The 68,469-nt window shown below is 48.9% G+C and overlaps 4 protein-coding genes, 1 non-coding gene and 1 pseudogene across 7 annotated transcripts in view; 4 read left to right on the top strand and 2 right to left on the bottom strand.

Annotated features, from left to right (window-relative positions):
• The window catches only part of Tsr3 (TSR3 ribosome maturation factor), a 2,464-nt gene extending 1,314 nt beyond the window's left edge, over window positions 1-1,150 (top strand). For both annotated transcript variants that reach the window (XM_051181113.1, XM_051181112.1), the window contains exons 4-6: window positions 171-347; window positions 455-518; window positions 774-1,150. In XM_051181113.1, the coding sequence (XP_051037070.1) occupies window positions 171-347; window positions 455-518; window positions 774-948 (416 nt within the window). In that variant the 3' untranslated portion in view covers window positions 949-1,150. The remainder of the gene's footprint in view (window positions 1-170; window positions 348-454; window positions 519-773) is intronic.
• Window positions 1,151-1,577: 427 nt separating this feature from the next.
• Baiap3 (BAI1 associated protein 3) lies at window positions 1,578-14,783 on the bottom strand. The gene is made up of 34 exons (XM_051181120.1): window positions 14,479-14,783; window positions 10,113-10,252; window positions 9,823-9,910; window positions 9,540-9,620; window positions 9,201-9,308; window positions 8,746-8,805; window positions 8,526-8,592; window positions 8,224-8,419; window positions 7,897-7,941; window positions 7,709-7,786; window positions 7,484-7,586; window positions 7,037-7,144; window positions 6,856-6,951; window positions 6,657-6,760; window positions 6,404-6,524; window positions 5,864-5,988; window positions 5,695-5,785; window positions 5,517-5,573; window positions 5,338-5,435; window positions 5,184-5,235; window positions 4,934-5,064; window positions 4,706-4,829; window positions 4,488-4,631; window positions 4,310-4,402; window positions 4,017-4,208; window positions 3,858-3,926; window positions 3,690-3,769; window positions 3,510-3,618; window positions 3,121-3,192; window positions 2,882-2,962; window positions 2,681-2,801; window positions 2,489-2,612; window positions 2,205-2,410; window positions 1,578-2,121 (listed from the first exon to the last, which is right to left on the bottom strand). The coding sequence occupies exons 2-34, from the start codon at window positions 10,241-10,243 to the stop codon at window positions 2,018-2,020; spliced, it is 3,459 nt and encodes a 1,152-aa protein (XP_051037077.1). The 5' UTR covers window positions 10,244-10,252; window positions 14,479-14,783; the 3' UTR covers window positions 1,578-2,017.
• A 3,525-nt stretch (window positions 14,784-18,308) lies between these two features.
• Window positions 18,309-33,814, bottom strand: Ube2i (ubiquitin conjugating enzyme E2 I). Of its 2 annotated transcripts, none has more exons than XM_051181118.1 (7): window positions 33,621-33,814; window positions 28,568-28,644; window positions 28,349-28,432; window positions 27,355-27,427; window positions 22,612-22,721; window positions 22,412-22,491; window positions 18,309-20,317 (listed from the first exon to the last, which is right to left on the bottom strand). In XM_051181118.1, the coding sequence occupies exons 2-7, from the start codon at window positions 28,631-28,633 to the stop codon at window positions 20,254-20,256; spliced, it is 477 nt and encodes a 158-aa protein (XP_051037075.1). In that variant the 5' UTR covers window positions 28,634-28,644; window positions 33,621-33,814; the 3' UTR covers window positions 18,309-20,253. The 2 variants fall into 2 exon arrangements, with proteins under 2 accessions (XP_051037075.1, XP_051037074.1); XM_051181117.1 differs by lacking the exon at window positions 33,621-33,814 and adding an exon at window positions 32,792-32,953.
• A 12,888-nt stretch (window positions 33,815-46,702) lies between these two features.
• LOC127218751 (mastin) lies at window positions 46,703-51,213 on the top strand. The gene is made up of 7 exons (XM_051179737.1): window positions 46,703-46,764; window positions 46,849-46,921; window positions 49,671-49,784; window positions 49,943-50,123; window positions 50,307-50,581; window positions 50,673-50,836; window positions 50,950-51,213. Exons 3-7 carry the CDS (start codon window positions 49,724-49,726, stop codon window positions 51,211-51,213), a joined length of 945 nt encoding a protein of 314 aa, XP_051035694.1. The 5' UTR covers window positions 46,703-46,764; window positions 46,849-46,921; window positions 49,671-49,723.
• A 7,781-nt stretch (window positions 51,214-58,994) lies between these two features.
• On the top strand, window positions 58,995-59,126 carry LOC127219861 (small nucleolar RNA SNORA70). Its single transcript, XR_007834294.1, has one exon. It is a non-coding gene; the product is annotated as a small nucleolar RNA SNORA70 (small nucleolar RNA).
• A 4,049-nt stretch (window positions 59,127-63,175) lies between these two features.
• On the top strand, window positions 63,176-68,039 carry LOC127219516 (serine protease 28-like; annotated as a pseudogene).
• Window positions 68,040-68,469: the final 430 nt, after the last annotated feature.

Genomic DNA, 68,469 nt, shown 5'->3' with positions numbered 1-68,469 from the left:
TGGAGACCACATAAGGCATAGGGACTAGCATAGTAGGGCTATTTCTCAGCAAATGATGAGGAACCTTGGGACTGTCAAGATGCTGAGAGCTTCCTGGGGTGGCAGGAAGGGGTGGTATGGTTGTGCTCTCTAAAGGGTCCCAGTTATATTTGAAGTTTTTCTTCTGCCAGGCTTTTCAGATCTTGCTGTCATTTTGCTCCAGAAGTTTAAGTGGGGCAAGGGCTTCCTGGACCTGAACCGACAGCTCCTGGATAAGTATGCAGCCTGCCGTGGTCCAGAGGAGGTGCTGCAGGTGGAACAGGGGTACTTGGCTAGCACCAAGGACACCCCTGAGGAGGAGGAGATTGGTGAGGCCTGTCTTGGTTGGGAGCTCTTCCAGGGCCTTTGGAGCCTGGAGCCACCAGTTTGAGTCTCCCCTGAAATCACTTAAGAGATTACCTTCCTCTCTGTTCAGATCCCTTTGATGTGGACTCCGGTCGAGAGTTTGCAAACCTCAACAGGCCTGTGGCCAGCATCTGGTAGGTTCTGTGGATCCACGCTAAGTGATGGCTCAAGCCCAATGTGCTCCTGGAACCTTTACCCAGCTCTTCCTGCCTTGTGGGTGTGGCTTTCTGATCAAGGCTTGGTGGTAATTACAAAGTATAAAGCAGCTGCCTGCTGGAGGGGGTTGAACTCAGAGTATCCCCTGCTTGAGGTGTCTATGGTTGCATGTCATAGGGAAGGTAACTTTGCACTGGCCTATGTATATACCATGGAACATCCCTCCCTTCCAGGCAGCCCGTGGGCATGGATGATATTGATGAGTCTGAGGACCACAGTGAGGATTCTGAGGAAGACAGTGATGAGTATGAGAAACAAGAAGCTGATGCTAATGGAGGAGACAACAGCTGTTCTCAAGAGGTAGAGACAGAACAAGAGGCTCAGGCCAGAGATTCCACTGGACTCTAGAAAGAAATCAAGAGACAGCAGAGAGACTGAAGGTTGCAAACACATACATTATTGAAGCTGGTGTGCATCAGTCCAGAAGTGGCAGTGGGACCTGGGGATAGACAGGCCTGGTGGGACAATTCTGTGACATTCTTGTTTGGAGTCCTACCTTAGAGCTCTTGATAAAGCCAAGAAGGAGCCTCTCCCCACCCCTACCCCCAAATATGAGTTCTGTTGCTTTGTACTTGGCTAAAGGTTGGGGAAATCTACCTGGGTGGATCTGAGCTATGGGGTAAATCTGGTATGGTCACATACAGATGTGTAAAAGGATATCTGACCAGCTAGCCATAGAGCCTTTAACCCTGATCTCCACCTGTGGGTAGTGTGTGTCCCTTTCCTCATGGTGACTATGGGAGAAACTCTCTTGGGCCCAGGAGCCAGGTGGGGACCAGAAGGAAAGTAAACCTTAACTGGCCCCTTGCTCACCTGCTGTGGGTAGAACATCTAGATCAGGAGAGAGAAGCTGAAGCAATAGAAGCACATACTCTCACCCTCTCTCTTCCTGGGGCCCTGGCAGCTCAGCTGCTAACTTCCTAACTTGTCCTCTGGCCTTTGCCAGTGGAGACCTACCCTGGGGGGGGGGGGGTGGGCAGAGCAGGGCTTCCTCTATGAGGCTCTCCCATGGCACTGCTGTCATGAGACACAAATCATTTCTCATCAAGCCAACTGATGGTTACAAGGATGTGAAGAGCAACATTGGCCTCCACCCCTGGCACCAGTAACCCTAATATCTCCAGATACCACCTAGTGGCCTCTAGGGGGCAGAGTCCACTGAGAGCATACGACCACTGCTCCAGGGAGGAGAGCCCACTAAGGTCAGGTCCCATCCATCCTGTTCTGTGTCCATGGGCAGATGCTGGCCAGGTCCCTCTGAGTTGGCTGCCTGTATTCAAGGTGGGGCATGCTGGGGCACAAAGGGTTCACAGAGCACACCAAAAGACACAGCCAGACAAGCCACAAGGTTCAACCAGAGCAGGCAGGTCACATGGTCAGGGAAGTGGGGAGGGCCAGGTAGTAACCATCAGGGTGCTCAGAGGTCAGCCTCCATGCTCTTCTCCAGCTCCTTGAGTTTCTTGACAAACTCTTGGGCTTCTCTGTTGGTGCGGCCTTCTAGCATCCGCAGTGCAGACCTCACTGTCGGTAGATATGTAGATGGGCATAAAGGAAGCCAGTTTGGGCCAGGCCTGCCACCCTCAACCCCATGGATTCTCACTCACCCTGGGCCCTGGGCCTGCGCAGGTGTAGTGTGATGGGTTGTCCCGGTCTCATGCCCCCTCCCACATGTGGCCTTGTGATGCCACTGATACCACTTAGGCCAAGGGCTGCCTCCCCAGCAAAGTCATTGGTGGACAGCCAGTCGTGGTCCATAACCGTGAACAGCACACAGGCCCCGCGGCGGCGGCACACCTCTGCAGGCACGGAGCTGTAGACAAGGCAGTCAGAAGCCTGCTACAGCCATATGCCATATGCATGGGGCACAGCAAGCCAAGCGGGCACTCACAAGTGGAAGAGCTCGTCATACACCGGGTGCAATGTCCGGGCCTTGACTTGGGTCCTCTGGCTGCGGACCAGTGGGAAGAGGTGTGGTGGGCCAAGCTCCACAATCACAAAGGGGTCGCTGAGGCCTAGAAGATAAAGTGTGAGCCAAATGTCTCCCTGGCCTCTCCCTGCTGCTGCTGCTGCTGCGCCTCACCATTGGCATCCAAGGGCAGCAGATCTGCTGCATGCAGCACTTCCACAGCTAGCCGCTGCTCAGCTGCTTCATAATGACATCGCACAGTCAGGCGCCCGAACCGGTTCTGCTCCAGAGACCTCTGTGGGAAGGGCCAGTGGAAAAAGCCAGTGAATGAAGCTGGGCTCAGAGCAGGCCTGTTGGTAGAAAATGACATCCTACCTGCTTGAGCTTGTCCAGGTAAAACTGCTCGATGCATTCTCGGGTAGAGCATTTGTGTAGCCGCAGCTCCTCCTCCAGCCTCTGCAAGGGAAACTGGCACTAGTAACTCTGGTCCCTGGGGTAGGGGGCAACCAGGTGCCCTCACAATCATCTGAACTGCCTCATGGCCATCTGGTTTCACAACAGGGCAGCAAGCTGAACTTGTTCCTGCAGAAGGCCCAGCTCACTCAAAAGCTCACCTTGTAGCTTCCATCCCTCAGGTTCTCCAGGGGTAGCCCCTGGCCCTCAGCATGGAAGAAACTGACCAGAGCCTATACAGGGAAAGAGGAGGGGCTTGTCAGAGCTCTGACCTATGCTGAAGACCTGCAGGTTTGAGGAGCACTGGGTATTAGGGGCCAAGGCAAGGCTACTTCTCAAATCCAAGGCACCTCAGACATCCCAGGAGGCCTGGGAAATTCCAGCACCTGAGGCCAGGCGGCTGTGGGGACAGATGTCCTAAGGTATTTGAGACATAGGGAAGAGGAGCTGACAGTAGAGCTGTGGAGTACCCAGGCAAGCGTAGTGTCCTATAGGGGCAGCAGGGAGAGGGCTTTGGGGACATGGACCTGGGAGCTCTTTGTGACCCTACCTCAAGTGTGAAGTGGAAGCGTCCATAGAAATCAGCAGAGACATCTCTGTTTGCACTCAGTGCCTGCAGGATGGCCTGAAGAAGCAGCTCCCACAGGGCCTCCAGCACCCTGGAGGAACACCATCTGGGTGACTCCCTGGACCAGCAACCACCCCAGTCACCCGACTGCCTAGCTGGTACCTGTTCAGGTTCTCCTTCACCAGTGACTCATTCAGCAAGGCCAGCTTCTCGTCTAGGTACTTCAGGAGTGGGGCTACAGCCTGTAGGCAGGAGTCCTCAGGGCTGGCCAAATGACTTCAGCCTGCCCCTGGCATATATATGCATTCCCGGCTAACCCCCTCCACTTACCTCATCATTCTGAATGGAGTCAGGGGACAGACTGATGTGTTGTACATACTTCCTGATGTCTGCCACCATCTGAGAGAGGGGTGGTGCTCAGAACAAGAGTGGGGATTCAAAAATAGTCCCCACATGGGTACGAGTCCCGGGCATCACCCCTCTACCCACCTTGGAAGTCAGATGTGCTGTCACAGTGTGAGCCTCCCTCTGGAGATCTTCATCCAGGGCCTGTATGCAGCTGAGTAGAGGGCGGGGGAGCACTCCCTCCAGCCCACTGGCCCCTTCAGGCCATGCCAGGCCTTTGAGTGACTGCCCCGAAGCTCTGCGTACCAACTCTACATTGTTGAGCACCACACAGAGCTGGGAAGGTATGACCAGAGGCAGCTGGACTGCTGTCAAGGGAGTGGGAGGGTGACCCCATCCAGCCACCTGCTGGCCTCACCTGACATCCAGCCACTCACCTGTTCACTCACTGCCTCCCCAGCAGCCCCTGGCTGGGTGTCCACCTTCTTCCTCAGCAGTTCCGTGTAGAAGAGTGAGGCCTCACACATATCCTGGGGCAGAGATGGACTGGAAGCTTGGGACCTTGCCTTTGCCCCATCTCCTGATCTACTCCCCACATACCCTCAGCCCATGTACCTGGCTGAGCTGAGTGCCTAGTCCCTGGGCCTGGGCAGGGTCAGGCCAGGCCAGGCGGACCCAGAGCTCCTGGATGTGGCTAAGACAGAGGCTGGCGGTGGCTGCAGAGCTGCTGTGTTTGGAAGCCGCATCCACAGGCTCCAGCTACAAAGGCAGAAGGGGACTGATGTTGCAGGGTACAGGGTGAGGCAGCACCATGCAAGTGAGCACACACTCACCGTGTCTACATCCACAGCTCCCTGCAGGCGCCACTTGGCCTGGTCCCTCAGCACCTGCAGCCAGAGCTTCACAGCTGGCAGAAACGCAGTGTGGATGCCAGCCAGGGCTAATGAGCGGCTTTCCCTGCAGTGAATGTTTGCTCAGAGCCCATCAGGACTCCCATACCTTCACTCAGAAGTCTCCAGGTTCAGAGCTAAGGGCATACCAATTCTAGGGAGGGTACTCACCGTCCAGGAATGCAGCTCCAGAAGCGCTGGGTATCTGCCAGGGTCAGGTACAGCTCAAAGAGCCCTGAGGCCACCTCTAGGTTCATCTTGGGGCTCAGCTCCTCAGTCAATACCCATGCCTCCTCAGCCACCTGCCTCAGATGATGGGATTAGGCCACTGCCAAAGTAAATCTAGGGACCCTCTTAACCAGGGACTTCTCCCTGGTCTCCAGAACCCACAGGCACCCAGGGTAAGGAACTCCCCCCTCACCAGACGTTCCAGCTGCCGGAAGGTAAGGGTGAAGAAGTCCACCTTAAGGATACTGCAAAAGACATTCCTCAGCCACCTGTTTCCCACCAGTCAGCCCAACCATCCCAACCCAGCCCATTCTGGCCTAGTAGCAGCATCCAGGGGAAGGGCCTACCCATGGAAGAGGCTGGCGTAGACCCCATAGCAGGACTGCAAGTCCTCATAGATGATGTCTGCAAGCTCAACAAGCCCCACTAGGCGCTGCGGCCCTGGCTGCAAGAAAGCCAGGCTTGGAGTGACCAGTGTACCCCCCGAATGCCCCGTGTCTCCAATCCATGCCATCCAGATCCACACCTGCTCTCGAGGACTCTTGGTGTTCAGGAGTTGGTCGTACCACTCACGGTTGCCTCGCTGGAGCAGCAGCCAGTAAAGTAACACAGTGGATTGAAGGCAAGAATCAGATTAAGCAGCTGTGGACAGCAGGGCCTGGCAGGGGCCAAGGGAAGGAGAGCTAGGATGGATGCAGACACACCTTCAGGGCAGCAGCAATGTCCATGTTGAGCTCTGTCTCAAAGGGACAGATCTGAAAGGCTGGCTGGAAAAGCTGTAGCTTCTCAAGGCACCTGGTGAGGACAGTCAGCTGAGGAGGCCCGTTCCAACCCCTACCCTCCAGCCCCTCAGCCCTGCTGTGCTACACCCACTTCAGCAGCAACTCCAAGCGATACACAGCCGTGCTGTTGGTGGCAGGGAAGTAATCTCGGAGCTGGCGCAGTAGCCTCAGCCCAAACTCCGAGAAGGCAGAAAAACTGTCAGCCAGGCTCTCCTCCTGTAGGGAGCGGGTTCTTCAGTCAAGACAGGACAAGGTCCAAGGCAGCTTTGCTACAGACACTAGAAAACCACTGCTTCATGAAGCTAGCCCAGTCCCTTCCCAATTGCCTGTCCCGCTCTCAACTCCCACAACTCTTCCCTCACTGCACCTATGAGCAACTCCTGTCCCCTCTGCTCCATACTGCCAGTGCCCAATTGTTCCTGCTACTCAGATGCTAGCCACCTCAGAGACTTGGCCTCAGCCCAGGCTGACCTTTGTGGTACCCTTCCAAAGTTACTCCATTGCCACTACCACTGCCCATCACTCTCTCCTGTATCATGTTTCCAACCCCCATGAGGGCAGGCCTCTGTCCCTTGGCTCCCAGTGAACTCTTTACCAATAGCACACAGACCTGTACCATGCCTGTGCCCACCTGTTCCTGGGGTAGTGAAGCTGCCTCCTCCCAGTGTGCCTGCACATCTTCCAGCAGCCCCAGCAGGTAGCCATAGTCCAGGGTGCGCATCTGATGGTGGCGGCTACTGACTTGCCAGTGCCTGTATGAGCCCAAGCTTGTGGTCTGCTCTTGCATAGTAGGTCCCAACCCATAGCACTGTTGTTTCCCATGCTCCACCCACTTACAGCCTTCCCAGGAGGCTCTACCCACAAGGGCCACCCTGCCTACTTACAGCACTGCCAGCTGCAAGGGTGACAGATTGCTTTGGGCTCCATGCAGACACAGGATTGTGGTCCCGGGCCCACTAAGCTCACCATGCCAGTTGCTGGAGTTTGGCTGGAGAAGAAAGCCAGGGTAGGCAGAGGCCAGAGAGCCACCCCACCCTATTCTGGGCCCCTTACTCTACTCAGCAGCCCAAGGCCATCCACTACCTCTTCCACTCGATGCTCAAACCGCAGGACACGGCTGAGGAGCAACAGGTAGGACAGGAAGCCCGAGCGTCCTCGCTGACTCATAGCAGTGTCCCTCTGGAAGGCAGAAGCTGAGATCTGTCATCAGTTCTGCCTGGGCCCTGCAGGCAGGGGTGCTGATGTGGCTCCCATAGCTTCCCACCTGGGTGGTGATCAGCTTGAGGACCAGGTGGCAGTCTCCCTGCACACGGGAGGCACTGGAGCGTGGTTCCAGCTTAAACCAGCGGTCAGCACCTGCCACAGGCACCTCCTGGGAGGAGCAGGATGGGAAGGTGTGACCTTGAGACTCTACCCTTCCTTCCTCCCACAGTCACAAAGGGCTCAGTGGTAGGGTGCTTTTGAAACCCAGAAAAGACAAAACAAAACAAGCTGGGACACTGTGGAGTAAGGAATGCTGAGTAGGTCCCCAGTGCAGCCCACCTCCTCTAGCCCCAAGAGAGTGGGATGCTCTATGGGAATCATAGGCCACTGCCTCTGGAGATGTCCAAGAGCTCTGGAGCACTCCCACATACCCACCAAGGATCCTAATCACCCATACACACCTAGTTAGTGTTCCCTGAGTGGCTCTGTCCCATCCCTCCCCACACACCCTGATAGGGATATTGAGGCATCCCAGGAAGTCATCAGTGTGGTCCTCGGTGGGCCCTGATGTACCATTTGCACGGGCTGACTTGACAATCTGCTTGAAGTATCTGGGCACAACAGGGTAGACAGCAGGGTGGTATCACTCTGGTGGTTCTGGAAAGCCACTGACCCTCTGGCTAAGCTGCATGCAGGTCTGGGGTTATGACTCCCCACCTCCCCCACCTTATACCTGCTCATGCCCTTCAGGCCAATAACTTCATTCAGCTTCCTGCATGCTTCTGCCAGGGATACGTCATCATCGTGGTCCCTGAAGATGGTTTGACTGGAGTTCCCATCCCAGCCCTGAGCCTGGACTCCATTCCTTCCCAAACCAGAGGTGCCACCCCCATATGCCCTGCCAAGCTTAGGGTCCTCTACCAGATGTCCAGGTGCAGCTGGTCCGTGTTGACATCCTCAATTTCACTGAAGAGAAGACAGAGAAATGTCTATGAAATTCCCAGGCCACATCTGGCCAGGGTTCAGGCAGGGAGATGTCCAAGAGCAACCAGTACTGACTATTTCTCCACACAAACTACTGGGCTCACATCTTAACCTCTATCTGCTACCAGCTATGTGGCCACAGGGGCACAACATCTGTCTGAGGGTCTTAGAAAGTGTATGTGTCACCAGTTCCTCATAAGAGTTGCCTGGGGCAGCAACAAGTGGTCATCATTTGGAGTATTTGGCTATCATCAGGAGTCTTACAACAGGAAGTGCTCCTTCCACACTGGATTCAGGGTGCTGCTCTTGACCTCAGTGACCTGGATACACTTGGCAGGCAGTGGGCTGCTACGCTTGCTGCCTTTGCGGAAGCCAAAGCGCTGCTCCTTCTGCCCACTTGACTCCTGTGGGACACTTGAGGCCGGCAGGATGCCCAGCATGCAGTATGGGTCACTGAAGCCTGAAATGGAGCAGAGTCTCAGCCCTTGGCCTTCATGTTCTCCACTGTTCACAGCTTCCAGGAACAGCTGCCAGGCACTGTGAAGGCTTGCCAGATACCCACTCACCATTGGGGTCTTTAGCCAGAAGGTTCTTGGCACGCATGACAGAGACTTTCAGGGCATATGTGGGAGCCTGCAGACAGAAGGGCACTGGGGGACTTGACAGAACTAAGCATCCTCAGCATGCATGTTACAGTCCCCTTTTCCTGATACCCTGGCATCCCTTCCTGCCACACAGACACTGCTGCTGACCAGCCAACATCTGCCTGGGTGTGCATAGCCTCACCTTGGCTTTCTTCACACGTGCAATGGCCTCCTTGTGTTCTTCAGAACTGGTGCCAAACACCTGTGGATAGTGGGCAGGTAAGCAGGACCCTGGGGAGAGGCTAGAGCTGTCTTGGGAGTCTTAAGGAATGTACACAGGGTGAATGTCCCTCTGTCCCCCTGCATGGAAGGCCACTGCCTAACTGGGGCTATGATTCTGAGCATTCAGGGGAGTGAGCAGGGGAGGGCATATGGCACAAATGGAATGTGTGGTAAGCAGGGAAGGGACAGGATAATTCAGAGCATAACCCAGTACACTGGTATGTGTATTTTGTGTTGTCATCCTGGTGATAATGGCTCTCTCTCTCTCTCTCTCTCTCTCTCTGTGTGTGTGTGTGTGTGTGTGTGTGTGTGTATGGCCCCACACATATCCCAGTCCTCCCCAGAGTAAGGCAGGGTGGGTGGGGCCCTTCTCACCTGCTGAAGGTAGCTTAGCAAGACTTCCTCGTCATCTACCTGGTCAGGGCCCATGGTGCCTGCCCGGTGGAGGACTGTGTATAAGGACTCCTCGTAGAGCATCTCCACCTTCAGGAAACAGGCCCTGAGTTCCCAGCCACAGCAGAGCATCTCAGTCCCTGCTCTACCCTTCTGGTGCATAAGCCCCAAGCAGCTCCTCCCACTACTGAGTGGATCTCCAGCCTCTGCTCCTGCTCATCCAACTACACTACCCACCTCTCACCAGACAATGGGCCCTAAAATCCTGGAGAAAGGAGTTACAGTCACTCCCTGGGCTTTGACACCCCTGACACACATTACCTCTTCCTGGGTCAGGGTTCTCAGGCCACGGTTGGGGTCCACAGGCTCAGCAGGGGCTGGAGAACCACTGCGCAAAAGAACCTGTGAAGGAGCGTGCCAGGTGAAGGTCTGTAAAGGTAAGGGCCCCTTAGTCTGCCGCTGCCCCAAGACCCTCTAACTGGCAGCTTGATGGTGCTCCAGGGGATGAGAGGACAGAGGTTTGAGGTGGGGGGTCAGATAGGACCTAGGACAGTAGCCTGTGTGGAGTAGCAGTCCCTAGACCATTTAGAAATGGAGTCCTTACCTCAGGGCATGGCAGGCCCTGTCTGCCATCCCCCTTTTTCAAGATGAGGCGCATGTGGGCGAAGAACTCCACACCATCCCCAGGTTTCCTGGAGGAAAGTCTGGGTCAGGACATGATTCAAGGAACCATGGATCAAGAGGACAACCACAGTGTTCTTGGCCTTGAGCTCAGCCCCTTCTGGTCTCCCTTCCCACCCAAGCGGATTGGCGGATTGGCACTGCAGGTGAAGGCCAGCAGGTGAAGGGAGGCCAGGCATGCATGCCCTACAAGGTCAGCCCTGAGGTACCCACCAGGCCCCTGTGGGGGGCTCCTGTGAGTCTGTGCCTGTGCTCTCAGGGTCCTGCTCCGTCCTGCGGCGGAAGGAAGGGCACACCTGCACCTGCCTGAGCACGCTGCTCTTGATGTCCAGCAAGGTTGACATGGCAGCCACCTGCAGTGAGCACAACACCAATTTGCCCACTGCTGAATCAATCACTGCACCGCTGAAGCTAAGTAAGAGGGGATAAAACCCACGGGTCTGACACCACCCTGCACTGTGCTGAGTCCCTGGAGGAGACTGAATGGACGCTTCTGCCACACTGGACAAGTGATGTACTAGCCTTTGAGTCCCTTGTGCAGTGGCCCTGGGATGTGGTGATTGATACTCTCAGACAGGAGTGCCAGGCACAGCGCTGGTTCTGTGTGAAAGTACTGCTGGGAACTCAGTGGAGACAGGTGTGGTCTGCTCCCACATCCAAGGCCAACATCCCAGCTGAGCCCTAACCACCTAGGGTAGCATGACCGAATGTGTGTTTCCTGTGTCCTCACCAATACCCTTGTCCACCAGGCCTTTTCCACAAGAGGCCAAAGCAGTGAGGCAGGGCACTAGTCTGTGGTTTGGCCCTTAAACCCATGAGTCCAGGGTAGGGTTGGCACCTGTCCCTAAGGCCAGAATGCCCAGGAAGGAGCAGCTCTTTTTTCCTAACACACATCCAACACAACATAAGGGGCCAGTACCCCCCAAGGCAGGTTTATCACCCCACAATCAGTAAAAAGAGAATGAAGCTCACGTGTCCCATTTGGGAAAGGCTGAAAGTATTCATCCGCATCATAAGCTCCCTGCCTACTAGTCATTGAATCAATTGCCTGCCTGTTGCTGTGGCAACCAAGCTATCCTGCTGCATCCTACATTCTGAATCCTGCCAAGGTGGCCTGGCTGTCATCTCTAGGAGAGTGGTCTTACGAACTGCAAATGGAGTCTAGGCCCAGGCTGACACTAACTTTGACCCTATGGCCTATCCTCAGCCATTCAACTCTGTCCTTGAGGTTCAGGGGTGAAAATGTATGAACTGAACACATCTTTAGCCCTGGTAGGTGCCTGGGACATCAGGGATCACAGTGGCAATTCTGAAACTGAATACCAGGAGGGCACCCTTCTCTTTGGGGTGATGGGCTTAGGATCATCAGAGAATCTCTGCTTCTCTTATGTTCGTTGAGTTCCCAGACCCCGCCCACCCACATTAAGGAGGAAGAGCTGGTGGTATCCACATCTGCATAACCTTCTTTGGCAAGGACTGTTTACTCTGCAGTTCCCAAATTGAAGGGTAGTCTGGCACCTGGGATACCGTGGCCTTCCATCCATTTCGACGACACCACTTTTTCATTCCCTACCCTGGGCCACACTTCTGGGCCTGGGTCCCCTTTCTTTCCCAAGAAACATTATCCCACATTCAGGCCATCTCTGTCACATGGCACCCGCCCCTTGGAGTCCCTGTCTTGCTGGCCGTATTAACAATATACATATGTCTGTGCCTGCCATCCACCACAGGACACTGGCACTACCCAGTTTCATTAGTGCTAGCAAGGAGAACTTGTCACTCCCACCCATTTCATAAGACAGGAAATGGACTCCACAGCAGGTTCTGCTCCTGGCCCAGGGACTCAGGGTTGGTTTAAGGTTGCAGAGCTTCTTTCTGTCAGAGAGCCTGTCTGTGGTGAGAAGCTCTCCGGCTTACCTCTCTGTTCCCACGATTCCCACTTGTTCAGGCCAGCTCTCCTCAGGGGTGATGCATTCTAACCCCTTTGCTCCAACCAGTTCCTATCTGGTGAGACCCCAGAGCTTCAGATGTGAAGGAGGCCAAGTGGCTCTGCACCCTGAGGGGAAGCCCCCCAAACCTCATCCCAAATATAGGGGCCCAGCCACATGTGGCCAGTCCTGAGGTCCCAGGTGGCCAAGTGTCACAGGCCCAGCTCCTCTCTAACTAAAGGGAGGAGCTGCTCCCCCTGCACGCCAAGAAGGAAAGCCGCTGCTACTTGAGCTGTTGCCAGGGCAACCGTCAGCTGCATCAGTGTGTGATGGGGCTACAGGGGCTCACAGTTCCAGAGACAAATGTGACGCAGAAGCAAAGTAACCTGACAGTGTAGGAGCTAAAGGATGAACCCCTGCCCCGGCTCAAACAAGGAAACAGGTGTGGCCTTGGGAACTTGCCCAGGGTCACCGCCAGCATGTGGTATCCTGGGATTTAAGGCTCTGTTGTGCAAACACTGTATTCTCCTGTGGTGTCCTGAGCTCGGGTTCATCTGTGCCCCCCTAGAGTCTGTTGCTAGGATGAAGCCAACAGCAATATGTCAGTACCAGTTTCCATAAGAGCTAGCTCATCCTGATGCTCAGAAACAGCTCTGGTTCCCTTGGAAACCTCGGGCTACCTCAGCAGCTGATCAGTTCTCTGACCTAACAGCCCAGGCCCTGAGAGACACCTGTCAAAGAGACCTCTGACTGTGCTCAGCTAGGGCCCGCGTGCATTTGGATTTCTGGAAACATGGATTTCTGGAACATCAACCTGTAGAGGGCAGCAGTGAGCTAAGGGCAGAGCTACCCCCAAGCCCCACCTTCTACACCAGTCTTTCTGGTGGCTCAGAATCCATCCTCTAATCCTCTATTTCACTGTCCCTCCTGGGCTTGGATAGTAGTACAGCAGTATGTACTCACAGCCTTGCTCACACCCAGTCACTAGGACCAGAGTCATAGCTTCCAACTGTCCAGTAAGAAAGGAAAGGACCAGCCAGGAAGCTCTTTCCATAAGAACTGGGGACCAAGCCAAAGCTAGTCACCTCATTCCTGTCTGTGCTGGGGCAAGATATGCAGAGGCAGGCCTTAACCCAGGACTGCCACTCTAAGCTGTCACCTACCAGCCAGCCATTTGAAGATCTGGTGGCAGTGAGGCAGATAATTTAAGGGCAGCTGAGGAGAAGGGTGGAGAGGTTTTCCTAGGCTCCCAACCCACAAGAAACACTACAGTGCTGAGGAGGACACCTTTAGTGAGTATGGACCTTTGGAAACTGGGACAGATTAATGTGGTGGGTGACATCCCGGGGTCTCTTTGGTCTTCTCTGCTTTTTTCCCCCTCTTCCTGGCCAGTCCCCACCTGACCCCTCAGGCCCTTCTCAAGTCTTCTTGGATTCCCAGATCTCTCCCTGGCCTCAGAACCTCCCTGACTTCCCTCCTCATGTAGAACAGTGGCCCAGTACAGCTCATCTGGTCTACCAGTTACACATGCTGCTCAGCCATTCATTCCTCCCTGATTTCCCAAAGAGGAGCCAAGGAATCTGCACTTTGATCTCTGTAAGTGAACTGCAGCTTCTCTGGCCAAAGGCCAGCAGCAGGCAAGCTGGTGGATGCTCTCCACACTCCACTGATTGGGAATGATCTACTCTTCCAGGAGCCTTACCTGCTACTTACCTGTCTCTGTTGAGTCGCTCCAGATAGGCTGTTTTTGGTGATGGGGAGGGGGGATTGTGGTTACCCTCCCAGGTTCTATTGAGGTTTCTTACCCTGGAAGGCAGGAGGTCCGAGGGGAGTATGTGTAATATTTCTGTCTGTCTCTCTCTCTCTGTCTCTGTCTCTGTGTCTCTGTCTCGCCATCTCTTTCTGTCTGTTTCTGCCTGTCTTTGTCTCTTACACACACACACACACACACACACACACACACACACACACACACACAAAACATCAGACTCCAGACCAAATGGTGGGGCCGAATTCCTGAGTGATCAGGGAGAAACAAAGCTTACCCTGGCAGGGATTTCAGGTTAGTAAGAGCAAGCAAGGGTCTCATGGTCATCCGTCATCGGAAAGTGGGAGGGACACGGGCCCTGGGGGCCATTTACCTCCTGCTAACTTGATGGGATTCAGTCAGCTAGGAAGACTTCAGAGAAACCCCGCGGGGCGTCTCCGAGGTCCCCCAACACCTTCTAGTCAGCGGCCTCTACTGGGAAGAGGGGGTTATAGTCAGGTGGCCCAGCAGCAGCGGGCCGTGGGAACTGTGGTTGCAGGTGCGCACTCTCTGGGTCGTGAGGTCCCGCCCTTCAACCCTCACCCGCATTCTGCAGTGCGGACCCCGAGGCGGCGTCCTTACCCCGCACAGAGCCTAGGATGCCGGCCGTGCGACCCCGCCCCTCTGAGTACGCGCGGCCTCAGTTTCCCCAGGGCCTCAGTTTCCCGTTGCCCCTAAAGCCTTCAATCCCCAAACCCCATGGAGAGCTGAGTGTAGTAGCCAGGAGGCCTGAATCCGAGGGGGCGGTCGTATTTGTCCGTCCGTCTGTCTTTCTGGGTGGGTGGGAGGCAGGTTAAGCCCCGACGGCAATCTGATGGCACCTGGCAGGAGTTACAGCACTCACCGTGGACAGGGTCGGGGGCCACAGGGTCGGGGGTCCCTGCTGGCGTCGCTGTCTCACTGGCTGGGGACACCAAGGCACAGCGACCGCTAGCAGCCGCGCGCACTGGAGACTGAGCACTGCAGAGCGGGCGCATCGGGCGGGGGGCGCGGGCGGGCGGAGGCGGGGCCTGGCCTCGTTTGCTGGTCAGAGGTTCCAGCTCTGTGCTCCTCCACCCTGCGCATCTGGGGTCGGGAGGGGGTTCTTGCCCACCTGGTGCTGGCCAGAGAGTCCCTGCTCTGAGCTCGGAGCTCAGTAACCCACAGGTGGGTGCAGAGAGGGGCGCTCGCTTGAGTGCTAGCCCCTCCATCACTACCACCATCACCACCACCCCGCCCTGAGAGAGGAGGCTGTCGCGGGGTCTCCTTGTCTCCTTCCCAGGGCTGCAGGGAAGAAGCTACAGTTGTCCAAAGGAAACACAAAGTGCCTGGGTTTCTTGAAGTGCTGTACACTCATATCCAGCCAACCCTCTCACTAAAGCTCTGCCCCTCAATACTGCCTGGAGCTGCTCTCTTCTAGGGAAGTCAGCTCTGGCATTAACCTGGGACATCTTATGACGCCACTGCTATCCATGATTTTGTGCAGAAGATTGGGTTAGGCCACAGTAGCTGGATCCTGCTGTTTGAAGCCCACTTATTCCCTAGATGCCCCTCCTCATCTTCCACCACTTGAGCAGAGTGATGGCCACCTGGGGGCTTATTAAACCAGTTATCTGTCCAGTCCCAAATGTGCTAGCTCTGGAGCTGGGGCAGAGGGAGTGAGTACCTGACAGGGTTCTTACTATAGTGGGTTCTCAGCTACCCATGGAGAGCTGCTGAGTTGTTCTTGACTGTTTCGGGGCTCAGTAGGTCTCTGGGGTCCAACACCGACCTCGGTAGGATACTACTGGCCACCTTGCTTTGGAGTTTATCCCAAAGGTCTTGTTCTTATGGGAAGGACACCAACAAGGGTGAGGATCAGGAAAGCAGGTTTGGAAATCCTCCACCCCAGACTGTAGCAAAGACCATCTTCTCTGGGGAGGCCAAACTGAAATGGGCTTCAAAAGGAGTGTTGGGCAGGGGCCTGTGTTCCTCATTACCCAGAACTGGGGAGGAGACTTTGGGGAGGCAGCAGCCTGACAGCAGCCCTTCATCCCAGTGACAGCAGCCCTTCATCCCAGGGAGCACACAGGTGAGGTGGATGTTGCCACCTGGCTCTATCCCAGATCACATCTACGTCAAGTCCTACACCCATCACTGTAAAGACAGAACAAAATATTGTCTCACAGGATATTCGGTTCCCACAGTCAACCTCCAGCTTGGCACAGCCAGGTCAGGCAAAGGGGATAAAAGATGTGACCCCACTGTCAGGATGGGCATGTCAGATGATAAGCAGGGGAGGGGTCTAGGACTCTGCTCCACACTGTCTCTCTGTAGGGATAGGAATTGGAGTGGGATGGCTGACAACCCTCCCAGGATCTGGAACTGCAGAGCCCACTAGTGAAGTCTTGCATAAGGTTTTGCCAACCTGTTGGAACAAACATAGTCTGGTTGCCATGGTGATGGTAATGGCTTCGGGTAAAAGGATGAGCTAGAGGCTGCTGTAAACAGGAAGTGGGGGGGGAGCCCCACTGCAGGGGCTCAGCTTCCTAGATGATAGAATAGATGGGTGAGACTTGCTCCTGTCTTTGACAGGGAAACTGAGATTCAAACATGGAAAGAGGCTTTGAGTCACATAGCAACAGACTGAGTCCCAAACCCAGCCCCAAGAGCCTAGTTTTCCCTGGGCTCTTTCTTCCACAGACCTTTAGTGTGTCACTGTGTATGGGATGGGTGTGTGTGTGTGTGTGTGAATGAATGACAACCCATTAGTGACTCATGTTGTCATCTTTCTTGACTCATTTTAAGGCTGTCATGGGTCAGAGCTGCAGGGTCACCTGGGCACATTCCTCCTTTACTCAGAGCCTTGGTTGCCCTCATCTGTAATAGGAGATGCAACTGACCCTAGAGATGCTGAGGAACCTTAGTTCCTGGGCCCGGCCTGAACCTGGAGCCAAGCTCCTCCCATGGCAGGGAAAGGCAGACTGCCTAATGAAGGCTCATAGAGTCAGAGGGCTTTGGGGCTTTGGCGAAGCATCCCCAGGCCTGCAATGTATTCACTTGCTGAAAAGTGGCTCTCAGGGTATGTGTGGCTCAGGGTAGCCTTCTGCCTGAGAAGCTGGTCCTTGAACTGCAGTTCACACCAAGTATTTTGTGACTTTCTTGCAGCCAGTATCCACATACCTAGAACCAGTTCATGTCTGGGTATTACCACACATGAAGCTTTTTTATTTGTTTTAAACCAAAAGCCAAAACCAATCATGTTCTCAGGCAGCTCAGGTTGACTGCAAACCTCAAACTTGCTATGTGGCCATGGTTAACTTTGATTTTCTGATTTTTCTGCCTATCTCTTTGAAGTGCTGGAATTACAGGCATGTGCCACTGTTCCCAGATTTTTGCAGTTTTGGGGACTGAATCCAGGCCTTTGTGCACACTAGGCAAGCACTCAATCAGTAGCTACATCATTAGGCCAAAGACTGACTAATTTGTTGGGTCTGAGTCCATCTCTAAAGTGCCTGCTGAGGAACACAAGCTCTTGGCACCTGTCTCCAGGGCCAGTGAGGGATAGTGTACTAGGGCCCATTTTCCATTGTATGGTCAAAGGCAGCACCCCTCCACACCTGTGCATCAGCTCCCACATTCAGGTTCCTGCCTTGTCTTTGAGTTCCTGTCCTGACTTACTTTAATCATGAACAGCAATGTGAAAGTGTAAGCCAAATAAACCTTTTTTCCTCCACAACTTGCTTTTTGGTCATGTTTTGTCACAGCAATAGAAACCCTAAGACCATAATGAACACTATGGACAGAGCACGAGGTCCAAGCTCCTGAGACCTTGGGAACCCAATGGGTGGGCCAGTCCTAAACACTAGCATCCCTGGAAATGTTGAAGACTATATAAAATAAACATTTTAAAACTGTGTGTGAGTCATTTGTCTGTGTGAGTGTATTATTGGATCCTTTGGAAACTGAGTTACTGGCAGTTATACAACAGCCTGACATTCCTGTCAGAGATCTTAATCACTCTCCCTCAACCATGAAGGATGATTGGTTTCTATCAATCAACAGGGACTTAGACTGGGTGGCCCTTAGGATGATGAAACTGGGCAACGGGCTTCTGAGGGGAGTTTGCAAGTAAGAGAAACACTCTGAGAAGTCCTGAGTGGATCAGACCCACAGGAGTAGAGTAGCTAGTGCATCAGGAGCCCTGGCTAAACGGGGGAGAGGCTCTGGCTGCCCTACCTCATGTCTCAGCTCAGTGCTTGCTAAATGTACCACTCTGTGCCTCAGTTGCCTTGTCTGTCTAGCAGGAACACACTAGTTTCATAGGGCTGTTATAAGGAGTCAATGAATTGATCCACACAAAGCTCTCAGAATCATCAATGGCTCTAAGCCTCAACTATTGTTAGAATTAGAGGGATTTCACAAAACCATGGAAAGTCCAGGAGAAAACATCTGTTTTCAGAAGTTGATCAGAGGCTGTATTTCTCCAGCCACAGCTCCCACTTCAGACTCAAGGAGCACTCACTTTGATGCTTGTTAGTCAAAACTTCCCTCACCAAGACCCACACAGGTACCAGACCTTACTTTAGCTGGCTTGGGGGGATGCTGGTGAGATGTGATAACAGGTGCACATGGATAATGGGTATGAGAGAAACACACTAAGATGAGCAGAGTTAAGAGGCAGGGAAGAGGAAGCCAAGGACACCACCTGAGGGCTGCAGTTTGTGGAAATGCTTTAATTAGAGGATTTGTAGATACAGTGGTTTATCTGTTGCCCACAATTCCTTACCAATGAGGCCTCATGCTGGGATACCCTCCTCCCCACCATCTGAACACAGGATGGTCACAGACCACATTCTCATGTTACAAGATTGACATCTCTGGTAGCCAAGGACTGTAGTACAAAAGGAACATTTCATAGCTGGAATCACTACAGTTTGCTAGAAACATCAGTTACTTTAGAATACTTTAACTATAAAATATATTGAATTTCCATATATTAACCATATACATGTGTACCTATTACTAAATGTAGTCAGTTGTTACAAAATAAGACATTCTGAGAGCAGGCTACACACACACACACACCTGAACTCCCCAGGTGAGGCCCTGTGCCACCAACTGCAACTGTCCATCCAAATGGGGCTCCGGCCTGCATTTGTGGCTAAATATACCCATGAGGCACTGGTAACCCAGTCTGTACAGGTGCCACCAGCTGTGGGAGCACAAGTCCCTCCAATTTCAGAGTGAAGACTCCTGGTTGCAGAACTGGGAATGGGCTCAGCCCTCCCTTGCTTGGTCCCTGAACTTGAGCCACTGGTGACTGGTTCCCATGCCAAGGGTCTTCCAGGGGGTGTCAGGAACAAATCTGATGGACACTGTGATCACTGGCTATGTCCACTCCATCTCCTTGTGGTCTGTGGACCCAGGCATGGGCTACAGGCCACTGCTAGATAGCAGTTTCACCCTAGACCAGGTCCAGCAAGCAGAGTATGTGGACAATGGTACCCGAGGTCATCCTGTGCCTAGCACCCAGGCTGTAGGGTGGGGCTGAAGGCAGGCCAGGAGGTGCAGGAGCTGTGTGCTCAGGTGATCAGACAAGGGCCTGCTGTTTGCCAGGACCAGTGGCAGGATTGCCTCCTCCAGGGTGCAGGGGCAGGGCATCAAAAGGCCTGAAGCCAGCTACCAGGGCCCAGTGAGGCCCACAGTACTAGCAGGCAGGGAGATCAATGCAGGTCATTGTGTCCTTGGCCCTCACTTGGCCACAGCCTTGGTCTGGATCAGCCAATCTTTCACCCTGTTGGGTTTACAAGGCTGGATGTGGATTCCGACTTCTTGAGGTTCTCATGCTGCCTGGTACCTTAAAGGCCCAAAGACCCAGGTGGGGAGAACAGAACACACTTCTGTACATAGTCCTATTTACAAAGAACCAGATGAAGCTGGAGCTGCAAGGGGCCTGGGCACAACTCTAACAGAAGCTGTAAGAACTCCTAGGTGCTAGTCCTGGGGCTCAGCCTTGGTGCCTGGCAAAGGCTGCAGCCATATAAGGAGGGCCAGACATACTAGTACCTCCTCATATTTTAATGATGATAATGCAACAAAAAACCTTTATATAAACAGTTTATTTACTCTAAACAGCAACACAGACAAAACGCCATATAAACACAAAGGAAGAGGTGCAGAATGGAGACGCTGGCCAACTTTGGATCTGAGGCTCAAAAGCAACAGCCAAGGTTTATGAGGAGGACGAGGATGGGGAGAGAGGGACAGTGTGGATCTGTCATACAGCCAGCTAGAGGCCAGAAACAGTGAGAAGCATGCCTGCATCCGAGCGCAAAGAACCTAGCTCCTAGGGGCTTACCAAGTACAAAAGTTTATCATTTTACAGCAGTTGAAATACTGACATCAATATTAAAATAAAAGCAAGTTTTACATAACAATCAAAAATACAAAAGACTGAAGGAAGAGACCCTGTATGAAAAACTGGGGCAATTCAGCGAATTGAGACTGTAAATGCCAGTGGCGGAAATGGAAAAATGGCGCCCACTCAACCCTCCCAGGTGACTAGTAACTGTACGCAGCGACTTAGATCTGCAAAAGATTGTAAACAAGTTCTTGCCAAGCCAATCCCTTCCTCGTCATGGAGCCACAGTGCCGCTGCTTATGAGGGGGCAAACTTCTTCGCTTGTGCTCGAACCCTTTTCTCATATTCCACTCTGTTTTGGCTGAGAGGGTCAAGAGAGAAAAAAAGAGTTAGATAAGGTGGTAACACAACCTGCTCACTGAGATAAACAACACACCCAGGGGCAGCAATCTCCTCAACCTCTTAGGAACAGAACACAGACCACCACATGGGGGACAGTGGCCTCAGCTTCCTGTTGTGCTATGTCTAGCCTTTTATTGGGAGTCTGGAGCGCACAGCACTCACAGCACACTCCCATGACTGACTAGTAAGTGCAGTCTGCTGTCTCCACTACTGGGGAACTGGGTCAGTGAACTCACCATATCACTGCCTAGAAGTCTTGGCTAAACTGACTTCTTTTCACCCTAGTCTCTGGGAACCCAAGTGTGCACCTCCAACTAGCACGTATAGCAAGACTAGTTGTAGTCAGCCACAAAGAGCAAGTATGAGACAGTGCTATCAACTAAAGAAGAGCCCATTGGCACTAGGTTTCGCTCAGTTCCGTAACAGGTATGAGCATCTGTGGGCTTTCAATATGGAAGGCACGAACCCACTGTTGAGACTTCAGACCTAAGCTAGCCTGCACTGTGTATGGGAACAGAAAACTGACATAAGGGGAACAATATGACCTTGAGGCCTGTGGGAACAAGAAGACATTTACATGCTGGGCTCCTTAGGGCAGCAGTCCTTGGGCGTCTCATTGTACAGCCAGACGATAGCATAAACTATTAACACATCAATGAACTTGTCAAGTGTCTCTATTGGGCAAGCCTGAGCCCAAGCTGCCCGGCCCCAGAGTTTACAGACACTATTAAAGTTGAGAGACAGGATAGCCAAGGTACATATGACAGGTTCTTGTGCCAAGGCCACCCCAGAAACGCCCAGTACCAGAATCCTAGCAGGGAGGACATAATACTAGAAGTACATGCTAGTCCTGGGAAGGGGCTGACGCTACCACGAGGGCAATAGCCTAGCCTGCATCCAGTAGTACTGCTATTCATTAAACAATGACAGCAAGCCATCAGCCACTCAATGAAGGACACGAAGCTTCTACATATATAGTGAAAACAAGTACAAAGTAAGCCAGTAACAGATAACTGGATGTTGCAGCACAGAGAACCCTCCAACTCAGAGAATTGCAGTAAGAGCCTATATTATGGAGGTGGGAACCAACCCTTAGACCAGCTGTGAACAGAGCTAGGTCCAGGACAGAGTGCAGTGCTAAGCACCCAGCATAGTGAGAGGCTCCAAGGGTCTGGCAGAAGCATACCTGCTTCATGAGCCATACAGTCCACACACGGCCATTGATAGCATCCCACACAAGGATTAGGCCCAGAGGGAGCCTGGAGTACAGGCAGTCACTGCACAGCAGGCAATACACCAAGTGAGTATAAGCTACACTCAAGGTCCTAGTGACAATTCTAGACGGGCCTGCCTTGGCTGCCAGAGAGGGCTGCACTCAAGCACCGAAGTTGGGCATGCACCCTGAACATACAGTACATCCTTGCAGACAGCAAGGATAAAGCATACACACAGCATGTTTAGTTTGGTTCTGTTAGTTCTTGCTCCATTCTAATTCAGAGGTGGAAATTCTTTTGTGCCTCCCTTGAAGTTACCAGACTCACACCAAAAACATGGGGCCTCTATTTTGAGGGTTTTCCTTGCTGCCTACAGCACTGGTTCAACTGTCTTTCAAATTCTAACTGATCACATGATGTCATCCTCCCGCCAAGATGCAAAAAGAGCCAAAAGCACTGTACTAGCAAAAAGCTGTGCTATTATGCAGCAGGCCACAATTCTTTATACACCTACCACAGATAACTACAAAGTGTCCACCGGTGCCCACCATCACCTGTTCTATACATGCCATCTTACCTTATATCATGCTCTGGTCCCCCGTTCTTGCTCAGGGTAAGCTTCACAATTGCATACATAGTTCTGCTGCTAACAGGTCAGACATGCAGTTTCCTTGATGGTTCTCTGACCACATCCCAGTCACCCACCCAGTGGGAGTTTGCAGCTCTTCCTCAGGGCCTCCCTGAGGAAGTACGATAATACCCCAGAGCTCCTATCTGATAAGTGCCCCATCTGCACTTCCAGGGAAGGAAGGTTTAGCCGGTGGGTGGTTGCTACTAACCAGTAAATTGTGTAGGCCTCTGCTTGAGCTGGGTCTTGAATATTTGGTTCATTTAGAAGTTCTTGTATTCCTAATAAGATCTGTGGGAGAAACAATAGCAATCAGCTAATATTGATGGGGCTTGGGAGTCTGAAAAGTGGCTCCAGCAACCGTGAACAGGACAAACCCATGGGCGGGGTAGCCAGCTGGCCACTCCATACCTGTTTGATCGTGATAGCTGGCCTCCAGTCCTTGTCTTCCTCCAGGATGGACAGGCACACTGTGCCAGAAGGATACACATTTGGGTGAAACAGTGGTGGCTCAAATTTACCTGGAGGACAGGGAAGGAAAGGAATACTTTTGGAGGCAGATGCTGTCCCCTAGCCCAAGCTGCCCTTGCCCTCCTCCTTCCTGACTCTGGAGCACCTTTCAAAGAGAACTCAAACTTGGTAGCAGAGGGGCCAGAAAAAGAAAGATGAGAATACACCTCTTCTTCTTGAGCTAAGCCTAGATATAAGACAACTCTGCCTTGAAGAAACTGGAGAGGCCAGAAGTTGAGGCAATTGAGCCTATGACCTTCTCCTGTGTTCCTAGTCAGAAGGGACAATGTTTTTAAGGCTGGAGGAAACAGGCCAGAATAACCCAAAGACCTTCACAACACAGGCTTCAAGCACACCATGTTTTTTACAATAGAAAACTCTGCATGGCAAGCACCACTCAGACACTGCTCCAGCATCGATAATTTAGGATGTGTCTCACTTTGACCTGGGCAAACTTGTATTTATTTTCAAATAAAAATACAAAAAGTACAAGTCTAAAGGCAGGCAGCCTGGCTTATAAGCATATGAAGGGGTCTGGGGATGTAATTCCTTTCCCTGGTGTATATAAGGCTTTGGACTGAGTTCCTTGTAATGCAGACAAATAGGCTGGGCAGCTGTGATAGCACATACCTCTATCAGGTAGCTACTCTGTAGGCTAGGCAGAGAGAATATGAGTTAAAGGTCAGCCTAGGTGTCTTAGTGAAATCTTGTTTTAAAAGAAATGGCTTAGAGGTTAACAACACCAACTGGGCTTCCAGAGGATCTGGGTTCAATTCCCAGGGCTCCTATGGAGACTCACAACTACTACCTGCTCTGGAGATTTTTTTTTTTTTTTTTAAAGTTGTTCAAGACAAGGTTTCTATTTGTAGCCTTGACTGTCTTGGAATTTACCCTGTAAAGGAAGCTGGCCTCAAACTCAGAGATCTACCTGTCTCTGCCTCCTAAGTAGTACTGGGATTAAAGATTTGTGCCACTACCCTGGGGATGGGGAGAGCAGCTGCTTCCTGCCCAGAGAAGAAGTGTGTCTGTATTTCGTACAAGTTATGCACATGAGTGTTCAGGTGCCCACAAAGGCCAGAGGATCCCCTGGAGCTGGAGTTACAGATGGTTGTGAATTACTCAACTTGGCTCCTCTGCAAGAGCAGCACATGCTCTGATGCTGAGCCATCTCTCTAGCCCCTCACAGAAAGGTTTTCAGTGGATATATAGTTGCTGTTAATGTAGCTTGAGGGCCAAACTAAAGAGTGTAGCCTGAGGGCTGGAGAGATGGCTCAGTGGTTAAGAGCCCTGGGCTTTCCCCCCTCTCCCAGAGGACCTGGGTTCAATTCCTAGCACCCACATGGCAGTTTACAACTGTCTGTAACTCTAGTTCTATGACATCCTCATAGACAAATGTACACATTAAAAAAAAAAAAAAAAAAATCCTGCAGCCTGCTGAGCTTCAGTTACAGTAGTGTTTTAAGAGCCAGCAACATGATTCACTGGGTAAAGGCAGTACCTGCCAACCCTGCCTGATGATTTGGAAGAAGAAAACTCATACATACTATACTGACTTCCACACATATGCTGTTGTACATGTGTATGCTTGCACATACATATTCTTAAAAACATATAGTAACTATTATTTTTTTTGAGACAGGGTTTCTCTGTGTAGCCCTGGCTGTCCTAGAACTTGTTCTCTAAACTGAGCTGACCTCAAACTCAAGAGATCCGCCTGCCTCTACCTCTCGAGTGTGGGGATGAGTGCTAGGGTTAAAGGTATGCTCCACCACTGCCCAGTTAGTTTTGTTAAACTCTAATTGTCCATGAGCTTTAAATAATAAAAAACGTGGGACTGCAGCTCGGTGATGGAGTATTTGCCTAGCATCTGTGAGGGCCTGGTTCAATGTAAAGCACCACAAAAATAAATACTAAATTAATGAAGAAAGATGAGACAGAGAATGACCACCAGCCATTAATGACAAGCTTACAGAAAATTTCCAAATTGTTCCGCACAAGGTTCAGTGTGTGTTGTGGTTGTGGGTTACTGCATGCCACTCCAAGCAAAGCTATAAGAAAGGGCTTGAATGTGATCAGTGCCACTGATATGCAAATGCAGAGGGTAGTGGGCCAAGGTTTTACAACTGGGCCAGGGCCTCCAGGGTCCTGGTTCCCATCTCCAGAGACCTCTGGCAGCTGCCTTATTGTGAGCTGCCATGGAATGCTAAAATCTAGCCTTGGTCCCATAGAAGAGCAGCCAGTGCTCTAAACCACAGTGCCAGCACCACTTCCTGGCAGCTGCTTTAAAGGCATGTCTTATCTTGTGTCCCTTACTGATCAGAAGTGCGGTGTGTTCTCAATAAAAGCCCTTCTCTAGGAGACATCTTTCCCAAATTAGGGCTCATCTTTTTCTTTTAATTGCACTTTTGAGCAAATGCAAGTTTAATCTCATTTAACAACCATGTTTTCTTCTACTAACAATGACTTGCATTAGAATTTCAGCTGGCCCCTACTAGCCCCCTCTACTTTTAGTCTCACTCCAGTAGCAACTGCTTTGAGGCCTGGATCAAACATTAAGGAGTCCACTATTTACTGTCTGGGGGATTTATAAGCCTCATCTTTGTTTCCCTTTACCCTCCATATTTCCCACGCTGCACACCTGAACCATCTGCCTTCTGATTAGCACCAATGAGGTTTCCATGACATTCCTGCCTTGCTTTTGTGAACATGTAGGCATTCCTACCGCTGAGCTCTAGAGAATAGTGGCAGGAGGTCAGCTTTAGTGGTCACAGAAGAGATTATCCCAGAAAACACCCAACCTTTACATCCTGTAGCAAGTACCTAAGAGTTCCTGCTGTTCAGCTCTTGGCTGCATCAGTCTTCCTCCTTTATGAAGAGTCTACTCTGTTTCATGGCTGCTTAACTCCTACTTGGTAACCAGAAGAGCCTGAAATCCAGCAAGGTGTGTTCTGCTTTCCTGCATCTCTCACTAGCTGTGTCTAAGACTGTCTTAACTCCAGGGCCAAACAGACAACAAATCCCTACAGCCAACACCTCTTTTACTTCCCCTACAAAGAATAACTTTCACCCATGGATCATGGAAAACCTCTGGAGCCTTCTCCAAATCTGCCCTATTCCCCATTCACTTGACTGAGCTGAACCTATAGGCTGTGGCAAAGGGGTTCCCCACCTCCCAAGCAACCCCTGATAGTTCCATCACATACCCAGTGAGTAGATATGGCTTTTCTGGACTCTCCACTCTGTTTCATAGTCTGCTCGCCTGCCTTTGTACCAATCCCACATTTAACCATGTCTTAGTAACTAGTGATTCATCCTGCTATAGGGTCTGGATGATCTCTTTACACTGGGTCTCCAGGCCCCTAGAACTTCAAGGAACTGACTGTCTCCACTCTTTGCCATCTCCACACACACTCTGGAGCCTGCCTGATTGAACGGGACACTCTATAGCATATGCAGAACAGCCAGGAGGTCAGTCATCATCCTACATAATTGCCAAGAGTAACCTGGGCTCTTCAGAAATGACCATGGTTTAAAGCTTACAGAAATCATCTTTCAGCTGGGAGGTGATGGCCCGCACCTATAATCCCAGCAATCAGGAGGCAGAGATAGGTGGATCTCTGTGAGTTCAAGGTTAGCCTAGTCTACAGAGCAAGTTCCAGGACAGGGTCCAAAGATAGAGAAACCTTGTCACAAAAAAAAAAAAAAAAAAAAAAAAAAAAAAAAAGGTATCTTGGTTTTCCTTGCCAATCAAGAAACTTCTTGGCTCATTGTATCTGCTTAGGATTCCAGCATCACATGAAAGCAATTGTGTCTGTCTCAATCTTAGATACCTACTCCCAATTAAAAGAAAGCACTAATTGGCTGGTTGTAGTGGTATATGCCTTTAATTATGGTGCTTGGGAGGCAGAGGCAGGCAGACCTTTGAGTTCAAGGCTAGATTAGTTAGTCTACGGCGTCAGTTCTAGAACAGTCAAGGCTACATAGAGAGAAACTCTGTCTCAAACACTGAGACTCAAGGGGATCCCAAACAGAACAAGACTTCTTCATCTAGTGGTTCCTAATAAGCTATATTTAAGTACTCTGGGGGGGGGGGTCACTGTAATGGACATCATCTCTATTTATAAACCAGCTGTGAAAGCTCAGACCTGGTCTTAACCTGAGCAGAATGGTGGTAGTGGTCACTGGATCCCCATGAAGGCTTATCACTCAGGCTGCACACAATCCTTCACTAGGATGCTGGGCATAAATGGGAACAAACAGAATGCAGCAGACTAGAATGAGGGAGACTCTTCTCCTTTGGTGCTTTGAATTGAACTCAAAAGGCCTGATATATGCTAACCACTTACTTTAACCTAGGGGAGCTTCTACATTCCTGCCCTTCTACTCCCCAGTGGCCCCTGCAGGCACCAAAGCACCCAGGAACTTAAGCTTGGAACTCCTAACTTTCTCTCTGACATATGTGATACTTCCTGATTGGCTGGGGTTAGAGACCACATTGTAACATGCACCTCTATCCTGGCAAGCCAACTCACCAAAACTGCCTTTCTCCTAGCATGGATACCCGCCCGCTGGGCAGAGCATCCACAGGCATGGCTCCCAAAGGGAGGATCTGGGAAGGAACTGTAAGGTCTATGCAGAACTTACATTTTGGTGGTGAGGACGGATAGTCATCTTTGAAAAGCATCCGTAGTTTGAATAAGCCTCCTTCCCATGGAGTCTGTAGGAAGGGAACTAAGGTTAGATGTGTGGCTCACTTGCCAAGGTAAGCCCAGGAGAAGTTTCCCCAAACCCAGATCCTTAGTTAGTTCTCTAACTATAACCCCACACCATTATTATACCTCTAGGACTGAAGAAGACTCCCACTGTGCTTTCAGGAACTAGACAAGGGTCTTCCTCAGATAGGATGGAGGCAGAAGCTGCTTGAACACAAGTAGGGAGCCTGCCTGATGCTGTGGTGCTCAGGACCCACAGTTCTTGGGTGCCTGAGAACAACAGCCTGGGCCCAGCAGCTTGTGCCTCTATTAGTCAACACCTTGGATCCTCCTACTCTAGGAAGGACAGGGTACTACTCCCCAACCCAATAGTTTTCTACCCTATCTCATGAGATGGAAGTACCACAGTGCACCTGACCCACCCTGATTCTTAGCACATGCCAGGAACCTACCCCACACTCTGCAATAGAGCCTTGGACAGATAACTCAGCTTGCATTTCTGCTCAGACACTAAGCTGAACCTGAGGCCCTGGTTTGGACAATGCCTGAAGTAATAGGAGACCCTCCCTCCCTCACCATGCTTTACATGTCTGGCCAAGGACAGACAATTGGCAACATTGAGGCCAATGTGCAGCAGGACACACATCTGTGCTCTCCAAGGGCACTTTGCCATTGGGGCTCAACACTTTGTAGCCAGCAACCTTCACCTGTTCTTCATCCCTGGGCGGGTTCACTGATCCAATGATTTGCCAGGATCTAAGCCTTTCTACCAGCACAGCCCAGTCTTTGACTTGATGAGGGCTATGACCTGATAGGCTAGCTGTGGTCAGATGTCATAGATATATGAAATTCCTTCTAGTAGTTCTGCTCCCTCAAATCTCTTGTTAAAAACAGTTAGTAGGTACAAAGCCAATGTCAGCCCTTACCCCCTTCTTTCCAGGAATAGCGCACTCCCAATTCATCAGGTTCATCGTGCCATCAGGGTTCTTTGTTGGGACAGCCACAAAGCCCTGAGAAAGAACAGTCACAAAACAAACCAGCTCAGAGAACAAGCCTGGATCTCACCCAGTGGCTACAGGCTGAGCAGCAGGGAACAAAATCCAACAGAAGGCCCCTCCTGGTGGCAGAAACAGAATGCTCCTTACAAAAGGGTGGTCCTTCCTCCAAGCTTTCCTTTCCTGGGCAAGTCGGCTGAGGGCAATCCCCGACATATTCAAAGTCCCTGGAACAGATAGTAGAGGGAAGGTTAGGTGCACGTGCACACATCTCCAAGCCACATCCCTACCCCCACCCCAGCCAGGGAGGGCTGTTTCCAAGAAGCATGTGAATAAGGCTAAAGTCCAGTTGGGCAGCCTGCCTTTGGAGCAAGTGCTAGCATTATACCCCTAAATAGGTTCCCCCAGAACACCTCCAGGTAAGCAGGTGAGGGCACAATTGTCCCTCCTGTGGTGGTTTACAAACCCCAACTGCTGGGGGAGGGGGGCACAGGCGGGCAGTGCAGAGAACCTGCACAAAGGCTATCAACTCCCTGTTAGGCACTGAGCATCTTCTGGAAAGACCTGGCACCCACTCCACAGTCAAACTCTCAGGACAGGTAGGGCCTAGCTGGCACTGGTAGCACTCATCTGAGGGTAGGGTGTGGCTCAGTGGCTCACCTCTGCACAACCCCCCCCCCCCCAAAGGTAGAGTGCTAGCTTGGGCGTGGGAAGAGGATTCAGGGACAAGGTACTGCCCTCCAAATACACCAGACACAGGAGCTCTGGGATCACAGCTCAGAAGCAGGCTCATCAGCAGGACAATCACTACTCCTGAACATACTGGTGAGAAAAATCTGCACCACAGGGCAGACAGAAGAGTGACTTTCACAGGCAGACTACTCCAAGAGGTGGGACTAACCTCTCTGCTTCCTGCTATACTACAGAAGCTCACTCCAGAGATATGCCCTGTGACCCTGGGGGGTGGAGGAGGGCAAGCCTCAGGTCAGGGTCAGCAGCGTTTGCCAAGGCCCATCAGCATACTTGGACAAGACCCTCAGGTTCCACTCAGCATGGGTAAAGGACTGTCCCCTTTGAGGCCACAGCCTGCTAATCACTTTGATTATCGCTCCAATCTAGCTGCCACCTGCTTACCCTTTTTATTCTCTTTTTTATATCACCCGAGACAGCATCCATAGACTCCCAAACCTACACTGGGATCTAGGGGTGTGAGATCACAGGGAAGACGGCCCCTTGAGCAAGGATCTAGCAGGGCAAAGGGCATCTTTCTGAAGTGGTTCACACTGAGCTGGTTCCCAGAAGGCAAAAGTCCCACATCTGACCCCAACTTCAGGGTTCCATCATTCTCACATGGGGCTCCACTGAGCTTGTGGGCAAAATCTCCCAGCAGTACTAGCTCCACCTCAGTCTGTTTTCAGCTCAAAGTGGTCTCTGACCACTGGGCTGTCCTGTAGGATCTTCACTCTGAGGCAGAGCCTTCAATAACCTCAGGACAAGAGCAAGATTCTCGATAGAATAGGTTTCTGTTACACAGAGCCTGACAGACCTCAACCAGACCTCCCTAGAGTTTCTGGTACTTATACTCAGGGCAGGCTGCACCTGCAAAGTCACAACTCCCCTAGGAAATCACCCTGCATTCTTGACCCAGCCAGGATGTCTACAGCTCACACACCTGCCCAGAGGCCATGATCCCTGTGCCACATGTGGGCTAATTAGATATGCACCTCCCTCTGTGAACACAGTTGTTCTCTGGCACCTCCTGAACAGACACACTGGGTCAAAGCAATCTTGTAGAGCTCTGCACAGAGGTCCCAGGTGGCTTGTTTTTGAGATAAGAGTCTCACAAATAGCCCAGGCTAGCCTGAAATGCATTAACAATCTTCCTGGCTAGCTCCTTAGTATTGGGATAAGCATGAGCTACCATGTCTGGCTTCTAGACAGGGTCTCACCATGTAGTGTGGCCCAGAAATGTAGATCAGGCTGGCCTTAACAAATTTGCCTGCCTGAGTGTTGGTATTAAAGGTACACACTACCACATCTGGCCCTAGATTGCTTTTGATTACTTTATCAGATACATAAGTAGAAAATGACTGTGACTGCCATCAGCAGTGGGGAATCACATAGGAGCCCGGGTTTCAGGAAATTTGGGTAAGATCACTATAAAACACATGGCCAAGTGATGGTGGCATACACCTTTAATCCCAGCACTTGGGAGGCAGAGGTAGGCAGATCTATGTGAGTTCAAGGCAAGTCTGGTCTACAAGAGCTAGTTCCAGGACAGGCTCCAAAGATACACAGAGAAACCCTGTCTCGAAACCCACCCCCCAAAAAAGAAGCACAAGCCACCGGGACAAACCTGAAACAACCCGTAAGTGCTACACACTGCAGTCCCCGAGCCCAAAGTGTATAAAAATTCCTCTCTTATCTTACCTCAAGTCAAAAACATAAAGGCTCAAGCCCAGACCCAAATTGTCTTTCCCCACCACAGGAGTAGAGCCTGTCCAACCTTCAACCCCACAAGACCTGCCTAAATATTCACACCTTAGAAAAGATAAGATCCAGGCGGTACTCATCTAAGAGGGAAAGACAGGTTGCTGCACGGATGAGAAGAGTAATACTGGCATGAGAAACATGGCAGGGAAGGACTAATTCTGAACTGTCTGGTTAGAAGGGCACAGGGGTGAAGGTGGGGGCAGACCTGAGGATGTCAATGGCTGGAGCAGAGCTAGGAAGCCTGGGGTTTCACTTCCAATGTGTCCCACTTTTCAACTAGCTCTTCTCAATGGACATGACTAATTGCATCCCCGGGCTCCTGGAAACTTGTCCCCCTCATGCTCAGGGGTACAAGTACTTCACCAACTGAGGGTAGGCTATAAAGGAGTTGCCATTCCCACCAGGCCAATCAGATGGCAAAAGATCCCAAGCAAGTCTGGGCAGTACTTCCAATTCCAAACAAGTTCCTGAACCCCTGGTCAGCATTCTGAAAGGAGTCTAGGGTAGGTATTCTGCTGGACAAAGCTGTTGGGACTCCAGTCATAACTGATCTCAGGAGAAAGGGGCCGGCCCAGAGAACTCTGTCCTGGCATCCAATTGTGATTATCCTAAGTGTGAAAACTGAGGAGCTACCTGCATGCGGTGACTCATGCTTGTATACTCAGTATTAAGGAGTGCTGAACCAGAGGGACCACCAAAAGTTCAAAGTCAACCTGGGCTACCAGAGAGCAGTCTTACAAGGAGAGAGAGAGAGAGGAAGCGAGAGATGGCTCTACAAGAGCTCTTAAAGGCCTTCTGCCCCACGGTCAAGGAAAAAAGCTCTAGGGACATACCTGCAATGATCTAGGCAGAAACCTGGTCCTCAAGACCGTGCTGCTGCTCTCACTGGCACTCCAAAAGCCACTTAAATACAACTTGCCTTCCCAAGTTAACAGCCACTTCATGAGCTGGGAAAGTTTTGTGATGTGAAGACAAAATAACCCCTAACTACCAGAGATAGGCAGGGAATACAGGACTAGGCCTTACCACCCCAGGGGTCCTGCAGTATGCTGTATGTCTGGCGATACCACGTATTTCAGAGCTACTTACCAGTCAGAGAGCACGTGCAAGGTTGCTTATCTCTACCCACCTGGACTTATAGGCAACACCGGTACCAGGTACTACATACAGCTGGCTCGGATAAGGCTAAGCGGCCTCTTCCATTTGAATGCACACTGTAGGCCCCAAGGACCCTTCACTAAGGATACTAAGCTCTTTCCTAAGTTTCCAATGGCAGAGAAAGCTAGAGGAGGGCAGGACTGCAATCACTCACAGCCTAAACACCTTTAGAATCAGAACAAATTCCCCTTCGATGCTTATTTCTATTGCGGAGGCAGGTAACTCATCCACTAAAGCAACAGTTCCTGAAGAATAAAGAACAGCGGGGCAGAGAATCTGCACAAGACACCCACAAAAACCAAAAGACAAGCCCAGCGTCTGGACAACCGACGTAGAGAAGTTGCCTTCTGCTGTGACTTACAGGCCGCGACACGGCCCAGTGCCCACGGCCTTCCTGTACTCCCGCTCGCCCAACCACCGGCCCCAGCACCGCCCAGAACGTGTCTGGTGGCTACTGTAAAGCTCAGCTCGTCTGTCGTGGGGTCGGCGGAACTCAGTCCGCCAGGAGTAGCAGGGGTAGTGGACCGTGTTGCCAACCCTGCACTCGCCCGGGGCACACCGGCTGGGCCACAGTGCCTCAAGGGCCGAGGCTCGGAGGCGGGAGGAGGCCGCGAGCGAGAGGAGGCCGCGGTGGCTCAGCTCGGCGCCTCCCGGAAGCCTACTGGGAACGGCGGCGACGCGGGGCGAGGATCTGAGTGCACGCGCAGGCCGGTGGCGGCTCACCTGGGCGACCGCGGCCCGGACCGTCGCGGCGGTAGAGGCGGCGGCGCTCCTTTGTCTCGGGACTTCCCTCCGCGCCCGCCGCGCGCAGCCCGGAGCGCAGGACCCCAGCAGGCGGGGCGGGGCCTGAGCTGGGCTGCCCGCCGCACGCCTGCTCCACGTATTGTCGCTCCTGTCCCTGGTCCTATGCCTTTTATGCAACCACGCTTTTCCCACCAACCGGGCTCGACTGCCGCACTCTAGTTGCCCGCGACCGCCTACGGAGCCCAGGCCCGGGGCGCCTGTCCAGGCAGGCAGCTCCCTGAACAGCCATACTCTTAAAGGGGCCGCGTCCTAGGCTCGAGGGAGCGTCTGCAAACTCCTCTTCGGAATAAGAGCCTCCACTTGAGGACACGCCGGCGAGCCGTGTGGAGAAAAGGAAGCCGAGATTCCCAAGGGTCGTCCAGATGCTCAAAGGGCACCTTCCAGGGCACAGACCCTGGAGTTATCCTTGGGCTTAAGACCCGGGTGCTGGGAGCAAAGATCACTGAGGCCTAACCATCCTAGGAATCGTCGCAGGACAGTACTGATCCTCGGAGTATTAGCGCGCTGTGAAGCTTCGTGCAATTGGCAGGCTCGGGGACCTGGGCGGGGCATATCTCGAATCTACCCAATGAACTAGTCTCATACAAAGGGCCAAACGCACGCAAAACCGACGGAAAGAGAAATGTGGATGTTCCCTAACAGGCTGGCCCTTGGTGGGGGAGGGGAACAGGTCTGAACTATGGGGGGAGGGGCAGCAACCGGGAAATCACCCTACCCCCAATCCCCGCCACTGCCACACAGCCTGTACCTCAGTTCCTACTAAAATCCCTGCGCCGCTTCTACTGGACCCGTTTCTCGTCGCCCTGTGGCCTGGTCAGTTTCCTCAGCCAGTCCAGAGGTCCTCAGCAACCCAGCTCCGTGCTCGGGTGCCTCCTCACCGACGGGACGGGTACTTAGAACCGTCGGCTGGCCCCCTGGTGGCCACCCTGGCGTCTGCTTCACTTTTTGGCACGTGCTGAGACCTTCCGGGGCCAGTTCCAGCCAACAAGGGCTTCCTGGGATCTTTGGATCCGGGAGTTCCTTGGGACTCCAGGAATGACCAGCCTTAAACTGTTCATCTGTTGGTCTCTCCATCTATCTACTCACCACTCTCTCCCTCCGTCCTCTTTTGCTTTCTGAGGCTGTTGGGTACTCCAAACAGGGACCACGGTCCCGTGTTCCTTTACCATAACTGCCCAGTGTTCTTGGAGCCCAGCCTGTAAATTCCTTCTGTTGTTTTGGAGGGAAACAAAGATCACGGTGAACACCAAATCCTTGCTCTCTCATTGAGTCTGAGTTGTAGACAAGGTCTACTTGGACACAATCCCTTGCCACCTAGCTGTAGTGGTTGTGACCCCAGCAGGTCTGTCCCCCAAAACAGAACGCATCTACTTTGTATCTGTCCCAGCCTGCACAGCAGCTTCCAAGACTGACATCTGGACAGGCCTTGTTGGAACGTGCCTTTAATCCCAGCACTTGGGGAGGCAGAGGCAGGTGGATGTCTGTGAGTTTGAGGACAGCCTGGTCAACAGACCGAGTTCCAGAACAGGCTCCAAAGCAACACAGAGAAACCTTGTCTACAAACAAACAAAACAACAACAAAAGAAAACCTGATGGCTCCTGTCCTGTGTATTATCAGGGATCAAAGTCAACAGTAGATTGTTTGATTGTGGCCTACAGCCTGCTGGGAGGCCAATGTCTCTGAGTGGCCCAGTAATTTTTTTTTTTCCCCTTAGGGTCTCATGAATTAGCGTTGGTTGGCCTCCAGCTCAAGGATGACCTTGAACTCCCCACCTAATTGTTGCACAAGTAACACCATGTCTGCTTTGGAATCTATATTTTCAGACAGCACCACAGCTGAGCCTGGTCTAAATTCATGGCTGTTGGGCTTTCTGCAAGGATGAAGCCCAACATCACCAGGGGTCAAAGGGAAGGGTGGAATTGGAGGTAGAGAGGCCACCTGGAAATGCTGTGTTTGTTGTGGGCCGTAGGGAGCTGTTACAGAAAGCTGGAGAGCAGAAAAGTGTAAGGTAAAGCCATAATTCCCACTTTGTTTGCTGAGTGGATGCAGGAGACCCTTGACCTTGGTCCTGGATGCTAAGAACAGCCAGCACAGAGAACTCGAATTCTGGCAGATGTGATGTGAAGCCCAAAGACCTTTGTGCTAGGGTGGATGTTGGGAATGGTGGCAGCTGTGGTGTTGGTTGGGTTGGGATGGAGTAGGAGACTACATCAACCTAGAAAACTTATTTTTCAGCACATGTATTTTCAGTAGACAGGGGTCTTGACTGAGGCCAAGTCCCTGGATATAAAAGATAAACCAAGACAGAAGTAGGGTGAGAGGTTTGTGGAGAATCAATAAATCCCAGTGAAGGGTTTTGGCTGTTTGAATACCCCATCCTTTGCCCAATCACCTTATAAGAATCAGCAGTTGGAGCATTGCCTGTCATAGGAGCAGGGCCCCATGTTCCCTGAGTGCTTTCTTCTGTTCTGCTGGGGCCCAGCTCTGCATACAAGGTTGTGAATATGGATCTGGTTTCAATGAAGGATTTACAAGCAAAACTATGAATTTGGATTTACAAGCAAAACTATGAATTTGGATTCCTACCTCATTCCATATATGAAAGTTAGTCTGTCCAACTTGGGATGGAGACTTAGAGCTAATGCTATAAAACTCTTGAAACAGGGAGCAAGTTTGACAAGGTATTTGGCATATATATGATGGCATACAACAAAACAAAAACCCCATAGACAACAAAAGCAGACTTAGATAAATTGTACTTCATCTGAACTTATGCATCAGGGCTAGAGAGATGGCTCAGCAGTAAAGAACTGTTGTTTGTCTTGCAGAGGAGCCAGATTCAGTTCCCTGAACCTACATGATGGCCATAATCATCTGTAAGACACCCTCTTCTGATCTTAGTCATGAATGTGGTGTACATACATGCATTCAGGCAATACACTCAGGCACATAAATCTTTTTAAGTGTTCATTAGAGATTATTAGTTGAGTCATAGGCCACCTACAGAGTAGTAGAAAGTTTAGCCACTTGCTTTTATCTGCTAAGGGCAAATAACTAGAACATATGAAGAATGACAACTGGATAGGAACCTTCTCTAGCCCAGATCTGGAGCCTTTTGTTTCCTCTGTGCATTAAAGGTATAACCCTGACCCAGAGGGCCTTCCAGCCTAACCAGACTGAGACTCAGAAGATGTAGACGTAAGCATACCCTTCCTTCTTTGCTGTTATGGGCAGTCCTGGTTGTCAACTTGATCTAGAATTACCTTTGAGGGAGTTTTTCTTGATTGGAATATTTGAGCTGGAAAAACTAAGTTATTGTCCTAGCGATGTAATGAAACACCATGACCAGGGGCTGGAGAGGTGGCTCAGCTGCTCTTCCAGAGGTTCTCAGTTCAATTCCCAGCAACCACATGGTGGCTCACAACCATCTATAGTGGGATCTGATGCCCTCTTCTGGCATAAAGCATACATGCAGACAGAGTACATGAAATAAATAAGTAAATAAAATAAAAATTAAAAGAAACACTATGACCAAGGTGACTTATAAAAGGGAGCACTTAACTTGTGTACAGTTTTAGAAGGCTAGTCCGTGATGGTCATGATGGGGAGCATGGAGTCAGGTGGGCATTCGGGCAGGTAGGCAGGCACTGCACTGGAATACTAGCTGAGAGCTTACCAGCCTGATCCACAGGCACCAAGTAGAAAGAGACTTGGCCTGGCATTAGCCTTTGAAAACTGAACCAGCCCTAGTGATACACCTTCAACAAAGCCACACCTCCTAACTCCTAACCCTTCCCAAACCATTCCACCAACTGACCCATATATATATATATATATATATATATATATATATATATATATAATTCTGAGATGGGAAGACCCTAAATATGAGCCACATTTTCTGGAGGCATCTCACATAAACACATAAAAGGACAGGAAAGAAAGAAGCTTTTGCTTTTTGCCTGCTTGCAAGTTCATCAATCCTGCATTGAGACATTACTTCCCTGGTATTAGAACCTATTTCTTCAGGATTCCAACATAGACTGAAGAACCCCTAGGACATCCAGGCTCATATACTGAACAACTACTGGATTCTTGGCCTTTCCATTGGGGACAGCCATTGTTGGACTAGCCAGACCACAGTCTGTAAGTCACTCTAGTAAACTCCACATATATATTCATTAAATCTGTGTCTTTTTCTTGAACATCTTTTCTTCCTAACGAAGTCAGAGAGTTCAACCTCAGTCTCCATTTTTATTTCCATTGTCACCATGACAGCGTCTCTGGCATTTGTAACACACACAGAAGAGCTGTTGTTCCCCCACCCTTTCCCATCATGGGAACTAGGAGAACCTGGAATATTTGCACATCAGGTTGTTCCTTCAATAAAAGGAATGAATCACCTGTTAAGCACCCAGAAGGCTGGAAAAGGATATGTTTTTCTAACCTGGTGACCTCTGTGTGACCAGAGACTATACCAGACACTCCTCAGACTCACTCAGACTCAACATAAGCTTATTTTTCTCAGCTAATCTATAAAACCTATCTTTATGGAAGGTGTCACATGGACTTTACAAAGAGATTCCATGTAGTCATAACTGATATTTAGTCTACTTTGTTACTCAAGGAGATTTATGTATGTTTTACTGTGCACATGGAATTTAGTTAATTTCACCAGAAATGTTTTTACCAAATTGTGTTTAACTTTTTTTTTTTTTTTTTTTTTGTCAAGACAGGGTTTCTCTGCGTAGCTGGCTGTCCTGGAACTCACTCTGCAGACCATTCTGGCCTTGAACTCAGAGATCCACTTGCCTCTGCCTCCCAGGTGCTGGGATTAAAGGCATACACCATCACCACCCAGCTTGTATTGTATTTAAATATGCCTAAAATAAACTACAGTCTCCCTAAGTTTGAACCAACACTGGCTACTTAGTAGTATTGACTTGAATTGTATTCTTGCCTCCCAATCCTTTCTCTGCAGGCTTGACTTTTGAAGGTCACAGAGACCCTAAAGGCAGCCACAGACCAGGGAGCAGAACCCAGAATGGTGGTGGCCCTGGGCTAGACAGTGGAGAGAGACTGATAGGGCTCTGCTGGGTCTCCTTGTGGCCCCCGTGCTGTAAGGTTAGCTTTCTTTTGTCTCAGTGGTTTGGGACTTTTATTTTTTGTTTGTTTTGAGGCCCAGACTGGCCTTGAATTTGCTAATACCCAAGGATGATCTTAAACTTCTAAACTTCCAACCTATCCAGTGCTGGAATTCTAGGTGTGGACTACTGAATCTGCTTTACACAGTGCTCATATAAAACTCAGGCCTTCATGAATGCTAGGCTGCATATCCCATCCTTATCATTAGCCTCTTAGGAAGATGAGAAGGGAGAGAAGGGGAAGGGAAGGAAGGGCAGGAGAGGGAAGGGGAGAAGAAAATTTATGCTTGGCTGCAAATGCCTTTACCTGATGAGCTATCTAACTCCACCGCCCCCCACACCTAGTACTCTAACCCTTGAGCTATAGAGCCCCCACCTTCCTATCTCTTTAAACTTAATGTTTCAAATTCTTGGAAAAGTACATGCTAGCATGCATGAAGATCTGAGTTTGATTGAGTTTGATCCCCGGCACAAACAAGCAAAAAATTCCCCCACAAAACAAAAAACAAACAAACAAACAAAAAACCAAAATCAAAAAAGCAAAACCCAAGCAAGCAAAACATAGGCACAATGGAGCATATCTGTAATTCCAGCACTCAGAGGCAGAAGCAGAAGGATTAGAAGGAATTGGAGAAAAGAGTTTAAGAGCACTGGTAGGCTCTTGCAGAAGACCCTGGTTCAATTCTCAGTATCCACACAATAGCCCACAGCCATCTGTAACTCCAGTCCTAGGGTATCCAAAGCCCTCTTCTAGCCTCCATAGACCCTGCATGTGCATTGTATACAGACATACATACAGACAGAACACCCATACACATAAAATAAAGGTTAAAAACTTTAGGAAATAAAGTTCCAGGTCATTCTTGGCTGTATAATTCAAGGCCAGCCTGAGCTACAGGAAAGTTTTTGTTTGTTTTGATTTTACACAATGGAGTATTACTCAGCCTTTAAAAACAATGACATCATGAAATTTGCCAGGAAGTGGATAGTAAAGATCATCCTGAGTAAGGTAACCCAGGCTGAGAAAGACAAACACAGTATGCACTCACTCATAAGTGGGCATTAGCCATAAAGTAAAGGATAACCATGCTATAATCCACATACCAAGAGAGGCTAGGGAACAAGGAGGATTCAAGGGGGACACATGAATCTCACTGTGAAGAGGAAATAGACATTGCTGTTGGATGGGGGCGTCTGGATGAGGAGTGGAGATGGGAACAGGAGGGATCAGGTGTGAGGAGGATGAAGGGGGAGATGACTGGAATCTGGGGGGTATCTCTAGGAGAAAACTAGTCCAATGGAAATACCTATCTGTATATGAGGGGACACAGAGCCTGAACCAGCCCTCTCCTGTAGCCAGGCAAGACTTCCAGTGGAGGGACTGGGATACCAATCCCAGCCACAGATCCTTTGACTTACAATTTGTCCTATCTACAAGATGTGTTGGGGTAAAGATGGCACAAAAATGGTGACAGTGACAACCAATGACTGACCCAGCTTGAGACCCAAACCATGAGAGCCAGCTCACCCCTGAGGGCCAGGACCCACAGGCAGGATAGCCCAGAGGTCTAGGGTAGAACCAAGCATGACTGGTGTGCGCGCGCGCGCGCGTGTGTGTGTGTATACATATATATATATATGTATATATATATATATATATATATATATTAAAAAAAGTCAGTGAAGTGATTCCAAATGATATTCTGCTATACTCATAGATTGGGGCCTAGCCCAATTGTCATCAGAGAGGCTTCATCCAGCAACTTACGAAACAGATGCAGGACCCACAGCCAAATATTAGGCAGAGCCTGGGGAAACTTTCGGGAGAGGGTGAGGAAGGATCATAGGAGCCAGTGGAGTCAAGGGCTCAAGAAAACCCACGGAATCAACTAACTTGGTTTCACAGAGACTGAACCAACAACCAGGGAGTCTGCATGACTTAGGCCCTCTTTATATGTTACAGTTGTGTAACTTGGTCTTCTTGTGGGACTCCTAATAGTGGGAGCTGGGCTGTCTCTGACTCTGTTGCCTGCTTTTGGGACCCTTTCCACCTATCAGATTGCCTCATCCAGTCTTAATATCATTGCAACTTGATATAACATGGCTGGTTGGTACCCATGAAGAGAAACAGGAATGGATGGAGTGGGAGGGGAGGGGGAACTAGGAGGAAAGGAGGGAGGGAAAATTTTGGTAAGGATATAACATAAAAATAACTAAAAAAGATTTTAAAAAATTGATGTGACTAGGCATTGATGGCTCGTGCCTTTAATACCAGCACTCGGGAGACAGAGGCAGGTGGATCTCTGTGAGTCTGTGGTCAGCCTGGTCTACGGAGAGAGTTCCAGGACAATCTACAGAGAAACTCTGTCTTGAAAAAAAAAAGTTGATATGGTTTGAATTTTTATTAATGTTGGTGTTTAACAACTCAATTAAAATTTTCTAAAAGCAAACTAGGTATGGCAACACACTCTGAAGCAGGGTACTAGGAGTTTGAGGAGAGGTTGTTGTGGTGGCACATGCCTTTAATCCCATAGAGACTGTCTCAAAAACCAAATGAACTGCAGAAGAGGAGGAGGATGACAAGGAGGAAAGAAAACATCTATGGGCAGCCTGAGGCACAGAGAGAAGCCCTGATGCCAGCTGCTCCTGGACTCTTAATTTCAGACCCCAGACTAAGAAGTGTCATGGCACCAGCCAAGGGCTCCAGAGAAAGGCAGTTTTATTAGAAAATATATTGGCCTGGTCTGTGACATTGCCTGGGCTGTGGCATTGGGTTGAAGTTCTGTAGTACTGTCACTCATGGCTGATGGACCAGGAAGATGTTGTCCAGGAGGTGGAAACAAGGGGCCAGGCACCTTCTGCAGGTTGTGCTTGAGTTTTAGATAGAATGCTGAGGAGGCAGCTGAGGGTGTCTTCATCCTGTCCACACTTCTACAGGTCTGGTCTCTAACTGACCCCCTTTGTCTCATCTTAACTGAACCCTGTAGGCCAGTGGAGGGCGCTGAACACCTGACCAAGAAGAGAAAGACCAGACTCTCACCCTGGGTCCCAGGCTGGCCCTGATGTCCAGATCTCATACTATGAGAATACCATAATGCCCCTCTCTGTAAGCCTTAGATTCTTTGGCCCTGCTGTGATGCAGTGTGGATGGGGCTCAGGTCTGTAATGCTCAAGAGTGCCCATCTATCTAACAGGGCCAAAGAAGGCCTGGGTGGGACTGATGGTCACTTGTCTTTATAACAGTGTGGGTACCCACCCACAGAGGCAAGGACAGGTGACCCTGAAGTAGCCCACGGATGATGGCTCCCTCATAGCCCTTGAATGAGAGCAGGTTGGGCTTGAAGGAGAGGGTGGTGCCCTGTGGATGGAGTCCTGGAAGGAAAATCTCTGAGATCCTCCCCAGGCTGCAGAAGAAGCCTCAGTTCAAGTATTTGGAGGTGTCCCTATGTCCCTACAATGAGCTTGCCTTCTCTATCTTCCATCTTCCCTGAAGCTTCTCTATCTTCCACCTTCCCTGAAGGACTCCTGTCTATGAAAGAGCTGGAAGTCTGCATTTTTGGAGTTTAACTTGAGTAACAGAGTCTCTATGAAATTTATCAACTGAAGAAAGAAGTTGAAACCATCCACCACCCTGAGGATAATGAGGGCTGCCAAGGTGGGCTCAGACACTGCCCTGCAGAGACTGGAGGCCACTATGCTGTTGTCTGAGCACATCCAGCCCGTTTATATCCCAGCCGTCTCCTTGAGAGTTTTCCAGGGGAGGCTGTGCTCAGTGACTGGCTAGAGGGACATCAGAGTTAGAAGTAAGGGTCAGGGACATGGTGGGTGGTGGGATGAAGTTAGGAAAGGCAGCCATGTTAGAGGAATCCCTTTGATGGAGATCCCCCAAGGGTGGAGTCTCCAGGACCCTTTGTAGTGGTAGTTCTGGGTCTAATGGCTGCTGAGAAATGCATTCTCTGCAGCTGTTTGGAGGCAGCAAAGGATGTGTGGATGCTAGCTGGTTTCACCAAGAGGTTCCAGGGAGTCCTGCCTTGCCCATCCCTGTTCCTGTTGCTACTACCGATGTAGCTTAGTAACATAAGTCAGTCACAAAAATGACAAGAAATGGGGCTGGAGAGATGGCTTAATAGTTAAGATTACTTGCTGCTCTTGTAGAGATCTGAGTTCGATTCTCAACACCCACGTGACAGCTCACAATCCTTTTTTTTTTTTTTTTCTTTTCAGTTTTTGAAATAGGGTTTCTCTTTGTAACAGACCTGCTGGACTGGAACTCACATTGTAGATCAGGATGGCCTCAAACTCATAGAGATCCGTCTGTTTCTGCTTCCCAAGCACTGGAATTAAAGGTATGTCCCATCACTGCCTGGCCTCCTCTGGTCTTTTTAAGCACTGCACTCAAGTCACTCTCTCTCTCTCTCTCTCTCTCTCTCTCTCTCTCTCTCTCTCTCTCTCTCTCTCTCTGTCTCTCCATATAATTAATTTTGTTTGCTTCTTTAGTTTTTTTGAAACAGAGTCTCACTTTGTAGCCCTGGTTGTCCTGGAACTCATTATATAGACCAAACTGGTTTTGAACTCTGCCTGCTTCAGTCTCCTGAGTGCTGGAATTAAATAAAGGTGTCCAACAAGAATAAAATAAAGCTTAAAAAATGGAAAAGAACAACAGCAACAAAACCTGTATGATTCCAGTAACAAGGTCTCCAGAGAAACCAAAGTCATAGACATAAAAGTAGAATGGTGGGCATGAAGTGTCAAATACCCCAGCTGAAAACAGACAGAGCTGGAGGACCATGGTGCTGGCTCTAGGACTATGATCACAGGCACCCGTGCTTGACTGAAAGTCGGGATGCTTTATTGAACATGGTGGATTGAGTTTCTCTCGCTGCTGCTACCATTGTTTGATTCTTTCCATTACGGAATGGACTATTGTTTGTCCATCTGGTTGCTTTTAAAAAGCCTGACTTAAAACAAAACAAAAACCTGAACCTGCCCTGCATTGTTCGAAGGTTTTGGCTGTGTGTAAAGTTGGTATAAATGTTCACATACAGGTGTTTGTTCAAACTTTCTTTCTCCTATCAGTGAAAGTCTAGCCTAACTTCATCCTCCCTGGCCACTAGAATAGTCTGCTTCTTTTGCGCTTAAATACATTTAATTAATTATTTAATTAATCAATTTGTTTATTTATTGTGTTATTTCCTTCCTTTCTTAAATTATCTTTTATTTTTCCTTTTGATCCAGTCTTCAAGTCTTCACTACACTCCAGGCTGGCCTTGACCTTGCACAGCCCTCCTTCCTCAGCTTTCTGATCACTGGGATTATAGTCCTGACTCCTATATCTGGCTGGCTTTCCGTTTTCTTGAGATTTTCTGATGAGATTAAAAAATTGAATGTGATTAAATCCAATTCACTTAAACTTTAAGAAATCATCTCTGGTTAAGACTTGCATTAAATATCTTATTTTTGTTGTTTGAGGCTGATCTGGAGTTTATTATGAAAAGGTCTTACCATAGATTTAGGCAGGGCCATTAGGGGAGAAAGAAAGGAGGCACTTAAGAGAGAGCTAACTCTCACCCGTTTTGCTTATGACAGCATATTTCTGGGCTTATTTTGATACAATCAATATTTATATCTTACTCATAGTTTATTTTAATCAGTTAACTAATTTGGCACTGGGGCTCAAGTCTAGGGCCTCAAGCACATTAGGCAAAAACTCTATCATCGAGGGACATCCTCAGCCTGATATTTGTATTCTTTCTGGCTATTTACAGTTGTTCCCTCTGTGTTTATTAGAATAATTGGTTTACTCATACTGGTTCCTCTCATCCTAATGTAACTTTATATCCTTCAATCATTTTCTTTGCCTATTTTCTCCCTTTTGAAACTTTTCTTCTACATTTCCATCTACATGTTTCTTACTAAGATAACACATTTATCAACATTTGCAGCTTCTCTTTACTCCTCTCTCAAACCTATCAGATAGCATCACAACTGTTAATTCTGTGTCACTGTGGATACATTTTCTTCTTTTAGAATGTGTTATCTATTAAAGATACATTAGCCTTTGCTGTGACCTTTAGTCTCCTTTGCTGTCCGTTTCTGCAACTGTCTTTCCTTTTGTTGTTAATGTTTATCTCAACTGTTTCAAAACCTGTCACAGATCTCACAAGTCCTGTGCCTGAGAACACTGCTTGACCCTTTGCTCAGAGAAATGTTCCAGATTCTAAGCTGTTCTACTCATGGGTTAAAATCTTACTTTGTGGTCAGTTGGCATCTACTGTTGCAGTTGGAAAATTCCAAGAACTGAGAATTTTCTCCTTTTCAAACAATCAGTGGTTTTCTCAAAATGTGAAGTTTGGATAGCTATGATGGTACACAACTGTAATCCCTACACTTGGACTGAGGCAGGGTGGTTGAGAGTTCAAGGTTAGCCTGGTTTCATAATAAGATCAATCTTCAAAAGTAAATTGATAGACAGGATCCAGCCCTTGCCTGCTCTCTCTGGCCACTGCAGCCCTGTTGTCTCTTTGACATTAGTGTGGTCTTGGACTTGAGCCAGACAGGAGCCAACCCTGGACTCAGCTAAGAGCAGGGTATTTGGGAAGAAGCAGGGAAAGGACAGTAGGCTGTGTGCTTCCAGGGAGGTTCCTGGAGCTTGTTGGCAGAGGGCCAGAGAAGCTAGCAGTATGTACTCTGGAGTCTTCATCCTGAAGAACAGAGATTGAGTAGTTATCCTCTAGCTGCTCCTGTGGACCACCAGAACCTAAGGAGACTCCTGTTGCACTCTAGTCAGCAGCAGAGCTAGCAAAGCTAGGTGCTAACCCTGGAAGTGGAACCTAGCCACACAGAGGTGGGAAAGAGTGAGACTTGAGAGATCGCTGCTGGAATGGCTCAGCTGATAAAGGCAGTAGTAAGTACTACCCAGCTCTAGCAACCTGAGTTTCATACCTGGAATCCATGTAAAGGGGGAGACAGGCAACCAATATCTGATCTCCAAGAACATGATGTGGCACATGTGAGCACTCATACACATACTGACAACATATGTGGATGCATACAATTACATACAGTTACAACAGTAAATTAATAAGCCTGACTCAGAGGGCTCTGAGTTGGTTCTTGTGGTGTTAATGGGATTTTTTTTTTTTTTTTGGCTAGGTTTGTGTGTGTGAAGTAGGAATGTGAGCTCCAAAGGGAGCTTACATTGAAATGACAGGGGTCTCTGAGTCCACTTTAAGGCGAAGGATGTGGGAAGTGTGAGTCCCGTGGCAGGAAACCCCACCTGATAAGCGGATTATTGAAAAACAAGCTTGTGCCCCCATGTACCTTGAATGAAAATGCCCACTTATGTTTGTGGTGGCAAGAATCTAGACACGAACTACACCCTTCAATTAGAAAGGGTAAATCCATATCTGTTTTTGAAAGATTAATTTATCTTCACATGTAAATGTTTTCTGACATACATATATGTACATTATGTGCATGCCTGGTATCATGAAGGCAGAGGCCAGAAGAGGACAGCAGATGCCCTAGAAGTGCAATTACAGATAATTGTGAGTTACCATGCAGGTACTGGGAACTAACTGTGTGTCCTCTGTAAGAGCAAAAACTGCTCTTAACTGCTGAGCTATCTCTTCACTCTGCTAGTGGCCATGTCAGAGGAGCAAGCAGGTAGCAACTGAACTTTAGAAGTTAGGGCCACCAGAATGCAAGGCATTGATGGGTGAATCTCAAATAGGCAAGGCCCGAGGGGTTTTGGCTCCAGAATATCTCTTGCTACCTCCGTGCCTTTATGTGTTTGCTGTTGCTATTTTTCTCTGATATTTGACATGATATGAATGGATGTATGGGGATCCCCACTTTAATGTACTGTGATTATCTCATGGAAATATCCTGTTTTACCAGGCATTTTTTTAAATCTGTGGATTATCATGAAGATGATTTCCTCTTAAGCTGTACTGTTTAATTGAAGTAATGATTTTTAAATAAAATAATAATGTTAGTTTACATAGGATTTTGGTAATTAAGGATTTCTAATAAATATAGTAAGGGATTATAATAGAGGTTAGTTTAATGGGGAAATTAATATAGGTAAAGGTAGGATATATTGTTGCCCCCAATCCTGATAAAGCAGGGCCTGCAAATGATGCAAAGTAGAAATAGGAACAAGGAAGTGTCACACACTGAGGGCTTACTAGTTTCTCTTGAGGAGTCATATAGACTATGGTCTAGTTTAATGATTAATGAAAATAATCAAGTCCCAGGAGTTAAGCTAATTGAGTTTTGGTGTGCACCTAGCTAAAACAAAGTTTTTTTTTAATGATTTCGTGTAACTAAAAAACAAAGAATTGGTTGGTTAGTTAAGATAATTAGACAGGACTCTAAAGTATGAAAAATAAAACTAGAAACCTGTTTTCCTGGTATTTATTAAAAATCACTGCCTATGTAAACAGTTACAGCTGAAAGGCCCCTGGCCTATGGGAAGTCCAAAAGATAAATGTTTAACTGTGTGTGGGTTCTTGGGGATAATTTGTTTTTCACCTGTAATATGTAAAATATTTAATCATGTAAGGGAAATGGGAAACATGTTTTTGTATTCGTTGTAATCATTCACTTAAAAAATAGAATGTAACCTTATGGTAACTTTTATATTGCTTGAGAGATTTCGCTGGTGTATATAAGCTGGAAGGGAAAAAATAAAGACACATAGAAGAAAAACTCCAGGGTAGAAGAACAGAACAGAAAAAGAAAAGGTTAGAACAAACAACAAAAAGAATAATAAAATGAAGAACTAAGCTTCGGCCCTCAGAAAAGTTCTCACGTGTCTGTCTGTCCAGTAGTTCACCTGCTCTGCATCTCCTCTTCAGTTTCTCTGAACTGCTGAAGACTTGCCATTCATCAGCACTCTAGGTGAGATCCTGACATGTTGGAGGTGTGTGTGTGTGTGTTGTATACACGAGTGCTCCAATGCACGTGTGCTTTCTTTTTTCACCAGCCCCAGACAAGTTTTACTCTCAGATAGAAAGGCAAATGATGATTAGTTGCCTGCCTCCATGGCTCCCCTTCAGTCCCTGAGTTGCTGAAGGCTGGTCCTTCCAGCCTCATCACCTCCTAGTTCTTTTCCCTTTCCTTTGCCTTCCCTTTCCTTTTTTTCTGACAGGGTCATATGACACAGCTCTAGCAGGCCTGGAGGTCAAGATGCGACTCATAGAAATTAGGCTCAGCCTAATTAAAAGCATGGTGTCACACACCTTTAATTCCATAACTCAGGAAGCAGAGGCAGGTTCTCTGAGTTAGAGGCCAGCCTGCTCTGCAAAGTTGAGTTCCAGGTCAGCCTGGGCTACAAAAAAAAAAAAAAAAAAAAAAAAAAAAAAAAAAAAAAAAAAAGAAAGAAAGAAAGAAATCAAGCCCTCCCTCCCAGTCTTCCAGGTGCTGGGTTTATAAGGCATGCATGCCAATAAAAGAAATAAAGCCCTCTCAGCCTCCCAGGTAGGTATTGGGTTGATAGGTATACATCCCAGTATCCAGCTTAGATGAATTCCTGTTCTAATCCCTATGAAAGAAGTACAAACCAATCACGTTGGCAATAGGATAAACCAACAAGACACTGTGGTGCCATGGATAGATTATGGAATTTCTTTTTCTTTCTTTTTTTCTTTTCTTTTTTAGGTAGGATCTTATCATATAACCTTGGCTGGCCTGGAGTTACTTATGTAGATCAGGTTGATCTCTAATTCATAGAGACCTGTCTGTCTCTGCTTCCTGAATGCTGAGATAAAAGACACACACCACCATACCTGGCTAAACAGTGGAGTCTTACAACCATAAGATGATGGCTCAGTTTCCTTGACTTTATAGGTCCTGTGGCAGGCACAGAAACACATGGCAGTGCTGAGTAGTATCCTCCCTGAGGGCTATGGTCAGTCCTTTACTGCTCTTTGAAAAAGGTTGGCTGCCTTGAGTGGGTGATGGCTCTAGATTCATCAGGAGCAATGTGGTGCGCCTGGGGAATCTGAACTTCAGCATCATTATCTGTAGTTACAGTGATTTGTATGACAGGGTACAGACCTACTCTGGCTGCAGCATTGAGGGGTATCCCTGGAGGAAAGTTTGTGACTCTGTGGCTTCAGTGGTCAGGGTCCGTGGTCACCTGCCAGAACATGGGAAGGTGTTCTGGAGGGTCTGGCTAACATATGGTACCTATCTCAGCCCGTCTCTCAGGATTCCCCAGCTATCCAAATAGCATTGGGTAAGTGGTGTTCTTTTCTTCAGCAGGGATGTAAACTGGACCTGGGGCTCAAGACAGAGAGTGGTAACTGCTCACTGTTGCTCTTGTCTAATTTTCTGTTGCAACACTGAATAGGGTAATAGGTAAATTTTGGTTAGGCCCTGAGGTCTTCAAGAGGGAATCCAGATGGGTGTGGAGGCACATGCCTATAATCTCTGCACCCAGGAAGCAAATAGGAGACCCTCTTGTCCAAATTTGGTCACCTTATAAAGTTCCCCCTTCTCACTGAACACACAGGGCCCCTCAACTCCTATAGCATCAGAACACATGTTCTTCGTTCCTGCATCAGGATGCTCTCGGCACACACACACACTCAGAAAAATGTTCTGTCCTCTAAGCCTCAGATGTTCCTAACACACCTTCAAACCTTCTTCAACCAGCATAGAAAATGTTGCAGGACCAAGGTGAAACAAGGATGATTCCCTCCAGGGACCCATCCCCTGCTTGTGGCTCCATAGATGTATCTGGTCCTCAAAGGATCTTTGGAATACAAGGGTCCTAACAGGGGAGGCAGACAGGCTCAGGGGATGTCTATCATGATTTGAGGGTACAGACTTGAGCCCCTTCTGACTTTGGGGGGTTCCCCAAGGTCTTCCTAAAGCAGGGCTTCTCTGCTTCTCCAAGCCTGGATGCTCTCGTGAACTGATTCAGCCACTGGCAAGGAACCAGCTGATCTGGGAGCCAGAGACACTAGAAGTCTGTAGCGTTTAGGATCTTATAGCAGTGGGCAATGAGGATATGAACTTCCATGCCTGGCTGTTACTCCCAGAAAGTAACAGCAACAGCTTGGCTCTCTCTTCCACACTTCCATGTGCATGTCACCCACCACAGGGAGTGGCCGTGTCCCCTTGTACTCAACTATGTGCTCTGACCCAACAATTCTGCAAGTGTTTGGAGGCCTCCTGTGTCCGTCAGAATGACCCTATGTAAGAGTTTTGAGAGTGTCGCTCACATACTGGGGTATTAGCAGCTCCAGGTGCCAGGCTTCTGTGGGTGGAGGGGTGGTGACTCTAACCAAGGACAGAAGGAGGTCACGTCAGAGTCTCTCCAGCAGACTAGTCTCTCCATCTTGTTTTTCTCTTTTCAAATACCCTGTTTGCAGCCTTACTCACCTACTACAGGGCATCCTGTCAAGTTGGCACACCCCACAGCCCACCCTGCCAGTCTGGGAGGTGGTGAACTTGCACTGACTGGTCAATTCATATCAGCCCCAATGACATGTGTGGCCACAACATGCACCTCCTAGAGTACAGATGTTGCATTCAATGCCCACATCCTGTGGGAGAAAGATAAATGGGATCCTGGGGAGCCTCAAGGGAAGACAAAAAGTGGGGCACAGCCACTCCTATCTATCAGGACCTCTGCCCTCAGGTCTCCTGGTGCAGAAGCCATTGTTTGGGACCAGCGACCTCTGCGAACCTGGGATGCTGTGGCTGCTGTTCCTCACCCTCCCCTGTCTGGGGAGCACAATGCCTGTGACTCCTGGTGAGTCCTAGCCCCCAGCCCTTACACTGTCCCAGGCTCAGATTCTTGCTCTGGATCCCCTGGGATTATGGCAGACTGTCAATTTGCCAGGAATCTCACTGACTTCCAAGCCTTGGAAACCTCTGCCTGGTATCTGATGCCCCTACTTGCTTTCCCAGACCTCAGCTCAGGACAGGAGTTGGTAGGCATCGTTGGGGGCTGCCCTGTCCCAGTCAGCCGGTTCCCGTGGCAGGTCAGCCTGAGGTTCTACGATATGAAGGAGAGAAAATGGGAACACATCTGTGGAGGCTCCCTCATCCACCCTCAGTGGGTGCTGACTGCTGCTCACTGCGTGCAGCCGTGAGTAGGGTCACTCATTCCCTTGTGTGGGAGCAGATGGACGTTGGGAGGTGGGTGGACTTTGTTGGCAGGGTTCCCAGTGGGAGGCAGGATTTCTGAGACCTTCCTGATCCCTATGTATATTCTGAGATTAATTTCCCTACCCTTGAGTCTCTCTGAGGGGTTCACTGTCCTGTCTCCCAGGAAAGAACTGGAAGCTTGTGGCTTTCGGGTCCAAGTTGGACAGCTGAGGCTCTATGAAAACGACCATCTGACGAGAGTGTCCAGGATCATCCGCCACCCCAAGTTCAATGAGAGGCTGTCTGCTGTGGGGGGTGCAGATATTGCCCTGCTGAAACTGGACACCCCAGTTATGCTGTCTGAGCATGTCTACCCTGTCACCCTCCCTGCTGCTTCCCAGAAGGTCTCCCCGAGGAAGACCTGCTGGGTGGCTGGCTGGGGTGTCATCGAGGACAACAGTGGGTACTGGGAAAACCTAATGCCCATGGTCAGCACTGTTGGGAAGAGGTGGAAGTCCCTAGCTCTGGTTCTCACTGGCTTTCTCCACAGTGCCACTGCCACCACCCTACCATCTACGGGAAGTAGCAGTCCCCATTGTGGGAAACAATGATTGTGAGCAGAAGTACCAGACCAATTCTTCCTTGGACAGCAAGACCAGGATCATCAAAGAGGACATGCTTTGTGCTGGGATGGAAGGCCGGGACTCCTGCCAGGTGACAGCCTGACTATCTTCTTCCCTCTGTCCCTTCCTGGCCCAGGACACTGGGACCCACCCACCCTGGCATCATGGGATGCCTGGAGTGCTGATGCCTGCCTTTTCCCACAGCATGACTCCGGGGGCCCTTTGGTGTGCAGGTGGAACTGCTCCTGGGTCCAGGTGGGCGTGGTCAGCTGGGGCAGAGGCTGCGGACTTCCTGATTTCCCTGGTGTATACACTCGAGTGATGAACTACATGTCCTGGATCCATCGCTATGTCCCCAAGTTCCCAGAACCCTCGATGGGGCCAGATGGGATTCATACAACGAAAGAGACCCTAACAACTCTCGCTGACCACCTCACTCCTTCTTCTGGTCTGCCCTCACCATATTAATCCTCCCTATCCTATGGTAGTGAAATTCCTTCTGCTCCTGATCTAAAGTCTCTGGTGTCCCTTATCTCTGGGAGAATGGGGGTAAAGCCACATCTGTCAGAAGTAGCTGGGCAGCCCATATCTCCTCCTTACCCTGTTTCCCATTAAAAAGTGAATTGGCTAATTAATATCTGTTTGAATTTTGAACCAGAGCTTGGCACTAAGGGTTGGGGTTGAGCTGGTAGAGTGGGACATCCCCCATTAGTGCCTTGGAGCCCTTGGTGTTGTGAAGAGGTGGGGCTCACAGTCACTAAGTTAGTCCATGCTATTCTGTGGAGTCCAGGCCTCCTAAAGTGGAAGGTCCTGGGCTGTTCCCACTTGTCTAGTCAGGCTCCAGGAATCCCAGGCAGATCTCAGATCTGGGGAACTCCCCAACACTTCAGCCCTCATTTAGTGGTGTCTAAATGCCCCTTTTTGAGACTATGTGACCATTCAAATTCTAAAGAATTGAGTCTCCTTTTTTTTCTTTCTTTCCTTTTTTCTTCTTCTCTTGCATGTTTGTTGTGCTTGTGTGAACATATGTGCATGTTCACGGGTGTGTGTGTGTGTGTGTGTGTGTGTGTGTGTGTGTGTGTGTGTGTGTGCGCGCATGTGCAAGCCAGAGGTTGACATTAGGTACTTTCCTTGAACACTTTCTACTTAATTTACTAATGCTGGGTCTCTGGCTGAACCCAGAGCTTGCCCATTCTTCAAGTTTAGCTAGCTCACTTACCCCAAGAACCTCATCTCTGTCTCTTGAGTGGGGGGATTTTAATGGGACTGCCACATTCATCTGGGTTCTGGGGATCTGAACTCCAGCTCTAAAGCTTACACAAGTGGTTTATGCACTGAACCATATCCCTAGCCCATTTTGTTTCTTGAGAGAGGGCCACATGTATCCCAGAGTAGCCTAGAAATTATAAAATAGCTGAAGATGACCTTGAACTTCTGATCCTTCTGCTTTCACCTCCCAAGTGCTGGAATTACAGGTATGCCCTACCAGATGCCTTTATGTGGTCCTGAGGATCAAACCCAGGGCTTAGTGAATGCTAGACAAGCACTCTACCAAAGGAGCTACAGCTATAGCTCTCAAGTGTTTATTTCTACCCATAGTGCTTTGAAATCTTCTGCAGGCACCTTGAAGCCATTCTGCTTTCACCTTATCCCAGATGGATGTCATGAGAGAACTCAGGTTCTTCAGGGGCCTACAAATGTGTCTGTCAGCCTAGTGCCTAGGAAAGACCCACCCACCCAGCACTGCTGGTGGCCGAGCACTGCTTCTTGAGGTTCCAGCCTCTATCTCAGAAACATTAGGAAATGATTATAACAGGGACCTCAGAGAACTTACTTGTCCATCTGATGTGTGAGGGTATAGGGGAAAGGAACAGACTGTGATCCAATAGGTGGGCCCTCTCCAAAGTCTACCTGTGGACATCTAGCTCCAGACCAACAGATTGAAAGCCCTGGTGTGTGTAAGCTACCATATCCACAGTGCTGGGCAGAGCAGCCCCAGGGGACAAACCCACAAGGCGGTTAGGTATTCTCTAAGCTACAAGTTGAATCAGGGAGTTGTCTGGCTTCCTGGGGCAGGTAGGCACCCAATGGGAAGGAGTTCTCTATTAGGTGACCAAGAAGCTGGTCACAAAGGACCACAAGGTCTGATCTCCACGGAGAGCAGGCTGATGGCCACTAGGAGTGAGGAGGGGAGCCAGGACAGGGGGTGAGAGCTAAAAGGCACACATGTCCTTCAGAGTGAGGAAAATGCTGTAACATGGAGTGTGGGGATGGCGTGCACCTCCAGGCATGGGTTGAAACCCATGAAACTACACTCTTTGTGATTTGCTCTTGAGACAGGGTCTCACTCCATAGTCCACGCTAGCCTTGAACTCTAAGCAAACCTCCTGCTTTAGCCTGCCAAGTGTTAGGATTGCAGGCATGCAGTATTATGATGAATAGAACTAGACTCATTAAGTGGGTGAATTGTATGGTGTATAAACTACATCTCAGTAAAGCTGCCAAAAATAATAAAGTGGAAAAAATTCCACTTATTTATTTTTGAGGCAGTCTCACTATGTGGTTCTGGCTGGCCTAGAACTCACTATGTAGACGTAGACTGGGCTGGTCTCAGACTTACAGAGACCTGCATGTCTTTGCCTTCCAAGTGCTGGGGTTAAACGAATGCACCATCCTCATATCAAGCCTGGCATGTTTGATTGACGTCACTGGGAGACCTGCTCTTTTCTGAAGGGAAATGGAGGAGGAGTGGGCCTGGGGGAGAGATGGGGAGGGAGGGAGAGAGGGGAGGCTGTGGTTGGATGTATTATATGAGAGAAGAATGAGCCTTGATGCAGGGCGGGGGTGGGGGAGCTTGGTCCTACCTCAACTTGATGTGCCGTGGATGACGTCCACGGGAGGCCTGGCCCTTTCTAAACTGAGGATCAGTGGATGGGGGTGGGTAGATGGGAGGTAGGGGGAGGAAACAGGAAGAGAGGAGGGAAGGGAAACTGTAGTTGATATTAAAAACAATGAAAGCATTTTAATAATAAAGAAATAATAAAGAAGTGAGCCACCATGCCCAGCCATTATGTTTTTATTATTTCGAGAAGTGTGTGTGTGTTCACGTGTGTGCACACAGGGGTCAGAAGACAACTTACAGGACTTTATTTTCTCCTTCCATCTTGAGGGTTCTAGGAATTGAACTCAGGTCTTCAGGATTGGTAGCAAGTGCCTTTACCCATCTATCCTTCTTGTTGACCCTAAATAAACTTTTTTTTTTTTTTAAGTCTAGAGTTTGAATTTCTCTGGAAACTATAAAACCAGACACAAGTCTCTAGAATGACTACTGGGTTACCTGTGTCCACAAAAACCGTGTTGGATGGGGAGTTCCTGGGCACCCCTCCTGCACAATGGACCCTGGGGAGGTTGGGGCTTCCAGAAGTCTACACTGGGAACTTGCTGAATTTGAAGAATGGCCTTTTGGGAATCTTGACAGGTGGAGCTTTCATGTTTGGCTAGAATCACATGACCTGACTCAGCAAATAGAGAGGCTTGGTGTTTAAAGGCACTGGTGATGCCTTGAGGTGGCTATGAGACTCATGCCTTAGACTCACAGGAAGATGCAGGGCCGCTGTGGGGAGACTCTGGAACCAATCAGTGTCCTTGTCACTCACCTTTCCTGTCAACTCAGCAGGACCTAGCCCCAGAATTCTGGAATTCCCTGGGCCTATGACCTTACCTCCTTTGTTGAGGGAAGCTTCACGCCTTAAATTACTAAAACTCCCTTAGATTGCACCAGCTGGTTGTGCTTGGGCCCTGGGATGACTGTCCAGACAGAAATGGAGGCAGACCTTCCTTCCAGTAGACCTTCCCCTGCTGAGGATACCTGTGCCATGCCCTCCCCTGACTACTGACCCCACCTGATGTTCCCACGGACATGGAACCCAGTCCTTGACCCCAGGCCTGACTTTGGGTAGGATAGCAGGGTGACCACCATATAGGCTGGCTCATTCCACTCTGGGAAGGGCTCCTTAGGCCCATGACTTTTTCTTCTCATGCCCCAGCCCAGGGGCTGATTATGTGGATACCAGGGAGGTGTCCATAATAGGATGGCCAGACGAGATCCAATAAAGAACATGATCAACGGGAATGCACATTTAGGTGCCCCCATGGCCACCAGCATTGGGGCTGGCTGCTGCTCATACAGAGCTCAGAGCTCTGAGCAATTCACCCAACCACCCTCATATTAAGGAGCAAGCAGAGGAGCCAGGCAATGGAGGCCAGCACCCAGTGGTGGGGCTGGAGACCTTCACTAAAGTGTACTGCTGACATCAGGGTGTTAGTACCCCTGTTTTCCCAGCTACAGGCACCATGTGGTCATGATACCTTCAGCTGATCAGCTATAAACATCCCCTATAGCTTATGTTTCTGGCCCTGGGTGGCTTGTTCCACCTACTACCTGCTATTAACTCTCATGGCTCCCTCCCTGGTACCCAGAAGCCATAACACTTGCAGATGTCCTCCTCAGCCCCCTGTCCATTCCATTCAAGTACTTCTGATGTGTCTGGCAACTCCTCAGGCACTAGGAGCTGGTCAGAGCAGGCCCAGAGCAGAGGGGAGTCATCGTTCATCCAAGTCAGGATGGTGGCTGGCAATGGTAGGATTTGTGCGTGCGTGCGTGCGCGCACGCGCGCGCGCGCACACACACACACACACACACACAGAGGCACGGGCGGGTACTAACTGCTGCTTCTCTCAGCATTTGACCAAGTGGCACTGGCATGTCATGCTGAGCTGACAGTGTGACTGCACTCTATTGGGCTGCTGTGGAGATGGGATGGAGTGTCCCTTCTTTTTCTTCCTCTTGCAAGCACAGCTAGGTCTTGGCCAACTGTGAGGTCCAGGGGCAGTTGTGTCCCTCTTGCTAAGGACAGTGGCATTGTTAGGCACTTTCTTCTTAAATGGTCTCATTATGTAGCTCTGGCTGGCCAAATTCATAGTAAATAGCAGGAAGAGTTATTCAATTTGGCCATATTGGGAAGAAAGTCAAAGTAACCCAGTGTCTCCTCAAGTCTATCATCTGGGTCCTGAAGAGAAGTTGAGGCTTAAGTAGTGGGCCAGAGTTATGCATATTTAGATATGTATTCCTAGTCAAGGTAAGGTCCTGCCTACAGTTGGTCCAGAATTTGTTCAGTCTGTGAGGCAGAGAGGGGACAGCATAGCCCAGTTACAGAACGGGTTAAAACACTGCAGCTAGGGCTGGACCCAGGGGTTCTATGGGGAGCACTTCAGTGATCAGCAGTGAGGGAGTATCCTCAGAGTTCACACAGGTCACAACACAGGGCTCCAGCAGACCTGAAGTCCTGGTTCAGGGTCTGGGTGGCTATGAACTTGTCATCTGAGGCCCAACACAGGGCTTTGTGACAGTGACAACATGGCTGACCACTTTGCTTACACTTGTCTGTATCACATACAGGCCCAGCAAGGAGCTCTTCACCCTCCCCATCCTCTAAGCATTATAACACAGCCGAGTCCAACAATCTTTAGCCAGACAGGTCATCACGCCTTGCTTCCTACTCTGCTGGCTGCTCTCCTTTTCCACCACTGGTGCTCATGGCACCGAGGCACTCTCACTTGGCGCTGGGAACATGGCTGGAGAGATCGCCATTCCCCATGGAGATGTACCCCTGGACATGGTATTTTAATTGTGATGGGACATAGCCCTCACTGGCCTCCACCCAACTGCCTGGCTGATGAGGACTTTGGATTTCTGACCTTCCTGCCTTTGCCTCTGTAGTGCTTGGAATCACAGATTTACACCACTCTCAGATGATACAGGGCTAGGGGCAAGACCTAGAGCTTCATGCTTGCTAGGCAGTTACTACTAACTGAGCTACACCCCTGGTCATGTTTTCTTTGTAAGCATCTTATTTTTTTTGGGGGGGGTTGGTTTCAAGTTGAAGATCAGAGAAGCAAAGCAGCCAAGCAACCAGAGAGCTCTTACTTCTACCAAGGCTGGGTGATCCTGTCCTTAATGTGGCTGGAGACTAATTGCTGAATACTGAATGCCAACTCTGAGATTCTACTCCTATCTTAGACACCTTTCTAGTGCTGGGATTAAAGGTGTGAGCTGTTTCTGTTTTAGGCTGATTCACTCTCATGTAGCCCTGGGTGGCCTTGAACTCACAGAGATCCATCTGCCTATGTCTGCTGAGTTCTGGGATTAAAAGCATGTGCCATCACTGCCCAGCTATGACTAACTTTGAATTCATGACTAACTTTGAATTCTGATCCCCAGGCAAACTTTAGTAAGCATCACATTTTTTTAAAAAAAATATATATATATACATTTATTATTTTTCTTATTTTACATATCAATCCCAGTTCCCTCTCCCTCCCTCCCATGCTTCCCCACTCTCCCCTCCATCCCATTCCCCCCCAACACACACTCTACAGGGAGGGTGATGCCTTCCAGATGGGAATCATCAAAATGTGTCAAGTCATTTGGAGTAGGGTCTAGGCCCTCCCTCCTGCCTCTAGGCTAAGAGAGTATCCCTTCATGGGGAATGTGCTCCCAAAGTCCTTTCTCGCATCAGGGAAACACCTGGCTCCACTGTCAGTGGTCCCTTAGACTGTCCAGGCCTTCTAACTGAGATAGTGGGTCTGAGTCAGTACAATGCTGGTTTCCCAGCTATCAGTCTGGAGGTCCATGAGCTCCTTCTTGTTCAGGTCAGCTGTCTCTGTGGGTTTTTGTAGCTTGGTCTTGACCCCTTTGCTTATCACTTCTCTCTGCAACTGGATTCCAGGAGTTCGGCTCAGTGTTTAGCTGTGGGTGGCTGCTTCTGTTTCCATCAGCTACTAGATGAGAGCTACTAGATGGCATATAAGTAGTTATCAATCTCATTATCAGGGAAGGACATTTAAGGTAGCCTCTCCACTGTTGCTCAGATTGTTAGTTGGGGTCATCCTTGTAGGTCTCTGGATATTTTTCTAGAATCAGTTTTCTCTTCAAACCTATAATGGCTCCCTCTTTTATTATGATCTCTCTCTCTCTCTCTCTCTTGCTTTTGTCTAGTCATCCCCTGACTCAATCTTCCTGGTCCCACATGTTCTCCTCTTCTCCCCTTCTCTTTCTCCCAATTCCTTTTCCACTCACTGCTTCCCCCACTCCCAATATGCTCAGGGGATCTTGTCCCTTTCCCCTTCTGTGAGGGACCTTGCATGAATCTCTTAGAATCCTGCTTGTATCCTAGTTTCTCTGGCAGTGTGAATTATTGGCTGGTGATCCTTTGCTTTATGTCTAAAATCCATATATGAGTGAGTACATACCATGTTCCTCTTTTTGTGACTGGGTTGCCTCACTTAGGATGGTTTCTTCAAGTTCCATCCATTTGCCTGTGAATTTCAAGATTCCATTGTTTTCCCCCTCTGAGTAGTATTCCATTGTGTAAATGTGCCACATCGTCTTTATCCAATCTTCAGTTGAGGGGCATGTAGGTTGCTTCCAAGTTCTTGCTATTACAAATAATGCTGCTATGAACATAGTTGAACAGATGTCTTTGTTGCATGGAAAGCATCTCATTTTTAAGGTGAAGGAAATTGGTTTGCTTAGGAGAAAAAAAAGATGTTTCTGTCATAGCCAAAGAACAAAAATATCTTCAAAGTTTAGGTGCACACAGTTGCTTTGGAAAAAACAAAAAATAGCCAGAAACAAACAAACTCAAGCATCCATGATACTACATTCTCACTTACAAGGTTCCATTCTCTGACTTCAGGGCAGGGTGACTCTCCTAAACATGTCATCAACAACTGTGCTGTGTGTATTCCAATATTTGTAAAGGGAAATTGCTTTCTTTCATTACAACTCATAAACATTAGTCATCAGCAGTCTGTCAACTGATTTATGCAAACCACCCTTCTGCCCCCATGGGTCCTGCAATGATCCATCTCTGTGTGCATTGTCTTGTCAGCTGGAAAACCTCAGTCATTGGTTTAGTTTTGCTTTGTGCCTGTGTGGGAGAGAAACAAATGCAGCAGTTTGGCCATAGAGTCTTAGAAGGAAGAGCAAGGCCTTCTGGAGGGAGGGGGTGCACCAGAAACGTTGATGAGTTAAGTAATCTGTTCAGGACTTGAAAGATACCCCAATGAAGCCATGTATGGTGGCTCATGCCTATAATCCTAGCATTCAAGAAACTCAGACAGGAAGGTTGTGGTGAGTTCAAGGCTAGCCTGGGCTACAAAATCCCTGCCTCAAAACACTAATGACCCTGAAGCCAATTAAACCATCCATGTTCCTCTGCTCATGGGAATGTAGTGTGAAGTGATTGCAAAAGGCAGCCTCTTTGGGAATGTGTGCAGGTTACCTTTATGGGTTGCCCTAAGGGACGTTGGAGACAATTTTCTGGTGGCTATCAACATCTTTGATCTCAATGTTGTCCTCAAGCTGGGCTCCAGACAGGTGCCTTTGGGAAGCCCCAGGGCACAGTAGTCAGGGTTCGAATTGGCCAGCTCATCATGTCCATCTAAACAAAACTGCAGAATAAGGAACATGTGACTGAGGCCCTGATTGAGCTGGGGTGAGGGTCCCTGGCCACTGGGAGGTACACTTCAAAGAAATGGGGTTTTCATCAAGTTTAATGCAAATGAAATTGATGACATGATAGCTGAGAAGATGGCTGTGGGGTGAAATATGTTCCTAGTTATGGTCCCCTGAACAAATGGCAGTCCATGCTCTCCTGAGTGCTTCCACTCTACTGTCCTGCACCCCCCAAATCATGTTCTGTAATGAATCTTATGTCCTGTGTGAGAAAACAAACAAAAAAGATAACAACAAGATAAGCCCCATTGTAACAAGAGAGGCATCGAGGAAAAACCCAGGTATACGTGCCTGTGGCAGGTCTGCAAAGTGACATTAAAAACTGGAGAGAGCTGGAAAGATGTGAAGCCACTTGGACAAAGCAAAATAAGCTCACAAACCTCACACATCTCTAACACAGATTTAAGATGCACTAAGATGCTCCTCCTTGCTGGGTGATGGTGGTGCACTCCTTTAATCCCAGCACTCAGGAGGCAGAGGCAGGTGGATCTCTGTGAGTTTGAGGTCAGCCTTGTCTATAGAGTGAGTTCCAGGACAGGATCCAAAGCTACAGAGAAACTCTGTCTTGAAAAACAAAAACCAAACCAAAACAAAAATGTTCTTCTTTTTCTTTTTCATGACCCTGGGACACATCTGCTAACATAGGAGCACTTACAGCATCAGTGGGTGGCCAGGCCTAAGAATTCAGTTCCTAGCCCTCTGAGACTCCCTGCAGACTAGACTCCCAAAGTTTATCTCCCCTCATATAAGCTTCATTTTAGGTGGGATTAAAACAACTCCAGAGCCGTGGGGAGAACTCAGCTGTACAGCATTTGCTAAGTACTCAAGGTGATCAGGCAAACATAGCCCCCAAGGCTGGGCCTAGCTCTGTTCAAGTGGCCTCAGCAGCATCATTGACCTTGACTCTGGGGCCTGGGTGGAGGCCACCTGTTAAGAGTGTCCCTTCCCTGGAGAGACTTAAACAATGTTTATCCCATCCTCAAAGTATGATTCCACTAAAGTTTACCCTGGGGAACCAGTTGGTTGATTGGGCTTAGAGAGGGCACAGCTGAGGTGTTGTTGAAGCTCCAAAGCAACTTCCCTGGAAAGTCTTCACCCAGCTCAGGATGATGGTTGCACACAGATGGGGCCCTTTTGTATTTAATCTCCTGGGGTATATACAGTCTGTACTCTATACCTCCCAGATCCAAAGGACATTTGCAGCTAGAGCAGAGTCAAATTAAAATGGGCTGTTCTACTTTCATTTCTGGTGCTATGATAAAATATCCAGGCAAAGCATCATTGGGCAGACAGGGTTTATTTGGCTCATAACTCCAGGTCACAATCTGTTATTGCAGGGAAGTGAATCAGGAAGGAGAATAAAAATATGAATAATTGTTCTCAGCTAGCTTGCTCCTCTCTTACACTGTTTAGGACCCTCTTTCTGCCTACGAAATAGTGTCACAATGGGCTGGGTCTTCCTACATCAGTTAACAACCAAGACAGTACCACACAGACATGCCCACAGGCCAATCTGAGCTAGATATTTTTTTTTTTATGATTCTCTTCCCAGGTGACTCTGGGCCTTGTCATTGTGGTAGTTTAAATAAGAATGGCCCCCAAAGGCTCACAGATTTGAGGGCTTGGTCACCAGAAAGTTGTACTGTTTGAAAAGATTAGGAGGTGTCACTGGAGATGGGCTTTGAGGTTTCAAAAAGCCTACTCCAAGCCCAGAGTCTCTTTCTTCCTGCTGCTTGTGGATCTGGATCTGGATATAGACCTCTCAACTACTTCTCCATCACCTTGTCTGCCTGTGCTTTACTATGCTCTCCATGGATGACAATGGACAAACCACTCAAACTGCAAGCTAGCCCCAATTAAATGCTTTCCTTTATAAGAGTTGCCTCAGTCATGGTGTCTCTCTTCACAGTAATAGAACACTGACTAAGACAATTCACTCCTTGTCAGCTTGATGCACACATATGTCATTTAAGCCTTAACTTTTCTTTCCTTGTCTACAAAGTCTCATCTGTTAATATGACAAAAAGTAAGTCCAACTCCAAAAAGCCCCCAAAGACTGTAAACTATGAGATCCTATCAATCTTTTTAAAGCTATAGATTTAACTTTTCTTATCCCTAAAGGGAAGAACGAGGGCAGAAAGGGAGCTATATCAAAGCAAAACTAAAATCCAGCAGCGTAAATCCAAATCCTGTAGTTCAGTGTCTGACATATGGGACCCACGAACAATCTTCTGGGCTCCAAAGGGCTCACGATGTCCCATTCCTCCTACTGTGCCATCTTCAGCATGGGGCTTCTCTCCTAGGCCGGCTCCATCCCACGCCTGCAGTACTCCTCGGCAGACAGCCCACAGTCTTGCTACCTTCAATGTGTGGAGTCTCGCTATAACTGAGGCTTCACCATTAACAATGTGTGTTCAGCATCTCTGCAGGGATTTGACCCTGCAGCTTTCCATGACCTCTTCAACCTTGCATTTTTCATGCCTGCAACACCAGTACCACCAGAACAATGCTTACCACGTTGCCAAGTTTGACCAGCTCAATATGTAGCTTAGTTCCATTGAGTCAGCTTCTGTGTGTTGATCCTGAGGAAAACAGGTTCCTGATGTCCCAATGAAACATAGGAAATTTTGCTTCAGCGGTACTGCGCTCTGTGACAGTCAGCTGTTCCTCAGTCCCAGAATGATCAGCACTCTCAGGCAGGGATCCAAAGACCGTTATCTGCTCCCTCTTTGAAGGAATGTCAACAGGCAACAACTGAAAGTAGTGGTGGCCTCTTGCAATCTGATGAAGGCAATTTGTCCAGAGGATCATGTTCCACCTCTAAAAAGGAGACCTAGTTTTGCTTGACCATGGTCATGTTGGCCCTCACTTCCATTTTGTCATTAGGCGACACTGGCACAAGGTGCCAACCTTGAGGCATAAACAAAGTCATTAAGATAGCTGATAGTTCTGATGCTCAAGTGGTCTTTTTACTGGTGTTGGACTTGTTAATAGTGTTTGAGGAAGCCAGGGTTTACTCCAGGTAGCTGTGGGTCACCTTTGTCCAGGTTAGCTTATAAACCCATCCTCTTGCCTAGGAGTGTGGGAATTGTCTGTCTTGTTTCCACCTCAGATTTACTTCTGTCACTGAGTCTCTAAAGAGATTGTACCATAGACAATTTGAACCCACTCACCTGGTTTGGGGGAGGTCTCACAACACCTTGTAAATGGTTCTCATAGGCAAAAACCTGGTGTTTCCGGGAGCCTAGGTGAGCTGTCACCCTGTCTCTAAAGCACTTCTGAAACCCCCATGGAGGGGGCAGTGGGTGTCCTGATTCTCCTTTGTGGAGAGTAGGGACACTGCAGGGAGCCAGTTACTGACAAATTCTCAGCTGGTGTCTGGAAGCTTCTTTGGCATCCTTGCTTCACCTACAAGATGGGTGGAATGGGCTGTGTCTGTGGCAGGACCGGATCATTTTAATGGGACACTGTGGATATGTGGTGTGGGAAAGCCCCAGTGTTTGGCAGCACCCCTGGCTTTTACCTTGTGTGTGCCAGTTGCCACTGGCTCCAAACCAGAAATACCTTCAGATGCTGGCAGATGTGTCCTTGGAGCCCACTCCTCTGGCTGTGAAGTGCTGGGCTTGGGATGATCTGTGGGTTCCTGCCAGGAACACTGTGGGCCAAAGCAGGGAGGTACAGAAGCCCATATTCCAAGTGCCATCTCGGTTGCAGGAAGGCTCCACCAAGCCCAATCGATTCTTTCATGAGGACAAAGGGGTTTTGAGGGTGCATCCAGGGAGGTGAGCTGTAGTACCTGGCCCCTGTGGTGGCTGAGGCCCTGCACTTCTCAGAGCTCCACTTCCCCTGCAGATGTTCCTGCCATTGCTCCTGCCTTTCTCCTACCTGGGAAGCCCTGTGCTCATGGCTTCTGGTAAGTTCCAACCCATCTCAGCAACTGCTTTGTACCAGGAATACCATCCTGGACCCAACTGTTCACTCTTATGGCTTACCTGAACATTGGGTGACAGCATCTGGTCCAGGTTGGGGGTCACAGGAGGCTTTGCCCTTGTACTCTGACTTGTTTATATTGTTTTTAGTATCTGCCTCCAAAAGCAAGCCAGTGGGCATTGTGAGAGGCCTCTGTAGCCATTGTGGGAGGTAGCCATGGTAGGTCAGCCTGAGAACTTACAGTTACAAGACAGGCTCCTAGGAACACATCTGTGGGGCTCCATCATCCATCCACAATAGGTACTGACTGCTGCACACTCCCTCCAAAGGTGAGACACTGCTGGGGGCACCTTCTGGGTGTAGGATGTAGACGGTGGGCTAACCCAGACCAGCTGCCTCTGAGCCAACCAGGGTCTGTTCTCCCCTAGCCAGGATGGCGACCCAGCCTTATTCTGTGTCCAGGTGGGGGAAATATACCTCTACAAGGAACAGGAGCTTCTGAACACCAGTGAGATCATTATCTACCCTGACTTTAACAATTTTAATACGAGGTTTGACTTGGCCTTGCTGGAGCTGACTACCCTCCTGAGTTATGTCTGGCCAGTCTGTCTGCCAGAAGACAACTTGACCTCCAACTCAAATGACCAGTGCTGGCTGGCTGGCTGGGGTAACCTTCTTGATAATGGTAAGCATAGCTGGGACTGAAAGGTGGAGAGACAGAGGGAGCATTTGTTAGGAGTAGGTTTTTCCCACTGGTCTGGCCCCACCGCCACGCCAGCCCCAAATAACACACAGACTCTGTATTAGATATAATGCTGTTGACCAGTTACTAGTTTCTTATTGGCTAGCTCTGTCTTAAATATTAACTCACTTCTACTAATCTAAGTATTTCCACATGGTCTCATCTTTCCGGAGAGTGGGGCCGGCCTCTGTTCTCCCCAGTCTCTCCATGTTGACTCCTCCCTACTACTTCCTCGAATCCTCCTTGTCTCCTAGTCCTGCCTATCTTCCCTTCCTATTGGCCAGCAGTGCTTTATTCATTAACAAATAAGAGAAACATATTTACAGAATGACATCTCCCATCATCTTCTCTTTTTTGTTTAAATAAAAAGAAGGGTTTTAACATTAACAAAGCAAAATAAAAAAGCAGTTAACAATATTTAGTTCATTAACATTTAGCAAGATTTGAAGAAAATACTCCATCATCTATCCTATCTTTGTGTGTCTAAAGTCTATGTAACTTATCTTTAATCCTAACTAATGAAAACTATAACCATAACTATTTGTCTTCAACTCCCTCAAAGACCACAGAAGGATAATATATAAACTCTAGAAATGACAGAGACAACTCATTGCCTGGTCAGTCACCCGAAGTTCTTCTGTAATCTTCCATCTTCAGCCCATAGGCCATAGTGTGTCTGGCAGACTCTTCAGCAAAGCAGGAAACTTTAAACTGTCTTCTTGTATTGGCAGTTTGTCAGTCACTTTTGTCTGTGTCCTGCAGACTGTCTGGCAGACTCTTCCATGAAGCAGGAACCCCACAACAGTGTTCAACTTGTATTAGCAGTCACATTCCCAGTCTTGGAATTTGGGGATAATATTCATCTTCTTAGGGTTGGTTTTAGTTACTTAGGGTTGGGGATGGAAGGTGATGCTTAGACGTGGGTATCTCTTTTAGACAGGAATAGGGTATGGTTGGGAAAGGTATGGTTTAGATGGGATATAGGTAGATTAGCCTATCTTCTTGTGAATTATTTAGGAAGAGTGAGATAATAGTACTTTACAGCTTACATTGTTATATACTCTTATTTGTGGTAAGCTATGTAAAATTAAGTTTATATTCCCTTCCCAGAAGAATTGTATATTATACTTTGACATATTGTGTGAAATCTTTCCATTTATGATGTTTTATGTACATTATTCTTACCATATTCTATGTATGTATACTTTTACTTATGTTCAAGACATTTTGTATATTGATACAATTTATGCACATTTATTCTTGCCATATTCTATGTATGTATACTTTTGCTTGTGTTCAAGGCATTTTGTATATTGATACAATTTGTATATTGATAATGCTGCCTTTTATAGTTCTACCTCTTGTCTAGACATTTCTACTCTACCTCTATTTTAGGGATTTATATGTATGTATATGTACATAGTTATATTGTTCAGGTATTTATCCCTGCTTTACTCAAGGAAGTTTTAATCAGTTATTTTAGCTAAGTTCCTGAGTATTACAGATTATCTTCACCCATGTTTCCTTTACCTATGAGATTATTCAGACATAGATGCTTAATCTTCAATCACTTCATAGACATACAGAACATGGCATTTAAATGTTTTAATATTAGTACTCCGTTGACATGAGACACTGTTGCTCCTGACAGCACTGTGCACTTTCCCAAAAAATGTTGGACACTGTTGTTGCTCCTTCTGGAGTCCATCCTTGCTTCAGCTAATGGCCTGTTGGGCAAAGAACTGCCCCCACCTTGACCACTGATTTGGAAATGCGGTCCTATGTGCGTGCAGGAGACAAATATAGAAGACTGGTGAACCTTGCCAAGTCAGGGTAAGACAGCCTTTCTACCTCCCTGCTGTTGTTGTGGTCTGTCAAGTACTCTTGGCTTTAGCCAAAAACTGGGTGTACCATCATTGCTCTGAGACCTTGGGTGACTGTCCAGATGGCCTGCTGTTTCTGTCCTCACTGCACCTTTTGGAAGTTACCCATCCGCACTTCTTGTCTACCCTAGTATCGTTATTTTCCTTCTCAGGTCTTGATGAGGTTGAAGATTAAACTATCACAAATATTATTCTCTCTTCCTAGTTAGATATGTTTTTCAGCTTAGGACAACTCTATTGTAAGCTCCATTATGCCTTCACCCTAGGACTAAATATGTACGTTGTTTTATTCTCAATTTTCCTTTTCTTAGAGCACACTTGTTATTCACTGTTTTGTATCTAGCCTAAATCTTTTCTTTAGACTAAAAGGGGAATTGTAGTGGGATATTCACTTTGTCTCCTTCTGTGGCACTGACCACGCCCATTGGGGGGTGGAGCCAGGGGCAGAAGTGACCTGTGGAACTAGGTCTGAGGAGGATCCCGGAACGCTCTCTTGCTGGCGGACACGGAAAGGAGAGCATCCAGTGGAACCTGCTGGTGTTCATCTGTCTAGGTTGTAAGTTATTTCTCCCTGAATAAACATCTATTCGGCCTATCTGTTTATCCTGATCCTTATTAAACCGCAATAAGCATTGCACAATCTCTTGTTCCCTGTTCCTTCCCAGAGGGCTAGCTAGCAGTGTGGAAACGAATGGGGAGAAAGCAAGACTCTTCTATGGCCCAGCTGTGGCACTGGGTAGGCCATAGGGGCATTTTCAGATCTTCTGGTCAGCAAGTAGGCAAGGCAGAATCAGCTGGGTTGCCTTGGCTTGAAGCTGCTGCTGCTTTTTGGGCTCTATCCCATGCAGGAGGGAGTCTGATTAGATCCCCACTTAGAGGAACATCACTTCTTCACATGATCTGGATACATTTTGGGAACCAGAGGCTCTAGGTGCACACATACCTTTTCTCTTGTATATGTTGTAGCCATGCACCATAGACCCAGGTGCAAGCAATGGCAGTGAGCTCTCATCTTGGCGTATCTGACACCAATTTTTCACCACTGGCTTCAGGGCACAGTCCTTGTCCCTTCCAGTTTCTCCAGGTCCACATGCTGTCATTTGTGGCTTTATCACTAAACTCTTCAGTGTCCCCTCTGTAAGAACTCTTACAATGGGAGTTAGGGCCCATCCAAAATCCAGGATAAGCTCACTTACTAGGAAGCCTAGACTGCTTCAAACTTATGATCCTCCTGCCTCAGCCTCAAGGGCTAGGATTATAAATGTGTGCATCCATGCCTGCCTCAGAGTGGCCTCATTTTTTTAAACTTAAAAACATATGTAAATAATTTATCTTTAAATAAAGCCCCATTCTGAAGTTCTAGGTAGACATGAATTTGGAGGGTCTCTAACCCCATTTATTTATTTGCTTGTTTATTTATTTTTGTTTGAGACAGAGTTTCTCTGTATAGCATCGGCTGTCCTGGAACTCACTCTGTAGACCAGGCTGGCCTTGAACTCACAGAGATTCTTCTGTGTCTGCCTCCCAAGGCTGGGAATAAAGGTGTGGCCCACCACCGCCCAGCTCTAACCTCTTTTATAGATCCATTTAACATAGACAGCTTGAGATCATGGCCACATCCAGGATACATGGGGAAGAGGAGGCTCTGACTCAATCCGGGCCAAGCAGTGACTGGCATGAAGTGCACCTGTTAGGGCTAGGGACATAGCCCCTCACTCCTGCTTCCTGCCTCCTCCACCCCTGCTCCAGTGCCTCTGCAGCCTCTCTATCAGCGGAACCAGGTGAAGATCCCAATTCAGGATGACAAGACCTATGAGAAGGCTTACAGGAAGGAAGTGCATGACAGCAACAAAACGAAGATCACTGTGAGCACATGCTGTGCACTGGTACCTTAGGCTGAGGCTGTTTTGTGAGTCATCCAGGCTCCGGATGCTTTACCCTTCAAGGCAGGCTGGATTCTGGCACTTCCTTGTGCTTTGCCTCTGATGGTACTGCCTCTCTTCCTACAGGGTGACTCTGGGGGCCCTTGGTCTGCTGGAAAGGCAAGAAGTGGATGCAGGTGGGAGTGGCCAGCTGGGGGAGAGATTGGAGCACCAAGCTGCCAGCAGTCTTCTCCAGAGTCCAGAGTTCCTTATTCTGGAAACATTGGCACATCCAGTAGACATGTGCACCGGCCTCTGTCAAGCAACAGAGACAGCTTGATGACTCTGTTCTGTCCTTCCTAGACCTGCAGCCGATCCCTTTCTCCCTGGCCTGTCCCTCCCTGCTGACAGGAATGCCCAGGTTCCTGTGGGGTGGGCTGCTGCATGGCTGTATTTGTCTCCTTAAACTGACTGAATAAATGAAGGTGGGCAGAGTGGTCTTTGAGGTGAAGGCCTGGCTGTGGAGTGGGTGGACTCAGAGCCTCCAGGGTCAGTTATAATTCTTCACTTTCTTCTGTAGCACCCCAATCTTGAGGTGAACTATGTTGATGAAACAAATATAATAAACAAAATGCAAATCAGGACCAACATTAGGATGCATTTATTTAGTGTGTGGTAACATACATAAGAGCCATTTTTTTCATAACTTCTTGACTTTTAGTTACTTTT

This window comes from Phodopus roborovskii, unplaced genomic scaffold, assembly GCF_943737965.1.
Source record: "Phodopus roborovskii unplaced genomic scaffold, PHOROB, whole genome shotgun sequence".
Classification (NCBI taxonomy): Eukaryota; Metazoa; Chordata; class Mammalia; order Rodentia; family Cricetidae; genus Phodopus; species Phodopus roborovskii.
Note: the sequence above shows the minus strand (reverse complement) of the source record. Positions and strands in the feature narration are given on the sequence as shown.

Bases quoted from the DNA above. Each gene is read 5' to 3' on its own strand.
- Baiap3 (XM_051181120.1), bottom strand. From the start codon at position 10,243: ATGTCAACCTTGCTGGACATCAAGAGCAGCGTGCTCAGGCAGGTGCAG. The intron at 5,065-5,183 runs GTGAGGGGGGAG...CATCTGAGGCAG, and splicing joins TCCGGCAGCTGGAACGTCTG to GTGGCTGAGGAGGCATGGGT. The intron at 3,193-3,509 runs GTAGGGTCACAA...TTCCCTGTATAG, and splicing joins GCTTCCACTTCACACTTGAG to GCTCTGGTCAGTTTCTTCCA.
- Ube2i (XM_051181118.1), bottom strand. From the start codon at position 28,633: ATGTCGGGGATTGCCCTCAGCCGACTTGCCCAGGAAAGGAAAGCTTGG. The intron at 22,492-22,611 runs GTATGGAGTGGC...TTTCTCCCACAG, and splicing joins CAGCTATCACGATCAAACAG to ATCTTATTAGGAATACAAGA. The intron at 20,318-22,411 runs GTTAGTAGCAAC...TGACCCTCTCAG, and splicing joins GAGGCCTACACAATTTACTG to CCAAAACAGAGTGGAATATG.
- LOC127218751 (XM_051179737.1), top strand. From the start codon at position 49,724: ATGCTGTGGCTGCTGTTCCTCACCCTCCCCTGTCTGGGGAGCACAATG. The intron at 49,785-49,942 runs GTGAGTCCTAGC...TTGCTTTCCCAG, and splicing joins CACAATGCCTGTGACTCCTG to ACCTCAGCTCAGGACAGGAG. The intron at 50,582-50,672 runs GTGGGTACTGGG...CTTTCTCCACAG, and splicing joins GGGTGTCATCGAGGACAACA to TGCCACTGCCACCACCCTAC.